At 36.6% G+C, this 72089-nt stretch overlaps 1 protein-coding gene across 2 annotated transcripts; it reads right to left on the bottom strand.

Moving 5' to 3' along the window:
- Positions 1–17636: 17636 nt before the first annotated feature.
- Positions 17637–62022, bottom strand: PTGFR (prostaglandin F receptor). 2 transcript variants are annotated; one of them, XM_063106965.1, is made up of 2 exons: positions 61225–62022; positions 17637–17939 (listed from the first exon to the last, which is right to left on the bottom strand). In XM_063106965.1, the coding sequence occupies exons 1-2, from the start codon at positions 62020–62022 to the stop codon at positions 17637–17639; spliced, it is 1101 nt and encodes a 366-aa protein (XP_062963035.1). The 2 variants fall into 2 exon arrangements, with proteins under 2 accessions (XP_062963035.1, XP_062963036.1); XM_063106966.1 differs by lacking the exon at positions 17637–17939 and adding an exon at positions 56917–56987.
- Between the last annotated feature and the right edge of the window lie 10067 nt (positions 62023–72089).

Genomic DNA, 72089 nt, shown 5'->3' with positions numbered 1-72089 from the left:
GCATGAAAAATAGAAATTTATTGCCTCACAGTTCTGGAGTCTAGAAGTCCAAAATCAAGTTGTTGACAGGGTGGTTTCTTCTGCAGACTGTGAGAGAAGGATCTGTTCCAGGTCTGGCTTCCCACTACGTGTGTCTCTTTCTTTGTACATGGCATTGTTTTATAAGGACACTAGTCATACTGGATTAGAGGCTCACCCTACTCCCGTATGACTTTGTCTTAGCTTACTAATTACATCTGCAATAACCATATTTCTAAATACGATCCCATTTTGAGGCACTGAGGGTTAGGACTTCAACATAATAATTTTAAGGAGATAAAATTCAACTCACAGCAATGCGTATAAAGTCCCTGATTCATAATTAGGCCCTATGAAACAGTAGGTATTTATATTTTTAGTATCTACCTATAGCCAATAATTAGGCCTCACCATGGATGAAACCAGTGGCTTCCTCATTACTTTTGTTTGAGGGCCCTAGGACTTTGATTCCTCTTTGCAACAGATTTTTAGTCAGCAGCTCAGAATGTAAGAACCAGAACAGCTTGAATCCAACTGTAACATTTTATCAATTGCACTGAAGCCATGCAATTCAGAGAGAAGCAATGGCACTGTATCATATATGTGTGTTTGTGTGTAGTATATGTACGTGCATGCTACATGGACAGGCACCTTAACTTAGTGTGTGAGGTTTAGAGTCACACTGATGTGTGCTCAAGTCCTGGCTACATGACTATTAATTTTCCTCAGTGTCAGATTCATTATCTGTAAAACAGGGCAACAATCCCCATCTCACAATGTTGTTGTTAAGTGTTAAATGAAACAAGATACCTGAAAGCATCAGCAAAGTCCTGGTGAAGAGTAAACCACTCATTAAACAGAAACTATACTGAAATAATTATTAATATTATTTGAGTGGAGTCACATCATTTGCACAGTTAACATGAAATTGAACTACACACTGGGCAAAAAAAAAAAACAGGAAAAAGAAAAACAAAATATATGCAAATAGTGACGGAGATTATGTTTTGCATAATATTCTATCTTCGTCTGTGCTGCCATGACAAAATGCCTGAAACTGGTTAATTTATAAATAATAGAAGTTAATTTCTCACAGTTCTGGAGGCTGAGAAAACCAAAATCAAGGCGCTGGTGGGTTCAGTATCTAGTGAAGCTCATTCCTCATAGATGGTGTCTGGGTGTCCTCACATGGCGGAAGGGACAGAAGGGCAAAAAGAGCCTAAGCTAGTCCCCTCCAGCCCTTTTATAAGGCACCAAAAGTCCACATCTCTTAATGAGGATTAAGTTTCAACATGAATTTCGGAAGGGACACACAATCAAACCATAGCAATTCTTTATTATATTTCACACATTGCTATATTCATTATATATACCAATTACCCTGTGTTCGTGTACACACTAAATCTCAAATACCATAGGTGATAGAACAATTTTTCAAGAATAATTCTCTCTTCAGAAATTCACTGGCCTTGAGAAGCCTCTCCTCGGAGTTCTGGGCATCCTACCATCAGCTCTGTGTCATTGTTTACCAGAAATGGGGAACTACCGGCCTTGATTTACACTCTCCTCATCCCTGCCTTTCACTGTAGTCTTAAGCACCAAAAAACTCAGCAGAAACACTTAGATTAACATAATCCTCAGTCCTGTTTGGGAATGAAACATTCTCCCTCTCTGCTTCACATCCCACTTCTCCTACCTTCCTTAATCAGCATTGGTGGAAATGTCCTGATCATTCTAGCCAGAGGCCAGACTGTCCTCCCAGGAACAGATATGTCAAAGCATTTTATCTGGCTGATTTGTGGAATCCTCCATGTACTTTAATTTAATAGATTTCCTTTCACCACAGAAATAGCTTCAGTTCTAGCTTTGTGTACTCAGGATTTTAAGCCATAGCTTGAGTTAATAAACATTTCTGGTCATCAAAACAGCTTGAGTTTATCCCAAGTACAACAACATCCCTGGTTTAATCTATTAAGTAAATATTAGTCTTTAGTTCCCACTTATCTTATCAGTGCACAACACTTTTGACTTGTAAATAAAAAGCACATTTCAAATGGATTTTTCTCTGGATCTCATGGTTGGTTCCTTCATTTCCATTTCAAGTTTTCTACATTGATTTCTAAAGTAACTAGTACAATTTTCTTCACCTAGTGGATTCCGTAAAGTGCTGTGAAGATTAATTCATATAGAAGAGGTACACACCAACAATATCAGGTTCATTTTATTAGTGACTAATGTACTTGATTACTCTATAAAGGATAGGCCCTTCTGGGACTGTGGTATGTTTTAAACTTCTTTAAAACATCATAAGCATAGTCAATATCTCAAAATATGAACCACTTTGATTCCAGGAATACACTACTGAAGCATTCAAGGATGGATTGTCAATGATTAAAAAACTTTTAGCAAAAGATCTTCCATAATGGGTTTTATTAAGCAAATTCCTGGACACGGGAAAAATTCCTCTATTTGCCAAAAGCATTTAATAAAATCAATTGATTTACAAAGTAACAGAAAAAGCTATAAAAACAAAGCAAATCTTCTTGGAATATTACTTAGAGAATAAATAGCTGTAGAGTAGAAGAAATAGCATATTTAGCCAGGTAATTCACTTTTTTTTTTATCTTCCAGCAACATACATTATCTGAAAACTGAACCTAGATCAAAGAAAGACATTTTAGGGAAAACGAAAGTGGAGGAAAAGAAAGGAAACATAAAAAAGAACAAGGAAGCATTTCTGGGATATTTTTTTTTTTTTTTTTTTTTTTTTTTTTCTCAACTAGAAGGGAGCAAAGAGGCAAGCTGAGAAGGTGGATATCTAGAAATCGGCGATGAGCAGACCAAGGTCACTAGGGCAGGGCCCGAAGTCAGGCCACAAGCTATACTCAGCCTCACTGCAGTCCAGCTTCATTCCAGGAATTTCACAAACCTGGAGTTTTTCTCAACCTTTGTTTTTATTTCACTTGCTATTCTACCAACTCCCATAACTTCACTGGTTTTTTTTCAGTGTCTTTGACAAGTGTCAGGGTTGGGGTTTTTTTGTTTGTTTTGTTTTTTAAACTATGGAAATCTTTTTTTTAAGTTGATTACATTGTTTTAAATGGCATATTTGATTTCTGTGAAATCAATTCTTTGGTAAATAAGTTTGTTAGTATTACTTCTTCCTAGAAAAAATAGCCTATTAGTTTATTGAATATTATTTAATCTTCTTTTAAATCTATGTAGATATCTTTGTCTAGATACCTTGTTTTATTTTATCCTTATGGAACACATGATAATATTAGAATTATTGGCACAACGTAATGCCAAATAACATTTTCAGGCAGAATCCTAAAATCTGGACTCAGAATCTTTCATTTCACTGAGGCCTGTCTTATGTTTTAGCAAAGGTACTTTGTCCCTGCAAGTTCTCATTTGCACATTTATAAGATCAATACCAAAGTGCAAAATTACTGCTACATTTGCCCTGAACTCTGTGAACCAGACATGACCATTGTTTGAAATTTGGGCTAAGGCTGCATTTTTAATTTTTCTATGGTAAGATAATAAGTTCCCTATTCCCTCAAAATTTCTGTATGATTCTTGTACTAAGCAATAGCAATGTGAAGTTGGTGGGGGACGCACCATAGCTTCAAAGAGAGATGCTGCTGTAGTTAAGGCACAGGAAACCTACTCTTAATAGCTAACTGAGAGCTCCTCTTGGGTAGGGAACTTTTCTTCCTGTTCAAGAGTCACTAGAAAAATGACCCACTTGAAAATTTTCAGTCCTGTGGGTTTACCTATCAAGGTGATAATGCCATCGTATCCATTCCTTCTTTCTCTTTCTGCATTAACCTCATGGAGAAGTGTCAATAGAAATCAGACAGAGCAGCAGCCATTTTTGGAAAACAGTGCAGTACTTTGATCTTTCAAAAACCTCAAATGATGTAACAGGCTAAAATCAGCCATTCTACTTCTCCAAGTTGTTGACAATAACAGCAAGACACCATAACTATGATATTATGGCTGTCATGGAAATTTGGGGGGGGGAGGGCTGGTCTAGATTATTTCCACATGTCTGACAGTCTGTAAAATTTAATTTTTGATATTTCCAGGGATTGGTATGCTGAAAGAACTCAAACAATGTCAAGAGAAATCAGATAGGCATAAAAGAGAAACCGACTAGTTAGCCTGAAAGAAACATGTTATATACCCTTGTTACTTTCTCCATCTTCTTTGCTCTATTTTCTACTTTATTGGTAAAAGACACATTGAATACACCATGCTTTTCCACTGGGTTGCCCTCGGTTATGACTAATCCTGGGAACCCAATTTCCTGATTTTGTGGTCTAACTCTACAAATTTTCATGATTAACCAACGCTTGTATTTACTTAATTCACTGTAGAAAAAGCAATTGGAAGAATCAGAGACGGCTAAGAGAGGACCATGGACGGTACACATGTGGTATTAGATTCAAGTTTTCTGTAGGCCAGAACAAATTTTCTTAAATCCATGTCAGAGAATGGAAATATTTTCCTTCTCAACTAGTTTCCATTTAATACCTTCTAAGTTAGTAACTGTCTCAGATATTCAAGAATGAAACCACATCAAGCACTTCTTTGGAATGTGAGAGAGAGCAATATATTTCTCTTAAGGAACAAGCAAGTAAACACTGGGGGGAAAGCAACAATGTAAGCATTATTTCATCTAGTTCCCTAAGTGACTCTATTTGACCCTTCTTGGTTATCCTCCTTTTTGATGAATGTGAATGTTCAGAAGTGAGTAAGAAAATCTTGAGTTACTCTCTCAAAGATCAAGATGACACTTCAAATTTTTATTTTTTATGGCTTTCTGCTTTAGAATTTTCCTTATTAGTATTTAAGGTAGGAGTATGCAGAAAAGTATCACAAATTTTAGCTAAGAACAGCAAAACCTTTGCTTTTCTCCTCATCAGGAAGTGTGGTTCCCAAAATGGTGTTAAGGAATTCCAGTAAGTATGCCAAGCAAAAGTTTTTACCCTAATAGATTTTTCAAGCCATTACACAAAGTTTTTAAATCGTATTGTAGATTTTGTCATGCCCTGAAAAAGATTTAGAATGAGCTTCTTAAATGTATTTGACCAAAGAAAGCTTGGTTTACACATCAATTAACAGTTATTCTTTCATATATCACAGTTTCAAATTAGCAAGCATATGAGTACAGGAATCCTGAAGTCATAAAATACCAAAATCAATATGAATATCGCACCATAGCCCTTTTCAGTGCACAAAAAAAGTTTCCAAATATCGAGTACTGAGTGATTCCTGTAACTCCATCTTCTTCTTTTTGCCCCAAGTGCTGAACTATGCAGTTTTGTGTGATTTTTCCCCTGGATAACCTTCTTTATCTACACCAATGAAAGAAAGTACTGCAGATAGTTTTAAAAACTGGATTTGCAAACGTTTAGCATCATATTTGCATGCCACAGTTTGGTAATTCACAGAGTAAAGCCGTTTAACATTCCCATGATGCAAATTAAACTCATACCTCACTGGAGAGACTTGACTATTTTCGATTCTCTTGTCTTGCCTACCAACATTTTATCAATGCAATTCTCCTAACGGTTGATTGTTTGTTTCGGGGGTTTTTGTTATTATTGTTTTGGTTTTGGGGTTTGGGGTTTTGTTTTGTTTGCTAACATACTTTTCTACAACATTAATATTTAATAGCACAGTTATGATGTGATAAATGCATAAAGCTTTTTAGAAATCTACAAGACATTTTTTTTTCTTTCCTTCAGTTTCATTATAAAATAGTAATAATAATACCTGTCTCATGGGGTTTTTTGAGGATTAGAAACATGCACCAAGTACAATGCTTGGAATAACAGAGTATACTCAACAAATGTATTTCCCACCCCTTTTCCCTTCACCCATGTAGAAGATTCTTAAAGCAAATGTACTTCACAGGGCCTGGTTTTCCAAAGCCTTGCAGTTTCAAATATTGACCTTGTGGAAGACTGAAAATTTTCCTCAGACTATAAAGTCTCTGGGGTAAGATAAAGATTTGTGTCTCTAGGAAAGACAGGTTACTGATTGATATGTGTAGATGCTAGAAAATTTCTGGAGGGGGAAGGAATGTTTGCTAAGATCAAGATTTTGTTAATAGGACCACTTAATTGCCTTACTGGAATGTCATCTGGCTTGTTTCACTGAAAGTTACCAGCCTATATTGTTTAACTATAACCCCACCTACATTCTCTTCCTGTAACTTCCTGGTCTGGAAAATAAATGCAGGAAGAGAACCCCAATTCGGGGTTTTCCCAAGGAAAGGATGCCTCTTGCTTGAGGGTTCTGGGGAAATTAATCACTTCAGGTGTTCTTACTGCTCAGAAGAGATGGGCTTTGAGTAATCCTTTGCATCTCCGTCACCCAGGGGAAGTGGGGTGACAAATCCATGGGGGGCAAAGCAACACACACATACATATTTCCCTTTCTGAGCTGCCCCCTTATAATAAATATGGAAGTACATGAGCATCAATACTGTCAAGTGACTTTGTTGCTCAAAAATTTTTAAAGCCAATTGTCAACTGGAAATTCTTTTTTAAAAAGTACATTCATTCTGATTATTTATTTATTAAATATACTTACAAAGCAGATTAAAAGTAGTAAGGCATATTTTAATGAAAAACAAAACATTTAATTAGTATTTGGGGCATATACACTAAACTTAGAATCCTTATAGTCAATTTTAAATGCATTATACAAATAGAATTCATAATGATAATGGCTCCAATATCCAGCCCTAGAAATTAGGCAGTTCAAGGGGCTCTTTAATTATATCACCATACTTAAAAAAATTTTCATGGCTACAGTGTACCTTGTATCTTAAGAGGTTGGTGTTTTAATCCTCTCTCTGTTCTTTTAAGAAAACAGCTCCCTAAATCTATATTTTTTGTCTGTTTTGAATAACATAAAAATATAATGGTAAAATAATACAGCATTAAGGATCAAATTAGATAATTGATAAGTTTATGAATCTAAAATTCCAGGCAAGAGAACCTGATTTTCACAACTTGATGAAGAGGCCTAATGGTTACAGGAAAACTCCAGCTCCCACTGGCTAGATCCTGGTTTTTGGTGTCTTGGACAAAGAATTGGATAAGACACGCCAGAAATGAACAGTAAAAGCATTTTATTTAGCAAAGAAAGAGTACATTCCAGAGAAAATGGAGTGTGCTGGAGCAAGAGAGGAGAGTGCTCAAGAGCCCCGATGGTTACATTCTCGGGGGTCTAAGTCCTCTTAGCTGGATTCGTGCCATTTGTTCATTGGTTGAGCCCAGAATGTAATCTCTGTCATATTGGTTAAAGAGACTGGAGCACTAGCTGGTGGGAACTCATTGGCCTAACCGAATGGCTCCCAAAGTGGGGGGCAACCTGTCTGGAATTGTCCTAGTCCTCTGTGGTCACTTCTGCACACGTGCATGTCAACGTTCTCAGGGAGCCAGCTTTCCCACTTGCAGATAACCAGATTTCCTGCCCCCACTCTTATCTCTATCTAGTTTCCTACCTCATAACCATTGTCAAATTCACTTAGTCTCAGAGTACAAGCCTAGTTATTGATAAACACTCCTGATAATGATAGAAGGAGACTCAGAAATCTCAGAGTAGGGAGGATGGTTTCTAGGCTGTTTAGACTCTCCAGAAAGGATCCACTAAAGAAAAGATAAGGAAAAGCTTTGTTTGTCGTGCTAATTATTTTGGACCTGATTCTGTAGGCATTGAAGAATTACAATAATTTGAAAGCAAGTAAGTAAAATAGTCATAATTATTCATAAGAAAGAAAATTCCAGATTCAATGTGAAGGTTCAAAGTGGTGACACTTTGGGGAACAAAGTGGTAGGAAAAAAACCCAACCAACCAGGCAGCTATATATGAAGTAAGCCATTGTGCAGTATATGCATGTATTGAAACAACATACTGTACCCCACAAATAAGTACAACTAAATGTAAAAAAACAAACAAAAAAACCAGGGAGGTGATACTTGACCTGCCGTAGCTAATGCAATGAAGAGCAGAATAAAGAAGCTTACATATTAGGACTCAACAACCACCTACCATCTCTTAACCATCAGAGCAAAGAATGACTTGTATCTATAAAAGAAAAAAAAAAAAAGAAATATGTCATTAGGCAAGTGGAGGTCTAACCAACAATGGGCTGTTTCTCAGATGGTGTTGACACTTTAAAATTTGATAATGACACTCTTACATACTTGCAAAATTTACTCAAAATTACAATTGAAATGTCGAACCTCAGGGGGTGGTCATAATTTTGTAAAGAATTACTAGTAATGCTGTGACAGCTAAATTATTCCCAAAGGCAATGTTGTAATATGATGACAGATCATCTTCTATTCCTGAAATCTGCAGAGATTTTTCTGCTGAGGCTACAGATATTAAAATCCTTCTCATCACATGCTTTGTACTCCTCCCAAAATCAAGAATCTGGACTGTTTCTAAACACATACAGGTAAATGATAGCAACACCAGTCCACAGGATAACTGGCTGATGTTGCTTCATTAGGTCAGAATAGACTGCTATCTTAATTCTGAATTAAATCACAATCCACAATAGATTCTTTTGGTAAAGGCAAGTTGGTCCAAATATACTTATATTTTAGTTGTACATAAGGCATAATTATCTTAAATTAGTAGAGGACTAACCACCTATCTTCACAAGCGTAGCAGATGACTAACAACATGTTTAGGGAACACTGACTGGACAAAGCCAGTTGATTCTATAGTTGGATTACATCATAGCACAAAAACACAGCCACCACACAAAGCCGAGCTACTTCTCACCTCAGGGCCTTGGCACATGGAGTTCTTCTTGGAAAACTCTTCCGGATTATCACAAATTTCTAATTAGTGTGATTAGATAAAGTCTGGGAGGTGTGTGCCACAAATCAGAAAGAGGACAAGATCCTCAGGAGCCACAGCTAGATCTTCTGGAGAATTCTGCCTCATGGAAATGCCATGATTTCTTAAGACATTACTAAAAGCATCACTAAAGGGCGATTTTAATATCTGCCTAAAGACAATTTGGAAAGCAAATAGCTATGTAGTACTTCTAATTTTACCTTCTTTAATTCTCAGGAATTTGGGGGCTTTCCATTTTGCATTTTCTTTGGAGTATCTATGTGAGGAAATCACTAATCTTATAAAACCCAAATCGTGAAGTGATGACAAATGTCACAATCTTTAAAAAAGCTGTTTGCTACTGTTTTCAATTCTTCTAACAGCTCAAGTTTTACAAATTAATATTTGGCACTAAGATTTCAGAATGATACATTTAAAGAAATGACTACTTAAAACATTTTTATCTGTGTTTATGTTTGATATTCTTTGTAAATATCATGGCAACCAATGATATATTATTCTTAGGAAGGAGAGGAAATTTCCTGGGTGGATGTGTCTTGAAAAAGCATAGCCTGGGCTTTTGCTTCTGCAGTTTTATTTTTCTCTTTTTCTTTTTTCCTTACCTTAGAAATACCATCTATTTGGACTTGCATAAAAGACCCTGTAGTTTTGATGTGTAATGGGATTTTGTATTCCAGTATTTTTATTTGGTTTTGATTCATTTATTCTCAACTGTCATTCTAATTGTTTTGAATAAAATCCATTAGAATAATTTACTTGTCCCAGAAGAAAAGGATTAGTATCATATTTTATTTGGAAAATAAATATTCAGTACCCCAATGGAAAGCCAACAACTGACTGAAGATTTATTTTACAAGAGTAGGAAATTATATTTAAAATCGACTGGACTCAAACAAAAGTGGAAAATACAAGGATCAAAGAAGATTATAAACATTGGAAGTGTAAGCGAGGAAAATGTAAAATTAATCCAAATGGTCTTGAACTTCTTCTTTAAAAAAAAAAAGAAGCTTTGAATAGAATGATAAAATATAAGCAGTATTCCCTGAGACTGGTATGGGAATTTTGCCTGTCTACATGATGATAAAACTCCTTTTGAAACCAGTAAGAAATCTGAGACAAGCTAAACCTTGGCTCACTTATGTCTAGTTTTTTTTTTTTTTTTTTGTATACAATTTTTACTATCAATCTATATCATCCCATGTTCTTCTAGCCCCTTTCTGCATAGCTTTTACATTTTTCAGGTCCAAATTGTTTGGGGTTAGGGCAAAAAATCAATTTAGTAAAGGAATGAAATTGCCAGTACTACAATAGTAGTACAGCTTTGCACTGTCAAAAAGCTTTATGGTTCTTTGTATGTTTCATATCATGCTGTATGGCTGGTTAGCCTAGTTGATTAAGCCAATAATTCTCAAAGTGTGTTCCTCAGATTACTATTGCCTGAGACTTTGTTAGAAATGTAAATTCTCTGGCTCCACCCCGGACCTACTGAATCAGTCACTGGAATGGAGCCCAGCAATCTGATTTAGTAAATCCTCCATGTAAAAAGGATGCATATTAATGTTTGAGAACTATTAGATAAGCCATGGGGCTAATAAACCTGAGTTAACAAGTTCAGTCCTTGTGTGAGCCAGTTACCGTAGCTTTATCTCAACATCACTGACTATACTCTTGTTACAGACTGAATTGCATCCCTCCAAAATTCATATGTTGAATTTCTAACCCCCAGTTCCTCAGAATGTGACTGTTTTTGGAGGCAGGGATTTTACAGAGGTAATTAAGGTTAAATAAGGTCATTATAAGGTTAAATAAGGAGACTGAGACATAGAAACACAATATGAAGACAAAGGGAGAAGACAGCCATCTGCAAGGCAAGGAAACAGGCCTCAAAAGAAACCAACCCTGCCCACACCTTGATCTCAGACTTCCAGCCTCCAGAATTATAAGGAAATAAATTTCTGTTGTTCTAAACCACCCGGTCTGTGGTACTTTGCTATGGCAGCCCTAGCAAACTAATACATCTCCTGACTAACCCATTCAATTAACCATCTGGAAACTCTATGCTGTTAGTCACAGCAGACATCTGGCAAAAAGGGAAACTGGTATTACATAAAATTATGTTCTTTACTAGAAAAACTGGTGATAGGTGTTAGTGTCACTGTTGAATACTAAGGGTGGCATTATTTTTACTATTGTATGGTCTAGACAAGTGTTTCCCAATCTGAGTTAATAAAAGAGGCCAATTATGCTAAGATCAAAATTTTTTAAAGTATAATGGAAACCTATTCAAGGTAAGACTTCAAGAATGTAATTTTTAAAATATTGGGGAGTCTGTTGACTATATATTTTGGGGGAAAAAGTTCCCTACTTCACATGAGACACCAAAAAAAAAAATCTGTGAAAACTCGAAAATATAAAGATAAAGAACAAAGCACTAATTGTAGAAAACAACAGAAGAGATATAATCTCTGAGGAGGGAAAATCTTTCTACACAAGAAGCAAATCAAAGAATCCATAGATTAGTCTGCCTAAGCAAAAATGTAAAATTCTTGTAGGGTGAAAGTCCCCCTCAACGCAGAATAAAATGGCAGCCTGGGAGAAAAGTATTTGTAACATACATAAAAAATAAAAGGTAAATGTCTTTAATATACACAGTCCTCCTGCAAGACAATCAGAAAAAAAATGAACATGTTAAAAATGGACAAAGGTAAGGAACAGGAAATTTACAGAAGTGCAAGTAACTGACAAATGTAGGAAAAGACGCTCCACTTTATTAACAATGGGAAATACAAGTAACATAAAGTATGTTTTAAGGTGATTCATTTTCGCCAATCAGATTGGCGAAAATAAAAAGGTTGTTACAATACACAGTAGGTGATTTCAGGAATCAGGCATTTTCTCTCAGGAAAGAATAGAAGTACACACTGTACATTTTAGCAGTACATATCAACATTGAAAATGAGCATACCTTAATCCAGTGATTCCACAAACCATACAGATAGAAGTACAAGGATGTACATATTGAAATAGCATTATTGGAAAGAGAGAAATAACTAGAAACAAAAACAACTCTCCATCAGTAGGAACAATGTTATTTAAATTACGGTACATTTATATTATGTAACTCATATTATGTAATACTATCTAGCTGTTATAAAGAATATTCTGTATGCCCTGACATGAACTGACTATTGAAATTAAAAAGTTGCAAAATGCAACAGTAAGTCTAGTACAATCTCACTTTTTACAACTAAAATTATATAGATACATACTAGTGTAGGATTGCCTCATTTACATGGGAAGTTAACACTACAACAACAAATACATTTTGTTAATTTGAGGTTTTATAAATCAGACATTGAAAATAATTTAAATGAAATTAAATATGAAATTCTAAGACCGAGTTTATATCCTTTTTAAAGTGGAAATTTAAAGTGCACATCAAATCCAAGATATAGTTCCTTTAGATTTCAATAATTTTGCCTCTGCTTTATTATGAATAAGAAAAATATAAATTGAAATTTTCATTATTCTTTCATAAACTATCCAGATTTTTAACTGAAAAGAACTTTAGCAAATATGAGATTTTTGATAGCATAAAAACCCTCAAATTACTTTCTCATAATCACATATCATATCCACATCATATTGCTTTCAGTTGATATTTATGTAGAACAAAATCCTTAGTATATATGAACTTACATCTCAAAATTGCTAAGATTCAATTTTAGCCAAGTTTCTGATTTACTTCACGTGCTCGTGTTCAGGTTCAAAATAGGGGCCAGCCAGTTAGCTCAGTTGGTGAGAGCACTGCTTTGTAACACCAAGGTCAAGGGTTCAGATCCCCACACTGACCAGATGCCAAAAAAAAAAAAAAAAAAGTTTCAAAATAAAGGGAATGTTCCCACTTGGAGAAAAAGAAAAGAAAAGAAATGTATAGCATTACTGGAGCTATTATACTAGTTTGGATTTTCTGACAATTTGATAGAATTCAGTGACGTGGGATACATCAAGGTAAATATACTCTATTATAAGGAAAGTAAAAGTACAAAGGCAAAAATACACTTCAGTCATTCCCATTTATTAGAAAAGCAACCATTTCAGATAACGCTGCAACTAGGCAATGCTTGGGTTTTGTGCAGTAATGTCGTTTCCCACATTTTTAAGAACCATGTTTTTTCCTTTCTATTGTATAGTGTTTTCAGAATCTAAAATTTCTATTAATAATAAACTGCATATGATTCTCTTATATGAATCATGTTATATATGAATATGTTATATTCTGGTATATGTTATATGATAAGGCATCCTGCCTTACCTTTATAAATTACAAGAGTATGTTTCTCAATACTTATGAAGAGTGGATCCTAAATGATGTTCCTAAAAAACAAAATTAATTTTTTTAAATGGTTCCTGTTTAAATGCTATTAGGAAAGCAAGAATGAAAATGTTTTTAACTAATGTGGAAATCATTAGTGCTGTCTACCAATTATTTTTAGTTCTCCTGGCTTATCATAGTATTACACTTATCTGCCCCCCTTGAAGTTAGTAAGTCCATACATATTACTTGCTCTGGCTGGAAAAGTGCAAGCAAATGTGTGTTCCCTTCATGTAGAAGCTCCAGCAGGCTGTGTATGATTCTCCATGCTGTTTTTCCCCCTCTAGCATAGAGAACAGCAGCATGCAATGGTGGCTGTTTTGTCACCTGAGTTCTCTGACTGATTACTATGAGCAGAGCTCCTCTTCTGAGCGGACAGAGGGTATAGGTAAGGTACAAATCTTTGTGGGGTTTATGGCACTGAGATTTGGGGGGGGGGTTGTGTTATCATAGACATACCTAGGCTATCCTGACTCATACACCTAGGCCACCAGGTTTTGGAAATGATCAGATTCCTATCTAAATTATGACTTGCCTAATTTAGGTAAGGTGAGGCACAGGTAAAACAAAGAGAGCAGATGTCACAGAGACAGGTCAGGCAAGGGATAGTGAAAGGTAATAACGAGAAGCAAGTTGAAATTCTTCCCATCTAATAGCAGATAAAATAGGACTTTAGGTTCAGAGTTGCAAGTTTTATATGGCCTTCCTAAAAATAACCACTCTTGATACACATTAGTCCAAGTTTATTATAAAATCATCTGTTTGAAGTTTTAAGCCAGTCAAAGCACTAAAATTACATGAATTGCACACCAATGCAGGCAACAAAATATACATATCACTATTTAATCTCTTATACAATCCCAATATGAAGAGCATAAAATACATTTATTCACATAACAAAGAAAAACACACTTCACTTACTATTAAAATGTGTCAGTAACAAGTTGAAATTCCATTTTATTTACCAGATGGTAAAATCTTCTTACACCTAGATGAAGAAAAGAATGTATATTCCCAGCCTTTATATTTGGACGCTAGACAATTAATTTGGAGCTGTGATGGTATACAGGTGAAGCTAGCAACAGTTTTCATAAAAAGTTCATTCTATATATTTAATAAGTGCTCTTATTTAGGTTCTAAACTTAGATTAGGCACAAAACTAAATCAGGTTTTTCTTTTTAAGTCTGAAAGTGGACAAACAAGACCATTTATTACATAACACTGATATATCTACATACGTGTGTGTATTAGGTAGGTATTTTCTACTTTAGCTATACAGATGATGAGAGGCAACTTTCTGCCTCTAGGAAAAAAATTAAAGGGCATATTTCTAGACCTTAAACCCATCAGTAAAAGATCTGATGTTTTTGGACATATCCATGGCTAATTATGAATCAGAACTTCCTGTCTTTGTATTCATAATCATAAAAACCTATGTGTGGCTTTTTGGGCATTTTGGTCTCAACTTTCAAAAAATTCACAAACACTTGGAAAAAGCCTGGCATTTAAATCTTTTTCCCAGAATAATATAATTCCCAGGAAATCATATGCCCAAACAGTAGGTGAAGTTGCTTAGATACTACTCTACCCAATGCAAAGGGAAGTTTAGTTACTCTGAAGATTTAATGATGAATTTTTAAAATAGAGCTTAAAACACTCAAATTGGTAAACTTGTTAAAACTATTTGTACTACTTATTTCCAGACTTCTGAACAAATATACTTCACTTTGAACATTTATATGAAAGTGATTGGTGGAAGCTCCACTCTGTTATACATTATACAGTAAATTGCCAAACTACACACAACAGAAATAAAATTCTTAAGTCAGATATGCACATTGTTGTATTCACTTTAATTTTGTTTTCCTTGGAAGAAAAGCCTAAAACAACGCAAATACATGTTCTTTGAATAATGTTTCCTTCCATTTTTGATGTCTACTTCTTGGGCTTAACATCATCTCAAGTCCAATTTGGTTGTCCTAAACCTATGCTCTGGTAATATAGATAACCCTTCCAGGTTATGCACAGAGCGACTCCCATCACTTCCCAGAGCCTTTGCGTGCTCATGCATTCCCACACCTGGTCATGTCACAAGATCTCCAAGCAGGTACATACAGCCAGAGTGACAACATGGCAAGAGAACAATTCTACCATTCCATTAGAAGCCTCAGGAAAGAGGCCTGGTGCCCCTGAATGAAAGTTTCCTCTCTATGCCTGCCCGCAGTTGAAATACAAGGAAATGTTCACTGCAGCATCCCACCCAACATGATGAGAAAGGATGGAGATTTGGTTCCTTGTGCCTCAGTTCACAGGATACCAACACTCTTGAGTAGATTTAGGAAATAAATATCTCCTTTGAGAGTAAATGAACCATCTGAATGTTTTTCCGGGCTGTAAGTGCTCTTGAAGCACATGAAAACATTTATGTAATGTAAGAGCACTCACAAATTGCAATGGCTTTTTTAAAGCATGTGCATTGGATATACATATATACACATATACACACACATATGTAGGCATACATACATACATATATTACCACAATAACCAATATGTAACTGCCAGTTTAAATTAAAAATGCAGAAAAACCTTGTAATTCTATGTTCATTTTTCACCAAAAAATTCTTGTCTGTAATTCAATGTGGCAAGTATTTATCCAGCATCTACTATGTGCTCTATGTATGAGAATAACCTAAATTTGTGTGATTAATTGTTTACTGGTCTTAAATTAAGAATAATATGTTCTAGTGTGTGTGTGCGTTTCTTTTTTAAACTCACTGAAAAATGATTGCCTTTAAATCTTATAAAGCTATTTGCTTAATTTCTTTTTATTTACTCATGAAAGCTTACAAAATTCACAAAATTTAGCTACTTGTAACGTAAATTGCCGGTCAAAAGCAGATATTTATGAACATCATAATTTGTCTAGTTAAATTGCACAGATTACCTAGAGAATCTGAAATCAGTCTCATAGGGAAGATTAATTTTTAAATGGACCCAAGTTAATGAAAGCAAAGAACTCTTTTACAGAAATGCATTTCCCTACGATAAAGCAAAAGTACCTACCCTATTCTCTGATGGACCTAGGACATTTTGAGAGTACTAAAATTCTCTGGGCTAAATTATACAAACAAGCAAAGAAAAGTCTAAATTATTATTGAAAAATTTGGGGAGAGATTAGTGTCTCTTGGTCTCCTGGTTAACCATTATAATGATCCCCTAATGCCTGGCTAATTGCCAATCGTCCCCCTTGACAATGATAGCACAGGTTTTAGAAGATGCCATCTTACAGATTTGATGAACCTGCTATCAACAGAATTTTCTGAAGTCTGTGTGTATGTGCATGGTTGTGTGTGTATGTGAAGAGCAGAAACACATTAGCTGCAGGTAGTCTTTGAATATTCTATACACATTAATGTGTTTCTTTTGTTCTCTGACAGAAACCACAGCTCAAAGTAAAGCACCTTTTGCCAATTTTTTTTTGCATCTATCACTGGGGTTTAGATTCTGTTTGCATTATCCATGGTAGAGCTTCTAAGAATTGCTATAATGCAAGTTAAATGTGTGCTAAAAGAGAGGCTTTTTCTCTAAAAATTATTTATTGTGCATCAGTGCACTACAATTTTCAGAGGAAAAGGGGATTTATTGAAAACTGCAAATCTATGACTTGCCAAAAAAGAAAACCCTTCAAACAACAATTGGCTTTCATAATAATAAATGCAAGCAATCATGACGAGATCATATTTCCAAATATGACAAGAATGGTCTCATTCTAAACAGGCACACAAGATCAGGCAACCTTGTCAGCCAGTCTTGGCATATGTGGAGGTTGTTATATTAACCACAGTGAATTTCAGGTGTCATAACCATGCATATATCGATTGAGGCTGCATAATGAGGGGTAAACCAGACCAAATCAAAAAATGAGGGTGTTCCATTTCATTGAGCCTAGTCTATAAGAAATCGTTAAAGAGCAGTCATCCCAAAATAGCCATTTCGCTGTGCAGGTAGCATTAAGATGTACTATGGCAAATAGACGAAGCAAATGCTCTAGGCCTCAACAGATGCTCTCATTCCAAAAGCATCAATAACACAGATAAGCTCAAAATTGTTTTTTATTTGACTCCCACGGCATTTTTTCTTTGTGTCTACCTCCAGTTGACAAAAATAAGAAAAAATGTGCAATTATACAACTAATTTAACAAACTTAAAAAGCTGAATCTGACAAAAATGCTCCCAAATTACATGCTTAGGTCTGAATTTTCCAGTTAGGCTATATATATTTATCCAATTAACTGAAATATTGCCAAAACTTTTCTCAGTTTTGTTCTAGCCCTACCCTGGTTTACTGTCCTATTAAACTAGGTGCTTGCTGATTTATTTTCTCTGCAACAGGTGACTCAGAAATAGCAGCAACTTTTAAGGAATTTTTAATGGAGCTAAGCTCCCACATATGAAAGCTGATGACATGCACTCCACAACAGCGTCTGGCGAGCTTGTAGAGATTCTTAAGGACAGCCTTCCGTAGAAGAATATACACCCAGGGATCCAAGATTTGATTCCATGTTGCCATTCGGAGAGCAAAAAGTGTTGTTTCACAGGTCTCCTTAGAATTATTTCCATTTATTCCAATGTTGGCCATTGTCACCTAGAAGACAAAGTAGGAAAATCAGTTAATACAGACATTTTTCAGTCCTATAGTTCTTTAATTTCACTAGCTATACAATATGACATTCATTCCACTTTCCACAAAGTGATGTTATTTTACAAAATATTGACAAAAAGAAATGAATGATAGTAGAAACACTGCTGTGGACATTTGAATCCTTTGAATTCAAATTAACATCAGAACTACAAAAACGATAACTTATATGGTAAGTCAAATATGCGCAAATAGAATGACCCAAAGGAGAACAAGCAGTACCAGTAACTGACCTTCTTATACTTCTGGGAATTCTAAGTACAAAGCCAACACACATTTATATATTTCTATGAAAAACTAAAGTACATTTAAGGAAATAAATTATAGATAAGCTAACAAACAGTTTTCAAAAATGAATTTCGAGCATCTGATATTAACTTGTACATGGTATGTGACACTGATCTGGAGTGTTGCTTTTAAAATTTTCAGCCTGGTACCTAAAACGATACCAATGTCTTCAATTCTATACCCTCTTTTCTGCATCTCTCACCCTAGTCTTAATTTGACTAAAATATTTCAAAAAGTATGCAATAGAATTTCTAAGGGCTTTGAGGAAATGAGTAGCTCTCTATACTATCATTGTGCCTTAACAATAACAATGTATATTTTGGTCTCATGAGTCCACTTCCTGACCACCCATGATTTTGAAGAGATCATTTTGTGGAATAAGTTCCGTAAATGGTCCCAGCTACATGATAGAACTAGGCAAATCACTGAGCCTAGTTTTGAATTCCAAACAAACAGTTTCGGATGAGACAAATAAAAGGGTTTTGAAAACAGCTTGGATATAAAAACAAATATAAAATAAATTAACAAAAGGCGAAACTGAAAAATTAAGTGAGGCTTGGACCATTTTGCCACCAGGGTTAAGAGATGATGTAACAAAGTCAAATGAAAAGAAAATCAAGACAATTATCAGAAAGAAACATCTTAATTTGGCCTGATGATACCAACAGTTAAAAGATAAATGTCTCTATCAAAACATTCATTGTCTATACAACAAAGTACAAACTCCTCAACTGGCTCCTTGATGATGCATCTGAAGTCCACTTCTATAATCTCATGTTCCCTGTATATATCCTACGCTCCAACCACTGTGAAAGCCTCCTCTGACTCGGTGCACCATGCCCTTTCTGGGCTTTGGTTTATATAACTCCCTTTGTTTTGAACTCCTATCCCCCCTTTCACTGCCTGACAAACTCCTATCCATCCTTCAAACCCCATGTAAAAATGGGCTCACCTCCATGAAACTTTCCCCACCTGCCCTGAGATGAATTAGCAGTTGCTCCCTCCTCTGTGCTCCCACAGCACCCTGTCCATACCCAGTTATAGCACTTATGACACTGCATAATAATTATGAATTATCTGTATATCTATGAGCATCTTTTATTTTTCTTCTTATTTCTATTACCCAGTACAAAGCTGATGCTTAAAATGTACTCAGTAAGTGTTGGGATGAATTCAATTATGTTATTTTCATTAATTGAGACTATTTCTAGAAGCATAACAATTCGTCATCAGAGACACATCTGACCATCCATCACAAGAGTCTGGTATTTTGAGGCTTCAAATGTTTCTAAAAGTTTTAAGACAACAGCACCCAGGGTGGTCTGCTGGCATTCAAAAGGAACAGGATTTTGCAGTCCATGCAGTTCTCTTGGGAAAAGGCTCTTTCTCTCAGGGTTCATTTCCTGGGAAAATAATGTATCAAACTTCAGGCCTAAATATTCTGTAGCTAAATAAAATAAAAATAAATATAACATACCCTGCACAATAGTGCCTGGGTCAGATACAGACTCTTGAATCATTGCTCCCCAAATTATGCAACAGGATTGAAAAAATATACCTATAGGGGCCCAGTTCCTCTTACAAGTAGAAAAAAAGTGGGGCTAAGATCTGATTGGCAGTTGGATTGAGATATTTCACTTTATATATTTTGGTACTCACTAAATATTTATTGACTACCTGCTATATGCCAGGCAATGTCTTAGGCTTTGAGGATACAATAGTGAACGAAGCAGAGACTGTGCCTGCCTCGTGGAACTTACAATCTGTTTGCTAGTATATATTTTTTTCTTTTTGGTTCAAGGATGAATTAATAAATATTTCTCTTGCCTCACAAGTATTAAATGTATGCATTCTCTATTAATAGCAGTGCGTTCCTTGAGACCTCACAGCCCAGCCAAGACACTCTGTGTGGATGGAAACAAACTTGTCCAGTGCAATTGATGGAACAGCTGGTCCTGCTTTGGAGTTGTGCAAATTTAAAACACCTGAGTCACGCGGCATGCACTTCCCTGATTCTCCTCTCCTCAGTAGTGTGGTCACCAGCTGTGAAAAGACATCGAGTCCCCTGCTGAGGGAGCCCAGTGCCCAGGCTTCTCCCCAGGACACCAGGGCCGTGCCCAGACACTAATAATCACTGTCTCTCCCCTTTAACCTCCAACCCCAGCATTGAAGAAAAGTTGCTCCAGAGCCTGGCTCAGAAGAAACACTAATCATTTAGCCACCAATAAAGATTTAGGAAGAGTATTTCTGTAAAAGAAATATCATTATTATATTATTGATAATAGGGACAATAATAATAGTATATTATTGATAATTCAGAACAACCTCAGTATCCAATACAAGATAAATTATGGTGATTTCAAATATTGGAAAAATATGCAGGTATTAATATTTGTGATTCAGTGTTAACCTTTTTAAAAGGAAGTTAACCAAACTGTATTGATTGTGATCCCAATGTTTTCATTGGTTCACTCTAGACAGTAAAACTACAGAGGATTTTAATTTTCTCCTTTAGTTTGTCTCTAATTTCCTAATTTTTTAGATAGATCATGCATTGCTTTTGTAAGTTGTGCTTTTTCTCCCCAAGTAATTTGTGGAAATATACTATTTTAGTAGAGAATCAGAACAAATATGGATTATTTATGCACGTCTATGTGGATGTAAGTGCAGCACTGGAAGTGCCACAGAATTGCCTGGAAAACTTAAGCTCTAATAAGACAGGCAGGAGACATGTGGGAGCTGGGGTCAGAATGAGGAATGTCTGCAAGCTGTGCTGACAAAAGCAGTCTGAAGCCATTTTCCCAGGACTCGCGACAGTCACCTCACAAGCCTTGAGAGCATTCTTCTCTGGCTGGCCCACCCAAACTCTCATTCCAGACAGTTGTGTACAGATTCTCATCACACCCACAGCCTTTCATCTACTTTCCAAGAGCAACCCGGCCCATGGACCTAGAGGAATATATGTTATTTTCTAAAATATCTTCCTTTGGACCTTGGCACATTAGTTGTTCATCTTTGTTAATGATTAGAATTCTATCTGAGAAGTGGATGGGACCAAGTATTTGGATATTCTATGGAAAACTAAATTAATACACCTGACACTTCTAAGAAGCTCAACACTAAGATAACAGAGAATCATGAGGTCCAAGAAGTGTACAGGAAGGAGAGTCTATGTTCATTGCCAGGCTGCAAAGAGCAAAATAGCTAGATGATACAATAAAATCTCCATTCATTTGGGCCACATAATATAATAATATCAACTGTTAAGGTCACTAGAATTAGTAAATCTTCCAGGCTGCTTTACTCACAGATAACAGAGCCCATGTTTGCTAAAGTTTTATTCTGGAAGTTAGTCTATCATCCCCTACCCTATGTCTGTATGTCTGTTGTGTGGAGTCAGGATTTCAGTGTCTCTTTAAAATTAAAAGCAGTGGTAAATTCAAGAATTGTACTTCTGTTTCTTCAACTTTCATAAAAGTAAACCAATCCAGGAGCGAGTAGTATTTGGCTTATTTATCTAGCTATTATTTCTATCTTTAACACTAAAATATAATCTTGATAGTATATATTTTCCTCTGACTGGTTCTCTGCTGTATTCCCCAGCACCTGACAATCAATATTTGTTGAATAAATTGAATGAATGAAGTCCCTATGAAGAGAGACTAACAAGAAAACAAACATTTATAATGTTGTATGTAGTACAATACTGTAAAGATGTGTAACAGGTGTCACAGGCAGGTCTGTTCACTGTACATGATCACAGACATAATCAGTAAAAACTATAAGTTTTTGCAATTTTTCTAGTACATCAAAACCTCAGTTATTCAGATGACTAATTTTAGATTTATGGGGATTCTGCTGTAGTTTGTCTGAATTTCTCCTTGGCACTACTTCTTTTGAGGAAATTTAATGAATAAGCAAAACCCTTTCTGGTGGAATGTACAACTTCTTTAAATACCAAATTACTTTCTAGAATTTTATAAACATCTTTTTTCATATGAACAGTGTCTATGAGAACTACACATGGTTCTCATCTAGTCATTGAAGCAGATATTTTCATACGTAGTTCATCTCATTCCAGGAAACGACCATTCTTTTGCTCCTTTCTGTCATAGTGGAAGACCAGTTCAGGGACCGTTTCTCTGGGGAATGAACGTGTACACAGAAGTACAATTCATTGATTTTCAAGTCATTATCCCTTATAACATTATCATACAAAGACTAATCTTTAAGTCTGACACTTGAATAACAGAGATGGAGGTTAGTTGTGATTATATAATTACAACCCAGCCTTTTATTGCATAATAAAAAAAGGTTTATTTGGAGGCTTTGCCAAGGGATCATTCCATGAGGTCTCCATGTTCTGAGAATTTTAATCTGTCTGTTAATTTGGATAACTAGTGACTGAACTATAAATTAGTGAAGAACTATGTGTAAATGATTGATTTTGAAAGGTCACAGCACCTGTGAGTATTTGCAAATGAGAAACTTCATTTTAATTTAGCTTCAATGGTAATTTTGGAAAAGGCATATTATATAAAACACTGAATCCATCTCAATTCAACAGGTTACTTTTAGTTTAATATTTGTGGTGATTTAAGTCTATAGATTTTATTCTTCAAAACAGAATGTTTTATTTCTGCAATAGTGACTACAAGAACCTTCAGAAAAAAAGCTTACACTTGTACAATTCCACAATAATATGCTTTAAAAAAAAAAGTAAAAAATTGAAATGACGAGCCTCCCACAGGATACATATTTTCAACTATAAATTCTTTCCATACCTAAAGTATATAAACTTTTACATAGTTAAATATATAAGTAATATTTTAATAATTTCCCGTTTATTGAATGCTCATTAAAACAAAGGCAATATTTCGCACATGATGAATGATTCAGAGATAAGACAGAAATATTACAACAAGGGGATAAAAGGACAAAGTACATGGTATTTCTTATACTCTTAGAACTCTAGAACAGTTATGAAATGTTGCCCATCCCCAAAGTATACACCAGTGCTGCAAAATACAAATATTTGTACAGATCAATTTTTTCTGCTTGACTTATTGATAGAGGATTAACCAATGGCCTGACTGACAGCACATTCCTGTCTCTGCCTAAAGACTTTCAGAGTTACAAAGCAATGAGAAAACAGAACACACTATAGCAATACTGCTGCCTTTACAACAGACAATCCCAAATCATAATACTTTATACATATCTTCACTCCTTCACAACAGCTAAGAAAATGATGTATAAAATGAACAATCAGAAAAATTTTAAACTGAACAGTACATAGAGAAGAAAAAATGTGTGATACCTGAAAAACCCAAAAGTTTCTCTTTCTAGAGGAAGTTCATCTATAGAATCCATGTATCTTCATTTGCTATTTCAGTTCTTCTCCCAGACCTGCACTTTTTTTTGAGACTGTTTTGTGGGAAGATTTATGTCAAAATTCCTAGGAACAATTGTTCATGGTCCCCTGCAGCTAGTCCACACAAAATAATGCAATTTCTTTTTATGACACATTTCAAGGGAATAAAAAATAACAAAACATTTAAATATATATATATTCACATATAATTTCTTTAAGAAATGCAAAATAAGAACAATCAATAGATATGTTCTATAGACCAAACAGAGTCTGTACTGGGTTGCAATAGAAGTAAATTATTCATAACTGAAAGAGTACAAACTACACAGTGAAGAAAACAGCCATATTAAAACTGCAGACTCTACCATAGAACTTGACCACTATCAAAACACAGGCTAGCACTAGTCCACAAGAACTGATCATTCAGGCAGTTATGGGAGGGCCAGTTTTATCCTGAAACATAGGAAAGGCAGAAAGACTCCTTTAAACCAGAGCCACAGGCTATACCACCTAGGAGTGAGAGATACAGCCACAGACAATAACAACTAGAGCTAGAACTGAGTATTTCCCTATGCTAAGAAGACTTTTTATACATAAGGTCAAAGAGCTCTTACAACAACCCTATGACATATGAGGATACTTCAAAAAGTTCATGGAAAGACTGTATTATCTTTCAATTCTACTGCTCCAAAAACCTTTTGAAGTACCCTTGTATATACTCTTTTTACCTACATTTTTCAGATAAGGGAACTTTGGCTCAGCATGATAGAAAGTTGCCCATGGTAAGTGTCAGAATCTGAATAAAAGCCTGTCCCTTAATTACTACATTAGACTGCCTAGGGGCCCTGCACTTTGCTCTCTCGATCTTCTTACCAAACTTTGCCCAGGAGAGTAGTGAAGGCTTTCTAAGCAGTGGGAGACACTTAGAGAGACACTTGCCTAGAGGAACAGAGACTTCACAGCAACCAAGCCTAAGGAAGGAGGCCCTTGGAATCTGGGGCAACGGTCAAGAGGATGACCTTTCCTGGCATGTCCCCAGAGCTGCTCTTGACAATATCTCCACCAACCCCAAGGCAGGTGCAGATGGAAGGAGAAAGGAATGCAGGATTGAGGCCCTGCCCCAGTTGTAAAAATGCCTGAATAAGCCCTTCTCTTCCTCCCTTCAGATTAACGCAGATGTCTAGCCCCCCACAACACACACCCCAGACAAGCAAAGGATGATAAGACAGGGGTAACCAAGAAAATCAGAGGGGTCCAGAGAAGTCAGTTCAAATTTCTTGGCCCATAGCTAGTCATGATCTACAGTAAATGATTATGTGTTTGTGTGATCACTACCATCAAGACCCAAGTTCATACAAGTAAAGCAGAAATGTAATTGAAGAGATTCTGGGAATGGGGGGGAATGTGCTTCATTTATTATACACATACAGGATAGTCTTCATCTCTTCCCAAAAGAAGACAAAATCACAAAATCTTAGAGGATGCAGGAAAGTCTTACCTCATCTAGTCTTCACAAAGCAGAAATTCCTTGCAGATGTCATTAAGTACCTGTTGAGAAAGACTCAACACTACTAACGGGAGAATCTGTTCCTTCTGAATTGTATAAATTGTTGGATGCTCTCTGTTATCAGGAGCTAAACTTCACTCGACATGTCCTAGTTTTGTTCTCCAGAGCATAATAGAATAAATGTCAGCCTTTCACATACTTTAAAAATAAAACAATATATTTCTCCATTTCTTCAACTGCTCTTCATACAACATGTTTTGCAAACTTCTGACTGTCTACCTCTTATACTCTAGTTTCTCAATCTTCCTTTAAAAGAATTCACTAGTTAGAAACAAACTTAACACTCTATATGTGGCCCAATAAGTGTAAAGCTCAGCGGAACAATCATTTCCTGAGATTTGGACAAACTACTCCTACCCATGCCTTTCAAGACCATGTTAACTACTTACTGCTTTGCCTTGTGAATATTCCCTTGTGAATGGATCTTAGCTCATAGTACATTACAAAAAATAAGCCTCTTACTTATTCATTTCACTCTTAGTGAATATGTAGAGTAAGGCAACCTTCACTTTTCCCTGCTTATTTCTCAAATTATTTAAAGACTTAGATGTATGGATCTGTAGATATTATACATAAATATGCAGAGTTACCGTCATGTTTCTGTGACTCTATATTAATGGATTTACTTGATGGTATAAACATCTGATTCTGGAGTCTCATATGTCAAAGCTGAGCCAGCACCCACGCACAGGCTGTTTTATCCACTTTCACGAGACTTCTCAAAGCCATGCCTTGCTTTCCCTGCCCTTTCTTGTTGACTGTCTTGTTGTTTGAAAACCATACGTTACATTATAGGCTACTAAGTGGTTTTCCAGACTCAACTTATTAATTTTTCTTATTTCAACATGCTAATTCTAGTTATCAAACATTTCATAAATGCCAAAAACATGTCATTGTCCCTGTCCTTCCTTCTCTAGGAATGATGAGTCTAAAATCCTGCCATCTTCCTATCCCATCTTTTCCAGGAAGCCTTCCCAAATCTTGAAATAGCTAGATAATCTCTCCCATTGTGTTTACCTCCACTCTTTTGGCATTAATAGGCATAATATCAGTATAATACATAGATATTATAATGACATAATGTCAGTATGTGTTTAACAGTTCCTCAGTTATATTATAAATGTCTTGAGGGTAGGAACTATGTCTTTAACTTTTTCATATCCTTCTCCCCCCCCTCTGTACAGGATAACTGGGAAGAGATTCCCTCAACTGAGGTGGAAAAGACAAGAAGCAGGCTACTACAAGTACAGAAGTTAAAGGGTTAGGCAGAAAGCAGGCAGGCAACCCCACATCCAAGGAGCCAAGGATTTAAGGTGAAAAACAGGGCCGAGCCCGTGGCGCACTTGGTAGAGTGCTGCGCTGGGAGCGCAGCAACGCTCCTGCCGCGGGTTCGGATCCTATATAGGACTGACCGGTGCACTCACTGGCTGAGTGCCGGTCACGAAAAAACGACAAAAAAAAAAAAAAAAAAAAAAAAGGTGAAAAACAACAGAACAAAAATAAAACTTAAGTGAACTTTTTTCTTTCTTTCTTTTTTTTTTTTTTTTGTGGTGGCTGGCTAGTAAGGGGATCCAAACTCTTGACCTTGGTGTTATAACACCACACGCTAACCAACCAAGTCAACCGGCCAGCCCCAATATGAACTTTTGTTTCAAGGAATGCCTCAGCCTCTTTGAGGACTGTAATTGCTAGTCTGCCCAAAAGTGCCTATTTAAACTTAATAATCTGGTAAGTTAAAGTGAATTTTAACTTTTCTAAAATTTTTTAAAGTTGATGAAGCATATATCTCCCCGTAACCCTATGTTGTCCTTAAGGAAGGGTCATAACTGAGAATCATTGTGGTGGGTGAAGAAGAGAAACACTGATGCAGAGACTCCCACCTGAGCCAGATCCCAGCAGGGTGTGGGAGCTGGGGATGGGGGACATTCAAGGTGCTATGACAGAGACTTCTCCATCTTAGAGGACTTTCTCTTGATTAAAGGACTTCTGCCATTCCTGCATCTTCTGCATAACAAGCTGTTAAATTCAACTTCTTTAAATCAAACGCACTGACTAATCAATTAGTTTGATTTAACTTTAAAGAAGCTTTGGCCTGCCTACTGCTGGTTTTTGGATATTCTGGGAGTGGTGCAGGAAGACCAAGTCCACTGGGGCGGCTTAGGTACAGTAGGAATAACGGAATCCTTTACTCCAATGTGTCTTCAAGGAAGGGGGAAAAGGGAAAGGAAAAGTTATGTTAGCACATTATATATATTTTACCTTTGTATATGTATATTTATAATTTTGTGACTGTGTGTGTGTGTGTGTGTGTGTGTGTGTGTGTATCATCACAAAACCCCAGTGGTAGTTGCTATTTTTCTGATATTGCCAATAAGAAAACCAAATCACAGAGACATTAACTTGCCCAAGTTTGTTAAGGCAAAATTTAAACCCAAGTCCATCTAGCTTCAAAGCCTGTGATCTGTCACTATACCATTCCCAGTAATGAGACCAGTGATAAGATGCTATATTTATGAACAAGATGATAAAAAATGATAATAGCAAACATTTACTGAGTACTCACTATGTTCCAGGTACTGTTTTGATATTTCACCTATATTATCTTATTCAATCCTAACACCTCTGAGGGAGGTGGTATGAACCCTACTTTGCAATGAAGAAGCCAAGGCACGAAAAGGCTAAGTAATTTGCCCAAGGTCACCCAACTAAAATGAGGTGGAGTCAGGATTTGAATAGTGGAAGATTCATGTATTGGCCACCGATAGTTATACTTATCCCATCATTTCTGTTCTTTGGTAACAATGGAAATAAAAAATCAATAGGCAAAAGTTTAAAGTCTTAGAAAAAGAAAACATGTGTATGAAAACATGTATATATGTATATATGCCCCATCTTGTTACAAAAGGAATTTGAGGCATTTTACTTTATACTTTCAACATCATTGTAAACCCTGTCTCTTTTCAGCTATGATTATCTACATTAAACCGATAGGCAGGCTAAGAAAATATTGCTTATGCTCTAAATGTTGGCAATGATAGATACATAAGACATTTTCATCCTAATCAAGAAATGTTTATCTAAAATATAACTAAAGTAATTATTAGCATCTTCTCTATGAATTAAAGAGAAAACAATGAAGGTAGTCAGAAGTTAGTTGTGGTATTAAGGTACACTGTTTCAGGAAAAAAGAGACTACTTTAACTGTTGGCAACATTGTTTTAATAGCAAAAGCAGACTATACCAGTAAGGTGTTTTAGTAAACTGTCCATCCTGAAACATATTATGTTTTTCCAGAGAGGTATCTCCAACTGGCCCAGTTGGATTATTATTAGTTTGGAAAGATTTTTTTTGAAGCATTTTCTAAGCTGTGGTATAATACTTTATTATTTAATAAAAAAAATTTTATGAAATAAGTGTTCTTTTAAAAATAAAACAACAGACAAAATATTCTGATACTACTTTTAAATGCTCTGTATAACAAAGAATTTGGCTGACCATTTCCTTGGCTCCTGGGAGGGAGCCTCTAAGCCCTTGGAATTTTCCAAGTGAAAAGAGTGTGTTTATTATTCATGGTGGACACCTGGCACCACACCTGTGTTTATGCTAATGAGATGGCTCATGGTGGACCCTTACATAATTTCAGGAGAAGGGCTGGCCTTGCTAGAAAGACCAGCCATGTGATTAAAGGGTCAAGGCTTTGAACCACATGATATCAGCCTGACTTCCTGGAGATTAAATTCAATCATGTGGTCAATGATCCAATCAATCACATCTACACAATAAAACCCAATAAAAACTCTAGACACCTGAAACTCAGGTGAGCTTCCCTGATTGGTGATACACACTGATGTGCTGGGAGGGTAAAACATCCTGATGACATGGAAGCTTGGTGTTTGAGACCCTCCCAAATATCACCTATTAGTCTCTTCTTTTGACTTGTTCTTATTTGTATCCTTTATGATAAAATGGTAACTGTTAAGTATAGTGTTTTCCTGAGTTCTATGAATCTTTCTAATGATTTATCAAACCTAAGGAGGTAGTAGGAACCCCTGAATTTGTAGCCAGTTTGTCAGACGTGCAGGTGGTCTGGGAATCCCCAAGCTTGCAGCTGGTGTCTGAAGTTAGGGCAGTCTTGTGGGAGACAGTGCCCTTAATCTGTGAAATCTGAACTAACTCCATGTAGTTAGTGTCAGAATTGCATTGCAAATAAATTTGCATTTACCTGAAAAATAAAATAATAAAATAAAAAAGAATTGCATTGCAGGTCCCTTGTTACATTTTTGAGCATGGCAGTATGGCAAAGGTTAAGTAAGGTTTTAAGTAGTTACAATAGCCCTGTACTGCTTCAATTTAGACATCCTGATATTCATCTGGCATGCTGGGATTGGTTCCATTTTCATACCATTAAGAAGCAGTTGAAGAGTAGTTCCAAAAGTTCATGGAAAAATAGAATTAAAACATAATACAAATCTTTCCATGAACTTTTTGAAGTACCCTCATATGTGAACTTTTGATTAAGCTAAGGTGGTTATCTTAGGTCAAATACACACATACTAAAAAAATTCTTGCATTTGTCCAAAGTGTAGAGTTTTGGATGAAGTTATTATACATTTCCCTCTGACTGGCATTGACAAATATTTTATCATTGAAAAGTATAAAAGGTTAGAACTGCAAAGGACCTTTAAAAATCATGTAGTCTAATTTGTTCATTTTGCAGGAGAGAAAAATAACTGAGGCAAGGGATATGTTATTTGCCCAAGATAATATTATTTGGTGTCAGAGGTGGGACTAGAAAGATCTATAATATCTAAAATCACTGTGATTCCCAAGCAACATTAAGTAGGACATCGTTCAGTAGCTAAGGCAGATAAATTCTGGTCAGGTTGTCTTGCCAGCAACAGAGAAGGCAAAAGATAGCATGTAGGATATAATTAAATGTTTTGCCTTTCTTTTACCGATCATCGAAATAGCACTTTTGATGTCTTTACGTTTCTGCTGACCTGCATAACAAAAGAGGTACCCTATGCAAATATTCACTTATTCCACAAGCATTTATAAGGCATCTATTAAAAATCGATAATAGGCATTTGGTCCTGGAGTCTCTTCAAGAACTAATAAAAGTCCAGTAGACTTCTATATAGCATGTATTTGTCCTCTTCCTCAAGTTGTTAGAGCCAAATGGATTTTACTTGCTCTGGGGAACTCTGGAGCCAACCAGCTTATCAAGCCTGAGGTTTGTGCAGTTGTTGAGTGTGGTGTGGGAAGGGTGAGGGTTGAAGAACAGGATGAGCTGTTTCACTGGCCTTGAACAAATGCCCTCATTATGTTATATCATTCTCTTTTAATGGACTAATGACCGTACTCAATAGCAGCTACTACACCAGCTGCCCAAAGGCACCATTAAGATTACGCAATTCGCACATTGTTGTATGCTGTCAATTGCAACTAGATCTCTGTTTTCCAAAAGAGCTGCTGAGATATTACTCTTTTTCTTTTCAGAAATCTAGTATGGAGATTTTTGCTGGATTGGATGCCACTGTTAGACATGCCAGGAATACAGTTCCCAAGAGTTAGGAGTACAGCAGGCCAACACTTAAACTAAAAAGTCACCAGAGTACCTGAAAAACCCATGGGGTCTCTTCTTTAAATAATGAAATGCAGACAAAGCCCAACTTACAAATTTTTGAAATATGACTCATTTATAAGTTGCCATTTAAAGTACAGAATATGGCTCACCATAACAATGTAGCATATAGTTATTGTATGTTAGTTTAAAATATTGTGCCATTTATTAAAAAATTAACTATGTTTTTATTGCAACTTTAGTAATCTTCACCCCCCTAAAAAAAATGAAACTGATTTTCTAAACTGAAGTTTATGTCGTATCTGAAAGCTATATATGCATCCTACCCCCCCCCCCAGGTTCCCTATTTCCTGGTTAGTCCAAAGATATTTACACTTATTTTTCATATTCTCCTTTCCCCCAAAACCTATTCTCCAACTCAGACTTCTATTTATGGCCACTTCCCCATTAGTTTTAAATTGAACTATTTCTCCTTTTTCTTCCATTGCCCCGAGATGCTGACCACCTGGGATTCATTCTCTAAAGATATTCCATAATACAAAAAGTGCTTTAAAAAGTAAGTGAGATATCTGGAGGGAAAAGGAGGGAAATGTACAAATTCATTCAGTCTTTCTGTAGGGCAATTTGGCAAAATATATCACAAGCCTCATAAGGTAGTTCCCCTTGAAACTATCAATTCCATGACTATGAACTTATTCTAAAGAAATAAATATGAATAGTGTGCAAAAATCCACAAAATTGTTATCTCAATGTTGTTTATAAAGTGAAAAATAGAACCGATTTGTAAAAATAGATTATAGAATACCTACACAATGGAATAGTTTGCAGCCATTAAAATGATGTTGCCTAAGAAAATGCTTACAGATAACAAAATATTTATAATGTAACTAAGAAAATAAATCTTACAAAATAATAGCTTTTTAGTTTGATTAATAGAATAATTATTAAAATAGCTAAAATTTATTCCATTATTACTACGCACTTTCTGAGACAAGTACTGCTAATATTCCCATTTTGATGATAAGGGAAAAAAAGACAGAAGGAAGTTAATTAGCTTGCCTAAGGTCAAGCAGTTAGTAAAGATAATCTGGCTCCAAAGTCAAACTCTATATCTAAACTATAATTGAGCCTCTCTAATACATGTGTATATGCTTTGGGAAAAGCATGGAAGAATATAAACAAAAATCTAACAGTACTTAACTGAGATTGGGTATGTACTTGTGATAGGCAAAATTTCTAAAATGACTCCCCTAGAAATGTTCCAACCTAATCCCTGGAACCTGTGACTATGATGAGATATGACTCCAACAATTATGTTATATTATATGGCATGGTTAAGACAGTAAGCTTATCTGGGTGGGCCTGATGTAATCACACGAGTCCCTTTAAAAACAGAGAACTTTCTCCAGCTGGTAGCAGGAGAAGCCAGAGAGATTCCCAGCGTGAAAAGGATTCAGTGCACCCCTTTTGGTTTGTGCATGGAGGAGCCACATGAGAGGGAATGCAGGCTGCCTCCAGGAGCACAGAGCAGCCTTTGTTGGGCCCATTTTTAGGAGCAAACATTATCTGTGAGCCACATGGTGCCTATGGGTGGAGGATGAAGATGGCGTGCGCGGGAAGTAGGGGAGATGTAACCCAAGATAGCTCCAAAAGGTTTTTATTGGTCCTCCAGTATTTCCACACTTGTGAACCGTGCGTGATCGCTATTCTCAACATGTTAGTACAAAATGCACGCCCGCGTGATCCTTTAATTGATTGGTAGTTCATGGAAAGCCCCTACTTGCTTGATTATATAAATTGCAGTGTAACGGCAATAAAATGGAACTGCCCTGACAGAACCCCTGCCTCGTCTGAGTGTCTCTTTCACGGGGCTGGGTTGGCGGGCAGCAGGCTCACTTTTCCCCGAGATCCCTCGGTCCCAACACCAAGGATAATCCTGTCGGCTCCTTCTCCTTCTGGGTCTGCGGGAGAACCCCAGGCGTGCCCCCGCAAGCCTTCAGCTGACAGCCAGTCAGGCAATGGGAACCCCAGATCTGTGACCACAAGGAGCTGGATTCTGCCAACTATTCGAATGAGCTTTGAAGAGGATATCTCCTCTAAACCTCTATGGTAACAGCCCAACCCTGCTCTCTTCTTGATCTCAGTCTTTCGAGACCCTGAGCAGAGAACCAAGTTGAACCCACCCAAGCTTCTGACCTATAGAACTGTAAGATAACAAAATAGGTGCTGTTTCACACTGCTAGGTTTGTAGGAATTTGTTAGGTAGCAATAGAAAAGTAATACAGTACTTATGAAGGATTTAAAATTAGGAAACTGGGTTGGCCGGTTAGCTCACTCAGAGTGTGGTGCCAATAAAACAAGGTCAAGGGTTCGGATCCCCTTACTGGCCAGCTGCCAAAAAATAAAATAAAATAAAATAAAATTAGGAAACCTAGTGAAATTCATATATAAAAACCTATAACAATCCTTACACTTAATGGAGAAAATGTAGATGCATTTTAAAGTCTGGAACAGGACAAGAATGTCCACTATTACTACCACTGCTTAACAGAGTATTGTAATTCTTTGCCAATGCTATAAGAAAAAAAAAAAGAAAGACAAAAGAATTAGAGGAAATAAACTTGTTACCTAGAAAAAAGATCGGACTCCATAAACAAGTGAAACCAATAAAAGAGTTCAACAAGTTGTTAAATATATGACCAACTTAGAAAAGTCAAAAACACTTCTCTATGATACCAACTATAGAATACAATAAAAAATAAAATACCATTCAAAATCTCACACAAATTATAAATTACCTAGGAATTTATTTAAGAAATAAATAAGGCTTTTAAAGAGATGTGAATTTTTAATTTCTGTATTTTTCAAATGTTATATAATGAATATATATTATTTTGTTAATTAAAATATACCATATGAGATAAGCTGGCTGGTTAGCCTAGATGGTTAGAGCATGGTACTGATAACACCAAGGTCAAGGGTTCAGATCCCCCTACTGGCCAGCCACCAAAAAAAGAAAACATTTTTGGGGGGGGGGATCGCAACCCTTGGCTTGGTGTTGTCTACACCACGCTCAGCCAGTGAGCGCACCGGCCATCCATATACACGATCCGAACCTGCGGCCTCGGCGCTACCAGCACCGCACTGTCCCGAGTGAGCAACGGGGCCGGCCCAGAAAACATTTTTTTAAATATACCATATCAATTCAAAATGTGGGCACCATTCAATTAGAATGGCACAGGCAATAAACAAGTGGTTCAAAAGGAGAGAAAGGAACTGAAGCCACCAGAGGTGGGAAAGGGGAAGAGAAGGTGGAGTTAGGGAGAAATTGCTAAAGGGCCACAAAAAAAATGTTTACATTGTGTGATGATAAAATAAAATTAAAAGAATGATAAAATGAAACACAGACATACCTTAAAAACAAACAAACAAAAAAAGGAATTCAGCCATACAAGCATGTACCAGATGAACAAGACCCTTGCACCTTATAGTTGTTAAATGATTTGTTTTTAATTGGGACATAGTTGATTGGACATATATGTGGGGTTTAAATGATTATTATATTTCTCCTCTTGAAACATCTAGGAAGGAAAAACTTTAGCCTTCTACTTTCTCCATGAAGAATTTGTCTCAATGAACTATTTTTCCTGTCATCAGGGAAAAGAGAACAGAGAATAATTAAATCAACAAGGCAAGGCAGCTTACAGGATTTCAGGGAGCAAAAAACACAGCTGACATAGAAAGGAGAAGAGTGTGCCTACAAAGCTGAAAATGGGTAATTAAGAAAGGGGAACTAGCCTATGTGGCCTGTACCTGACCAGCAGGCAGCCCAGCCTGTCCTGCCCGAGAGGATAGAAGAAAAAAAGTGTAGCTCAGGTTGCTTCTCCCTGCAAAAACTCAGAGTTGTTTTGAGAATGTGAATACTGGGGGTCTTGCTATTACCTGCCTTCAAATTATAAAATGACAAGGTTAAAAATCCCTTATGGCACTTGATTCTCAGACCCCAAGGGATAATCAAAAGATAATGATTAAAGCATATTGCTATGGTCTGAATGTTTGTCCCCTCCAAAGCTCATATCGAAGCTTGATCCCCAATGTGGCAGTGTTAAGAGGCAGGGCCTTTGGGAGGTGATTGGATCATGAGGATTATGCCCTCATTAATGGATTAATCTGTTCATGGATTAATGGATTAATGAGTTAATGGATGAGTGGGTTATCATGAGAGGGGCATTGGTGACTTTATAAGGAGAGCAGATGAGCACAGTAAGATGTTAAAAAGTGCTCTTGCTCAGCCCTCACCAAGTGTCACCCTGCACTGCCTCAGGACTCTGAAGAAAGGCCTCACCAAGAAAGAGGCCCTCACCAGATGTTCCCCCTCAACCTTGGACTTCTCACCTTCCAAATCTGTAAGAAATTCTGTTTCTTTAGAAATTACCCAGTTTCAGGTATGCTTTTATAAGCAACAGAAAACTGACAAATACACATATCAATATCCTTAATAAGTACCTTGACAAAGTCCACATAGTGGTAGGTAAATTTAACATAAAAAGCAGCTTCAAGGGTCAAATAATTTTTACTTTATGAACACATTCAATACAGGCAATGGAGACATCCCGTGTCTTTAACCATGACCAATCCCAAACTGAAGGCAAGTCATTGCCAAGTTGCACTAACAATTCACTCATATCACTAAGAAAGGTCTAACTAATCCAGGAGTAAGCCTGAAAATGATCACCAAAGGTTGTCCTCCCTCACTTAAGAAACTGTCAGCAAAAGCTGGGGAAATTTCTTTCCTGCACTACTATAAAACTGCAGCTCCAATTCCACTACCCTCTTTCCAGCATATAAATTCTCTTATATCTTCCACCAAGCTACCAAGTTTCGTGGTGCTATTTGCAATAGCAGAAAGCCAAGTCATTCCTCTGTGGTTATATGGAAGACATTGTATTCTTAAGCGGTTTTGTAAAAATATCACAAAAAAATGGCCGTATTTAAAAGAACATCGCTTTTCCAGAAATAAATGAGAGGAAATAAACATATAGAATCAAAAAGAAATGAGGCTTTGCATTCAGATAAATTATTTTATAAAGAAGATGAGCTGAACTAACCTTCAGATTTCCCTGGTTGGGTTAACCAGTGAAAGATACAAGATCCAGAACCCACTAACCCTCAGCTGCAAAAGTCCAAAATCCCAAAAGGTAATGGTGTCTGGTTGGCATCTTAGAGAAGAATTGACCTCATTAAACCCATTCATATTAAGAAGCACGAATGAAAAGAAAGGAGGTGGTATAAACTTAAAATGGTGTTTACCACAAGTTCATGAAAAAGAAATCAGTGTGAGGAAAAGATGAGGTAATTTAACCCAGGGCAGAAAAGAAAAAAGGAATTTTTTAAATCAACAATTATATGAAAAGGCAATAACTGCATTTCTAGAAAATAACCTAGTCTTATAACTGGTAGGCAAGAACCTACCTACTGCACTAAAACCCAAAGACCACCAGAGATCTCAATGAACCTGAACTCAGGAGAGCTTTGGTCAAGAACTCTCTACCTTCAAGTTGCTTGGCATGGACTAAACGTAGACGAAGTTTCTCATCAAAGCTTCACCATGGAAGGCCATGGGCACTTGTTCACAGGGCTCTTTTGTAACAGAGCTGGTTCTGTTCACAACTCCCCAAATAAACTACAAACTCCTTGGAAGTTAGGATTCCGTTTTAGTCCTGTTTATATAGCCACGTGGCATATGTGCAGATGCCCATGGTAGGCACTCAATGAATGTTTTTCAAATTACCACTGAGTTTTACTAGAGCACCAAATGGAATCATGGTCATAACATTGATAACAATTATGCAGCACCTTTTATTGGGTGCTCAGCAGATGTCATGTGAAAACTCATAATACCTGAGTAAGTCAATGATATAGTCAGTATTTTTATCCATATTTTACAAAGGTTAAAACTGAAGATAACAAAGATCCTTAATAATTTGCCAAAGGTCACATGACTTGTATGTTCAAACTAAGGTAAAGAGAAATTTCTGCACATTACAATAGGCTCTAGGAACCTACCAAATTAGAAGTAGAGGTCCAAGTATAGGCTTTTTATTCTCCTAGAAATGGTTTCAATACAGTCATATATTGTGGAGTCACCACTGATGAAGATGCTCATTGACAGGCAACATATAGACAAAATAAATCGATAGCTTTGCATACAGTAAGTGCCTGATAAATATTTGGTAAGTGAATGCAGAACCCAAGCAGGAAACCAGTTTGCCAAGTCAAAGAATCCTATGCAACTGGGAGTGAATACCGATCCTTTTTTCCCAGTAACGGAAACTGGAGAATAGTTAAACAGATTGACTCAGAAAGCACAGCCTCGTCTCTAGTCAGAATTTGAGGCTGTCTCTCTTTTTCTCCCCATAAAGATTCACTTCTGCAGGTACTGTATTTTTTAAATATTTTTTAAATTTCAAAATAAAAGGATATGTCCTGTTCATGTTTTACACAGTTTAATCAGTGGAAACTTTGGTATTAAAATCAATAGTAAAAAGTAAACTTATTTCATAGCCAACCCTAACTAAACCCCAAATGAAGGATATCTAAACTCCTAGCCCTTGGTCCATCTCACATGTAATACATGCTCTCCTATAAATGTATGTACAAGTCTGTCCTTCATACGGTAATCATAAATGCAGTCATGGCTTAATATTTCTCTTTTGTATTAAAATAATTATTATGGTATTTCAAAGCTGACTTCTCTAGCATTAGAGCACCATTTGTACTTAAAACATGGAGTTACCTAATTTTTTGTGTGTATAAAGCTGTGCAAAGCCAAAACCAAAAACAATAATAATAAAGAATAATAAAAAGAGCCAAACCATATCATCTCAAAAACAAGAAAAATGCAGACAGATAACTGCATATTCTCAACCAAATGAATGCCCATCAAAATGTCCTTTACTGAACCAGCAGAGAAGGTATATTGAAATTATTAGCCAAGTAGAATAGGTACGGTATAATTGTGTTTCTTTTAAAAGTTTTGTCACAAGGCGAGTCCACACAGCCCAGAGAGGCCCAGGAGATGCCAGGCCCACAAGCCCCAAGCCAGCTATGCCCAGATCAGGCAGGCAACGCACCGCAGGGCCCCCCGCCCAGGCAAGTCCATACCACCCAGAGAGGCCTGAACCACTGGCCCACAGGCCCTGAAGCAGCTGTGCCAAATTGGCAGTCCCTGTGGGATCCAGGAGAGACACCAGGGTGGAACTAGCAGACTGTGAAACCCCCTGCCACGATGACTGAACACCAAAGGAAAGATACCAGAAATATGAAAAATCAAGAAAGTACGACACCACCAAAGGAAAATAATAGCTCTCAAGTTCTAGATCCTATAGAATAGGAAGTCTTTGAAATGACTGACAAAGAATTTCAAGCAACAATTCTAAGGAAACTAAATGAGATACAAGAAAACTCAATTAGACAATACAATGAAATGAGAAAAAGTATACAGGACCTGAAAGAAGAAATGTACAAAGAAATCAATGCTCTGAAAAAGAATGTAGCTGAGCTTGTGGAGCTGAAGGATTCATTCAACAAAATAAAAAACATGACAGAGTTTAATCAGCAGGCTAGAACAAGCAGAAGAGAGAATTTCTGACCTTAAAGACTGTCTGTTTGAAATAACACAGGCAGACAAAGAAAAATAAGAGAGAATTTTAAAAACTGAAGAAAATCTAAGAGAGAGAACAGACAACCTTAAGCGCTCAAATATCCAAATTATGGGTATTCTGAAGGGGAGGTAAAAGGAAATGGCATTGAAAACATATTCAATGAAATAATAGCAGAAAACTTCCCAGGAATAGGGAAAGACACAGATCCTCAGATTCAGGAAGCTCAAACATCCCCAAACATATTCAACTCAAAAAGGTCCTCTCTTTGACATGTTATAGTCAAATTGGCAAAACTCAAAGACATTAAGATTCTCTATCTTAAAAGCTGCAAAACAGAAGCATCAAGTCAGCTATAAGGGAGCCCCAATCAGACTAACATCAGATCTTTCATCAGAAACCCTAAAAGCCAGAAAAGAATGGGATGATACATTCAAAATACTAAAAGGCAAAAATTGCCAGCCAAGAATACTCTACCCAGCAAGGCTATGCCTCTGAAATGAAGGACAAATAGTATATTTCTCAGACAAACTAAAACTGCAGGAGTTCACTACCACATGACCAGCCTTACAAGAAATTTTCAAGGGAGTACTGGGTTTGGGACCTGAAAAACAATCATCACTGCCATGAATACTCAAGAAAGAACAAACCCCACTGGTAAAATAAAAATGCTAACAATAAAGAGAAGAACAGTTTATCTACCATCTCAAGAAACCAACAAACACAGAAGACAAACAGTAAATCAGAAAGACAGGAACAAAAGACACTTAAGACATCTAAACAAAAATCAATAAAATGCCAGGAGTAAATCAACACTGTTCAATAATAACTCAGGGTAAAAGGATTAAATTTCTGACTCAAAAGACACAGACTGACTGACTAGATTAAAAAGATGGACCCAACAATATGCTGCCTTCAAGAGACGCACCTCACCTGTAAAGACACACACAGACTAAAAGTGAAAGGATGGAAAAAGATATACCATGCTAAGAGAAATGAAAACTGAGCTGGAGTATCTATTCTTATATCAGATAAAATAGACTTTAAATCAAAAACCATAAAAAGAGATAAAGAAGGCCACTAGATGATGATAAAAGGATCTATCCAAAAAGAAGACATAACAATCAAAAATATATATGCACCCCACATCAGAGCAGCCAGATTTATAAAGCAAACACTATTAGACCTAAAGAATGAGATAGACAGTAATACCATAAGAGCAGGGGACCTGAACACCCCACTCTCAATGTTGGATAGATCATCTAGGCAAAAAATCAATAGAGAAACACAATATCTAAACAACACTTTAGACCGATTGGACAACATTGGAATGTTCTATGGAACATTCCATCCAACAACCTCAGAATATTCATTCTACTCATCAGCACATGGAACATTCTCCAGGATAGACCACATGTTAGGTCACAAATCAAGTCCCAACAAATTTTTAAAAAATGGAATTATTCCATGTATTTTTTCAGATCACAATGGATTAAAATTAGAAATCAATAACAAATGAAATCCTGGAAACTATACAAACACGTGGAAATTAAACAACATTCTACTTAATGACATATGGGTCCAAGAAAAAATTAAACAAGAAATCAAAAGATTTATTGAAACTAATGGAAATAATGACACATCATGCCAAAACCTGTGGGATACTGCAAAAGCAGTACTAAGGGGGAAATTTATCCCAATAAGTGCTTACTTCAGAAGAATGGAAAGATGGCAAGTAAACCACCTAACACTTCACCTTAAAGAACTAGAAAAACAAGAACAGTTCAAACCCAAAGTTAGTAGATGGAAAGAAATAATTAAGGTCAGAGCAGAACTAAATGAAATAGAAACCCCAAAAATGACACAAAAGATCAATGGAACAAAAAGTTGGTTTTGAAAAGATAAATAAAATTAACAAACCATTAGTAAGGCTAACTAAAAAAAGAAGCAAGAAGACCCAAATTAAAAAATTAGAAATGAAAAAGATGAAATTACAACTGATACCTCAGAAATATAAGGAATCAATTGAGACTAATATAAACAACTATATACCAACAAATTTGAAAATCTGCAGGAAATGGATAAATTTCTGGACACACACAGACTAAAAACTTGAGCCAAGAAGATATAGAAAATCTGAACAGACCAATAACAATAAAAGAGATTGAAGCTGTTATCAGAAGGCTCCCAACAAAGAAAGGCCAGGACCAGATCGGTATACAGCAGAATTCTACCAAACCTTCAAAGAGGAATTGATACCAATTCTCTACAAACTATTCCAAAAGATTGAAAGAGGCCATTCTCTCAAACTCATTCTATGAGGCAAACATCACCCTGCTACCAAAACCAGACAAAGATACAACAAAAAAAAGAAAACTATAGGCCAATATCTTTGATGAATATACATGCAAAAATCCTCAATAAAATACTAGCTAACAGAATACAGCAACACATGCACAAAATTATACACCATGATCAAGTAGGAGTCGTCCCAGTGATGCAAGGTTGGTTCAACATGGGCAAATCAATAAATGTGATACATTACATCAATAAAATCAAAGACAAAAACCATATGATTATCTTTATAGACACTGAAAAAGCACTTGACAATTCAACATTCGTTCATGATAAAGACTCTCTACAAGTTGGGTATAGATGGAAAGTATCTCAACACAATTAAACCCGTATATGATAAGCCCATTGCCAATATCATCCTGAACAGGCTTTTAGCTTTTCCCTTAAGAACAGGAACTAGACAAGGGTACCCAGTCTCACCACTCCTATTCAACATAGTGTTGGAAACAGTAGCCAGAACAATCAGTCAAACTGTCCCTGTTTGTGGATGATATGATCCTACATATTGAACAGCCTAAAGCCTCTACAAAAAACTCTTAGAGTTGATAAATGATTTCAGCAAAGTTGCAGGATACAAAATCAACACACAAAAATCAGTAGCATTTCTATCCTCCAACAGTGAACATGCAGAAAAAGAAATCAAGAAAGCTAGTCCATTTACCATAGCCACCAAAAAAATAAAATACTTAGGAATAAAGTTAACCAAGGATGTCAAAAATCTCTATGATGAGAACTACAAACTACTGTTGAGAGAAATTAAAGAGGACACAGGAAGATGGAAAGATATCTCATGCTCTTGGATTGGAAGAATTATCATTGTGAAAATGTCCATACTACCCAAAGTAATCTACAGATTCAATGCAATCGCCATCAAAATTCCAATGACATTTTTCTCAGAAATGGACAAAACTATCCAGACATTTATATGGAGTAACAAAAGACCATGAATAGCCAAGGCAATCCTGAGCAAAAAAAAAAATAAAGCTTGAGACATAACACAACCTGACTTTAAACTATACTACAAAGCTATAGTAACCAAAACAGCATTGTACTGGCATAAAAACAGACCCATGGATCATGGAATAGAATAGAGAATCCAGAAATCAGCCAATAAACCTACAGCCATCTCATCTTTGACAAAGGCACCAAGTCTACACACCAGGGAAGAGACTGCCTCTTCAGCAAATGGTGTTGGGAAAACTGGATATTCATATGTAGAATGAAACTAGACACGTACCTCTCAGCATATACCAAAATCTACTCAAAATGGATTAAAAAATTAAATATACATCCTGAAACAATAAAACTCCTTAAAGAAAACATAGGGAAAACACTCCAGGAAGTAGAATTGGGTACAGACTTCATATGACCCCAAAAGCACGGGCAACCAAAGGAAAAATAAACAAATGGGATTATATCAAACTAAAAAGCTTCTGCACAGCAAAAGAAACAATTAAAAGAGTTAAAAGACAACCAACAGAGTGGGAGAAAATATTTGCAAAATATACATCTGACAAAGGATTAATACCCAGAATACCAAGGAACTCAACTTTATAGCAAAAAAAAAAATGTAACCCACTTAAAAAATGGGCAAAGGAACTGAATAGGCATTTCTCAAAGGAAGATATATGAATGGCCAACAGACACAAGAAAAAATGCTCAACATCACTAATCGTCAGGTAAATGCAAATCGAAACCACTTTGAGATACCATGTCACTCCAGTTAGGATGGCTAATATCCAAAAGACTGAGAATGATAAATGCTGATGAGGTTATGGGAAAAAAGGAACTCTCATACACTATTGGTGGGATTACAAAATGCTGCAGCCTTTATGGAAATAGTTTGGAGGTTCCTCAATTACAGATAGATCTATCATATGACCCAGCTAATCCACTGCTGGGTATATACCCAGAGGAAAGGAAATCATCTTGTCAAAGGGATACCTGTACTCCCATGTTTATTTCAGCAATATTTACAATAGCCAAGAGTTGGAACCAGCCCAAATGTCCATCCATCAGATGAGTGGATATGAAAACTGTGGTATATCTACACAATAGAATACTATTCTGCTATAAAAAAGAATGAAATACTACCATTTGTAGCAACATGGATGGACTTAGAGTAAATTATATTAAGTGAAATAAGCCAGGCACAGAAAGAGAAATACCACGTTCTCACTTATTTGTGGGAGCTATAAATAAATAAATTAAATAAATAAATAAATAAATAAATAAATAAATAAATACATAAATAAATAAATATACAAACAAATAGTGAGGGGGGTAGAAGACACAACAATTACCACAATTCCTTGAACTTGTTAAGACCAGTGAACAGATATGTTGTTGATGTATATAAACAGATATGCGGGAGATAGAGCGGGGAAAGAGGAATTGGTAAAGGGACATGAAAATGAACTACATTTTATATTGATAAATTAAAGTAAAAATTAAAGGTAAATAAATAAAAATTTTTGTCACAAAATACAATTGTATTTTAAGTCTCAAGAATTATTTTGAAAGTGTTTCCTTTTTGCTCACCAGCTAATCTTTATTTATGATTTATTACTTGTTTTAGTTCCCAATATAAGCTCTAGAAAAGTAATTTATTTATTACTCATGCATCAAATGAAATCTCTAGTATATCCTGCTCCATTGTAACCCATTCTCCACCTAGTAGACAAAGTGGTCTTCTTAAATCATGCATCAGATCATATCTTTCCCTTTTTAAGAAACCCTCCAGTGGCTTCCACATAAACCTTAATATAAACTCACCATGGCCTGCAAGGTTCTAGACAATCTGACCCCTTCTTACTCTGTATCCTCAAATGCTACCATGTTTACCTGTGCTCCCCTTGCTCTAGTAAATGACCTTTGTTCTGTCCCTCATTACAAGAAACTCATTCCCACCATTGGGTTTTTGTGCTGGATTTTCCCTCTGTCCAGCCACCCTGCCCCATGACTGGCTCCTTTTGAGGCTGTCTTTAACCATCTGATCTAAAATAGACTCATCCCCACCTTCAGTCACAACACTTATCACTCTTTAAAATCATCCTATTAATTTATTTGTTTACATTTTCTCAATCCCTCTTCAAACTGCCCTAGCTCCCTGCAACCACCACCTCCAAAAGAATGGAACCTCCATGAGAGGAAGGATATTGCCTTTCTTGTACAGTACCACAGCCCCTGGTATCTGTGGCTAACAGTGTCTGACACATGGAAGACACTGAGAAAAGTATTTATTGAATAACTGAATGAGTAATTCTAAACATATATTTATACATGTGCTTTATATTTATAAATGTGCTTTAATGGTTTTTTTAATAGTGAATTCTCACTAAGGCCATATCTTTGGCTCTCTTTAAAAATCAAGGACTATGGTATCCTCCAGCTACAAATACACCTGGGTATGACTGCAAACAGTAGTGTCCCAATAGCAAAATCATCCAATTCTGCAGGACGTTTTGGATGAACAGGCTGTTCAGTGGGAGATGAACACATTTACAAGATAAAAGTTTGCTTTGTTGTAATCAAAATTCTGAAACTGGCTCCTCATGGCACTCTCTGCTTTTAATCAAAGCCTGGCTGGTCCCTTCAAAAGACTCAGTAATGACTTCTCTCCTCTGGATGGAGCTTTAACCTTTCAATGGCAGAAGAGAAGAGAAAAGACATTCTCAAAGGGTAAAAAAAAAAAAAAAAAAAACAGGTTAGATTATTTATAATACTCAATGCCAACTAACAGAGCTGCCCGATGTTTTTTTTAATTTGGAATTTTTATATTTACTCCGATAAATTAGGATCTGTTTAGGTTAAGGACAGCGAAGGTAGGATACTATAGTATTGTCAATGCTCTGGAAGTAAGACGAGAAGCAAAAGGTATTTTTGAAAAATTATTGAAGGCAGTCTTTTTAGCAAATTTTTCAGAGTACCCTCGATCAGGACTATGTCAGGCAGCATAACAATAGAGTACAAACATAATCCTCCTCTTAATCATGTTTATCTTTCTCCACAAACCACAACCAATAATACCTTTGAGTTTTCTTCATGTCAAAACTTTCCCCATGAATCTTGACTTAAATCTGAAAACATTTTAACTAAAATTACAGATATAATATATGGCCAGTGATGTAGTGCAACTGCTCATGATGCTAAATGCAAAAGATGCCAAGTGTTATATGACTGCATCCTTCAGGTAAAGCCTCCGAACACACATGGTCATAAACACTTTCCATGCCTGAGGAAATATACAATGGAAAATATAATGAGGATTCAATGGGTTAACATCTATAAAGCGCTTAGAGCCTTGTCTGACATATAGAAGGAGCTATATTCGTGGTTTTTAAAATTAATTAATTACACTACAAAACAAAATTTCCAAATAAGAATTTCACATTTAAAATGACCATCACAATTATAGTTTTATCGTTATATTTCAAAAAAAGCGTCACTCCTTTTTTTCAAAAAATAACATTTAAAAAATACAATCATTATGTGATGTTCATATGCATTTAATAACCACAGCTATAAAGACGTTGTGTCATTCACTAATTTCATTTGTGACTAACAGATTCCAAAGGATGAGCTGCATTTTCCTTGAACCTTTCCAAGTAGTGCACCAGGCACCACAGGAAACAGAGTAGAAACATATGACATTGACTCTGTCACTAAGGAGCTCCTTAGCCACTTGGCAGAATAGACAGTCACAAAACAAACAGCACAAATTCTATGGGTATACATAATTAGATGCTATATTTTATCCATTGAAAGAGAGATAAATGCAAGCTAGAATAATCCAAGCAAATTTCACGAAGAATATTACAAATGTAAATAAAGACAAATCAAGAATTTCAGAATTATAATTCCTCTAATAAAAAGGAAATCATATCTGAGTCAGTGTAATGTGCTGTAGTAATGTATTCTCTCCAGGGAGATGATTTTTAGTTTCCAGCCACTTATATGTTGGACTACACTTCATGTCAAGCCATAAAATTTTGGCATTTTATTTATGAAACACTGGATTTTCTTTAAGCAATTTCGTAAGGAAAAATGTTTGGTTATTTAACCACAGTTCACATGAGTGTTCTGATTTTAATTATAAAATCATTATTTAATAAACTGTATTTACCTGTTCTTGAAGTCATGATAGCACATCGCTTCCCCTCCCTTAGGTCTGTCACTGAGAAGTGAGTGAGGCCTAAAGCTGGTTTCTCCTTCTACCCCTAAGAAAGAAGGCTCCTGTTTCCCACAGATCCCAGTGGCTTTTCCCAGTGGAAAAATTAGGTTAATTCAAAAAGGGAGACCTTCTTCCTTCAAGGTGAGATATTTTGAGAGGCTTTGGCCTCTTGGGTTGGCAGAGGTTGGGTGTGGGTAAGCAGAAAAACTGCTTAAGACTTACCTGGGTTCTATTACTTCGCTCAGTACCTGAATGCACAGGGCATCATCCAGATGCATGGTGTTTAATTGATTGCTGCTGGTTTGTTTATACTATTCAGCAGATAAATAATCTCTGGGTAAGTGGAATTGATTTAAACTTGCGTTTTTGGAAACCATGTAAAACAAACCAAGAAGTCCAAGAGAAAAGTGGCAGCAATGCTGTAGCTGCATCTTAATGTCAATTCATACTCAAGAGAGTCATCTGAGACAAGGGCATTGATATAGGTACAACAGGTTATTCGTTCACCTTTACAGCCAAACATAACATGGCTTGCTCAAACGACCATGTGGAAATCCACATCAATCAAAAATTATCTGAATAAGCAGACCGGCTTTTGTGTTGTGACTATTTCGCTTATACAAACAAACCTAAAGTGGGCAATTAGGAGAAGGTCAATAGTACACAATGGATATTACTTAGACAAATTGGTTTTCTCTACCATCCAGGAAAGCTTTTAGCAACCTGGCCTCAACATCCATATCCATAGATCAGCCTGCTGTGAACTTAAAGAGAAGCACTAAAAAGGCAAACATCTCTAAATGCCAGGCAGTTAGAACTGCTTGCTATTTTTTCCTTGACTGGAAGCAGCAATTCTTTATATTCCCTTGAAATAAGAAAGTCTGCCTTAGCTGTCATTGGACTTTCCATGGAGAAAATAACCACCATACGTCCTACAGTAGTTTTAAAACCACTTCATGGTATCAAAGTTTATAAAGACTATAAATTTTTTTTAATTATTTGGTATATCAGGTACTTTTCTGATTCAGAGATATATGAGAAAATGATTTAAATTGTCAGTCATGAAAAATATATCATTACAGAAGCATATAAAGATTAAAATATATCAGAAAATAATCCTCTGTTCGCTGCAGTGAATACAAGCATAATGATATCAGTCACTACTTTTTTGTTGCAATTTGGAAATAAGCTTTTATACTAGAAAATGGGGAATAAGAAGGCACTCACCCAGTTCTTTCTATATACAATTCTACTCCAGCTTTTCCCCAAAAGGTACATTTCTAATTTAAGCAGACCCAGAGGATATGCTAGGTTGGAGGAACATTACCAGAAATTTCTTCTTAATGCACAGGTCTTGAGCAGTTTCAGACCAAAACAAAAGCAGGCTCTGATGAGGGACAGGCTAACTACAGGTGCTGGGGCTAGGCAGGATTGACCTGCTTTCTAAATTGAGAATTTAACCATTCTCTTCCACCCACTGACCCCCTTCTGATTTAACCTGACACTTCCTAAATTAGCAAAACTAAAGCAGCCACCAGGATGCAGGCAGCAGCATGTAAATAGAAAAGTTACTCCCTACATCGCATTTTTTTAATGTCAGAATTCTGGAGCCCAACCAAGAGGCATTGAGAGAATGAGAGAGAATAAAAGAAAATCTTTGCTTCTTCTATTTTAATGACAGAATGATGCTGTATTCTATTGACAAGAATGGCACTAAAAGTTTCTTAAACTATACCCAAATACCAAAACATCCCACCAGTCCAATTTTGAAAATCAACTCAATACAAAGAATTGATTATCTATTCATATCAGTTTCTTATAAACAAATGACTGAAATGGCAAAAAATATATACCAAATTAATTTTCCATTTTAAGGCCAGTCTTTTTAATTTATAAAGAATATTAAAAGAATTACAAGTTTTAAACTAATGATGATTCTTCTGATTAAGAAGGTGATTTGAACTTCACATTTTGCTTCCTTCCTGTCCAAATTCCCATTGGAATGAAATAGTTAGAAACACCATACATACCTACCAACTTTGGCAAAGGCAGGGCAAAGAGTTGAGAGTAGATCAGAGACAGATGGCAGGGGAAAGTCTGAGCCACATGAAGTTCTCTGAGGTGTAGACGGGGAGCTGGCACACACTGTAGGGGACAATGACATTCACTCCCAGGCTGTACTTGGTGCTGTAAAGAGGATCACAGCTGCCACATCCTCCTATTGAGGTCCCTGATGACTCAGCAGGAGGGCAGGGCACCAGGTAACTGTGGACTGAAAGAATACCCACGGAAAGAAGCTGTTCAGCAAAACCTTATGGTCCCAACCACATGCCAGAAGACAAATACTTATTACCAAATTTCAAAATAAAAGGTATCCAAGAAAAACAGAATACCAAATTTGTCTAGGCAATTTTTGTAGAACTTTTTGTAGAAAAGGATAAAAAGATACATATGATGCATGAAAAGATAAGTATAATAAAGAATAATAAATCAAGGAGCTCTGACATACTTGTAATAAGCACTTTGTAAAGAAGCAACAAAGTAGGCAGAAGTACAAACAGAAAAAAAAATTTTCTCTGAGGTAAAAAAATAAAATTGAGTCAGATTAAAGTACAAGCAAAAAGTAATGAAAGAATCTCCACACTGAAATAAATTCCAAAGATAATCCTACAAGCAACCATACAGGAAGGAAAAGAATTAGATTGACTTTGGACTTCTTTATAGAACTAAATGAAGAAAACAAAGTAGAATAAGGTCAACAAAGTCTTTTAGGGAAAAGAATTTTGATGCAAGAATTCAATAACCAACAAAACTATTGACCAAAAGAAATACATTTTAAAATATACAATTTTTAAAGCAAGCTTTCTCCATATTCTTCACATTAAAAGTCTAATTTTATACTCCAGCAGATCTTTCTAGCCTGAAGAACCAGAGGACAGAGTTCTCCTGGAAACAAGGGAGGCAGAGAGGGGAAGCCCCAAATATTATATGTAAACTCTGACCAGATCTTGGGCTGACCCTTGAACCATTTATATGAAATATCCAGAATATGCAAATCCATAGATACAGGGTAGATTAGTGGTTGCCAGGGGTTTCAGGAAGTGGGGAATGGGGGGTGATTACTTTAATGGGTATTCTGTACAAGACAGTGGCAATGGCTGAACAACATTGTGAATGTACTAAATGTCACTGAATTGTGCACTTCAAAATGGTTAAAATGGTGAATTTTATGTTACGTGAATTTTGCCACAATAAAAAAATTAAAAATAAATGCATCAAGATCAGTGCTTTCTTATACACTTGTATAACAAATAAGAGATTTTATTTACAGTAGAAACAAAAGTTTTCAAATCCTAGAATAAAATGGATGCAAATCACTATTATGAAGAAAATTACAAAATTTGTATTCAAAATACTTTGGCAATAGGCGAGACAGATCATGATTGAGGAAGGGAATGCTGTATATATGTGATAAATTGAATGCAAATATAAATAAAATGTGAGGAAGATGATAATTGAACATAAAGCCAAAGACAGATCAACAGAATGAGATAAAGGATCCAGAAAGATCCAAGCACATGTAAGAATTCCATACATAATAAAAGTAGGAATTTAAAACAAGTGTACAAAGATCACGCAATAAATAATTTTGGGACAACTAGCTAACTATTCAAAAGAAAATTCAAATTTCAACTTGCAAATCAAACCAAAATAAACTATAAATGCATTAAAAACATAAATGCAAAAAATGAAAGGTCAAAAGTACTGGAAGAAAAAAGATGAATACTGATACCACTGTAGCTTGAGAAAAACACTTCATAAACATGAAACAGAAAGCGGTAACCACAAAAAAATTATTAATAAGTTCATTACTTTTATAAATTAAAACACTAAATTAAAAGGCAAACAATGAACCTGGAAAAACAATTGCTTTTATAACAATTGATTTTATAATTATTTTTTCTATCAGAAATATCTGTTCTTTGCTATCCAAAGAGTTCTTCAAAATCGTTTAGAAAAATACAAATATCCAAATATTTATAAAAGAAAGGAGATAATGCCCAATAACTGTAAGAAAAAAATGTTTAAATACTCTATTAATCACAGAATTAAAATAATATATTTTCCCTACTATATGGGTAAAATGAGGCACCCACAATGCTAATAATGTTATCTCTGGATAGTGAGATTTGGAAGTTTTTTAAAAATTTAATTTCTACTTTACTACATTTTTTTACAATGCAATTTGATAGCTAAAGAAAAATTGTAGGGTCTGGCAAGTTAGCTCAGTTGGTTAGAGCGTGGTGCTGATAACACCAAAGTTCATGTTTCAATCCCTGTACCAGCCAGCTGCCAAAAAAGAAAAAGAAAACATTGTGTCTTTTTAAGTAGCTTGGGGGAATATAACACATGAAATTGGATATTCCTCAATAAGGAGATGTCTGTGGGAATAAAGGGAGGCCTGCCTTGCCAACAGAGTTCCTGAAACTTGAGAGTGCCTCTCTCCAGCCTTACCGCCAGCTTTTCCTGCTCCCTCCCACTCCTGCATTCTGTCTCTCTGTCATTCCTGGGATTTTTGTTTTTCCTTTTGTTTTCTGGTCCCCTGCTGTGACATAAATACGAGTAGAAAAATAAAGGAATACACAATAATAATAAAAACAATGTTAATTACCACTGCTACTGCTGCTGCTGCTGCTACAGCAATATCACTTAGTACTTATTAATACACCTTTGTGCTCCGAGGTTTTTGCACTATTCCTAAGCAATCAACCCCCTGACCTGCTCCCAAGCAGTGCAAGAAAAATACAAATAATTATATTTACCCCATATTAAAAGTGGAAAGGGAATTGAAAGGAGGATGCATGTTGAGGTTGGAGAAGAGAGCACAAAGGCCATGGATACAATGAAGGAGCTAGAAAGTACGATTCATAGAATTTGTCTTAGGGATATTTTCCCAGTCATGTCTCTGTCTCTATCCTTTCCTCCTCACCTGGAGAGACACCCAGGCTTTTCTTCAGCAAAGTGTGCTGAGGGAATAAATCAATGAGTAAGTTAATGAGTAAATGAAATATAAATGATTTTTTCTTTCATTTCTATTATTAACTTTCACAACAATGTAATTTTCTTTATTCTTAGTCCTTTCTAAAGCTTTCTTAACCTAAATCCTTAGAAGGAGTTAGTGGCTTTTGTAATGCTTCATTTCACCAACCATTTATTTCTCGTTTATATCCTGAATCACTTTCCTAATCATAAGGTAGTACAAAATACTAATTTGAATTATTAAATTTTTCTTATCTGATTTAATTTTTCTAATACTCCTCTTTCGTTACCTGAAAAATCTTCTGTCTTTTATTATTAATTTATTACAACCCACTGTATTCTAATTTTGCTAATGCTTGGCCCATACTAAAGAGTTTCTCGTTTGTGTGCTTTTCTATCTCTAGGAATTATACTCATTATTATATCTTTTCTCCTTGGTTTTAACAATTTACTTTACTTGACTTTGGATCATATTTATTTCCAGTAATTTTTCTTTCTAAATGATATCCTATAGAAAGTTTTCCCTTTTTTAAATTATCAAAAATAATCTCATCCACAAACACAGAATAAATACCTGCTATTCTGTTATAACAGAAGATATAACAAAATCTTCATATTTGAAATTCCTATATGTCTTTTTATTCCCTATAAGTACTGTTGATTGAAGCCAGAGATATTATGAGCAGTTAAATCAGTGATTGATATTCTAGTATCTAGAACAGTGCCTCAAACATGATAGGGGCCCAATAAATATTTGTCAAATAAGCCAACAAATAATTACTCGTGGATCAACAAATTAGAAGTGATAGCTCCCTCCTACAGCATCCATTATTCTTTTAATAGGTAATTTTAAAGCGCCTTTGATCATCTCAATGACAAAATTATTAGCTGGCAGTATTATTATTTAATAGGAACAGCAACAATAATGATAATAATATAATAACTGAAGCAGATAGTACTTACTATATGTCAGACACTATTTTAAGAACTTTACATATACTAATTTACTTCTTCCTCACAACAACCCTACAAAGTGGGTACTATTACTATATCTATTTTACATATAAAAATAGAGGCATGAAGCATTTAAGGTCATATGGTCAGCAAGTGGAAGAAACAGACTTCTGGGACTTGAACCCAGACTCTTGACCATTACACTATATTGGCTCTCCAAGAACTAATATCTTATGTCTTTTACACAACTGAGTTATAAGCTCTTTAAGCAAGGGGCTTTATCTCCCTGGAATCACTCACAGCTCTGAGAATAGTGCCTTATACCTAATGATCTCCATACATTTTTGCTAATTTTAACTTGATTCCAATTATTTAAAAATTAATACCTTATAAATTATTAGAAATAGAATTATAAATTATTAGAATATTTCAACTAGAATAAGATGCACAAGATTGGCAGGCAACATGTTTACTTCCGATGAGAGAATAAAGTAAGAAGCAATAATCTGAAATTTCAAGTGGAAGTGTCCAAGAAAGTTTTCCGGAGCTATGAGCGTCTTCTCTTCCTTTCCACTGCAATCAACACTTCTTCATGGAGGAGAAAATGGAAAACATCTGAACTAAACACAGACAATTATTTTTGAGATGCTAGGCAGCAATAATACCAATAAACATTTTGAGTATTTTTGAATTTTGTTGTGCATTTACTATGTGCCAAGCAATCTATTATGAGATTTTAAAAGTCTGATGCTTTACTGACTGAGCCTATCCAGGCTCTATTATGAGATTTTAGAGAAGTCAGATTATTAAATCTGATAGTAGCTCTGAATGAGTACTGTTATTATAATCACAGATGTACAAAATTAGCTTATAGTAACTCCAAGGTCATAACTAAGAGATGGTAAGGCTAAGATTCATGTCTGCACTCTGTACCCGGAATAACTACACTATTCTCCAGGGACGGCTTGATTCGAGACTGTGCTCAGAAAGCTAAAATAATTCCTTTTACATAATCCAATTGTCTCTGTCTCCTTCACCATCACACTACAGCCACACTATATTTCAGCATTCCATAGTCTGAATTTTATTTGGGGACCCAACTGTTGAGGAGGAGTGAGAAAAACCACCTCCCTGTCTGTATAAAACCACAAGTGAATCTACTCTGTGTCATTAGCACCTTCACACCCAGGACAGAATGACAGGTTTACACAATCTTTGAAAAGCATATTTACAAATTAAAACAAAACAAATTTCTCCTCTTGGATGAAGTTCTCTCTGAATACAGATAAATGACATTGAGATGTCAGGTAAAAAATTATTGTGGCCCTAAATGCCTTCCAAAGCAAATATAAATGGAATGCATTTTATATCCCTCCCGTAAGGGTAAGTCTAAGTTAATGGAGTTAAAACTGGCAATCCAGAGAAATCAGGGGCATTCGACATCCTGAATTGTTCTTCAAATGTTTTGGATCTTAATAAGAAACCCCAAAACACATTAAGCCAGAAGATTTTCATATCCATGAAGATATAAATTAAATCCACATGTTTCTGATTCATTTACACTTAAATGATTCAAGTAATGTTTTGTAAGCACTGTCTCAATGTCTGTTATATCTTTAGGTATTTTTATGTCTTTCTTCTTAAAAACAAGAAGTCATCTTTTGTCAAGAGTCAATGAACTTAAAATAACAAAGTATTCCAGACTACCCTGCTCATCCAGAGCTACAGATTTTTGTGTAAATTCTCAACCTATCAGTGTCTTTTTTTAATTGGTTGACCTTTGGTGGGCCAATTTTACACTATACACTTCCATGGAGGGAGATGATTATTATACTCAAATAAATTCAATTCCATATACATAGCCTATACATAGCTCAATATACTTAGCAAATTACACCCTAAACCCATGTGTAGTATGCTTTATATGTAGATAACATATGAACAGATGAACTGTAAGATTGTCCTAAGGCAGATGCTGCAGGAAATTGACTTTAAGACAGAGTTCTACATGCAGGAAGCTTTCTGATGAGTGTGAAGTGGTGAAGAAAGCAGGGTCGAGCAGAAGAGCAGCTGCAATGCAGAGTTCTCAGCAAGCTCTGAAGCATGAGTGGCCCTTTGGAAATGTCCCAAAGACAGGGGGCAAGTGCTTTGTATCCCCACATCCACCTGTCACTGCACACAGACTGACCCCAGAGACAAGGACACAACCGTGGGCAAGACAGCTACCTCTGGCTGAAAGAAATTTCCCCAAGCAAGGCTGAGGGATCTGGGTGGGGCACCACAGTATCCACTAAAAGTGTGTCAGGTTTGTGAACTAATCCTCTGTAAATATAAAACCTACCTAATCTTCCAGTCTCCCTAACAATACAAATTGAAGTATATATATTTACTCAATCAGCTGGTGAAGATATGACGTAAGCAAGCTCCTTTTTCAGACAAATTTCAAAATTTACTATAGAGATTTTATTTTATTGCAATGAACACTCAATGCCTGGAAGTCTTTATTCAAAGCAGTTTTCTCCTCTTGTCCCCTGACATGATTCCCTTGAAGGTAAAACACCATTACAAAATAAATGCATTAGGGAAAAATATGTGTGGCTATAGAGAAAAAGGCAGTGCTAAAGACTATGGAGCAAAATTAATCCAAACTTCTATTGCCTAATATTTTCCTTTGCCTTTAATACTTCCCATTCAATAACTGAATCATTAGTTTATTCGTCCAACAAACACCGATTAATGGCACACTATTTTTAGAAACTAAAACACAAACTAATAACATAGAATCTAGCCACCCAGGACCATTCAGACTAACGGAGAAAACAATATGTAAACAAATTCTTGTAATATCATAAATATAAAATGCCAAGCCTAATTTATCTGTGAAATTCCTCTAGATGCTGACTAAATTCTAGTCCTGGATTCAAGCTTTTGAATTCCAGGATTCTCCAGGACTCCATTTCCAACTGATACTCTTAGGGATGCTCTGAACAGAGATTTTCCCCCTCTCAGATCCAATCCAAATCACAATTAGAAGTATTAAAACTATTCCTGGGGCCTGCCAACCAGGTCCTGACCTCATCAGCAAAGCCAGGCACACAAAAGTAAATATCACATGTTCTCACTCATTTGTGGGAGCTACAAAAATAAGTAAACGAATAAATAAATAATAATAAGTTGATGGAGAGAGTAGAAGTGTGGTTACTAGAGACAGGAAAGGGGAGGGGGTGGGGGGATAGTGAGAGGTTGGTTAATGGACACAAAATTACAGCTAGATAGGAAAAATAAGTTCTATGGGTGTACAGTCAAGTTAAGCATCTATAATTAACAATAATTTACCACATTATCAAATGTCTAGAAGAGGAAATCAAATGTCCTCATCACAAAGAACTGATTAAGTTCTGCAATGATGAATACGTTAATTACTCTGATCATCACACAATGTATGCATGTATGGAAATATAAACTGTACCCCATAAATATGTATAATCAATGTTTCAATTTTTTCAAGTGTGGAAACAAGCATAGTCGCCAACTGAGCCCTCTTTTATGTGAGATTCATTTAGCAAGTACTTACTGACCCCAACTATGTGCCAGACAATGGTCTAGGAACTGAGAATATGGCAGTGCACAAGGTCACTTCCCTCAAGGAGCTTACATGCTAGGGGCAAAAGTCAAATAAACAAAGCAATGTATACTATGTTATCAGCTGCTGCTAAGTGCTATGAGAGAAATAAAGCAGAAGACAGGTAGAGCAAAAGAGGGAAAGGGTACTTTCTAAGATAGCAGATAGAGGACATGATATTTGAGTGACCAGAGAGAAGTGAGGCAGAGAGCCACAGGAATGTCAGGAGGAGAATGTCAGGCAAGAGAGCGCCAAGACTTGGGGAAGGAGAGAATGTGCTCTCAAATCTCCCAGAACCGCTCCTCTGCCAGCTACTTTCACCGAACCCATGCCACTTACTCCATATCCATCCAAATGTGAGAAAGCAGCCTGAATTCCAATAATTTAAACCACATTAATGTATCTCTAAAATATGCCTTTTCTTCTGGATATAAATTTTAAGTTGCCATGTCTGAGTTGTTTAGGAACTTCGTAGAAATAGAATCCAGGTGTCATTAAGTCCTGTACCCAGAAAACTCCATTGCCTCTAAAATCAGAAGCAATCCAAGAATAAACCAAAAAGACTTACTTTCCAAGACTTGCTACAAAACTATAAGAGAGTCCATTTTGTTTTTCATTTTAGAATGCAACCCATTAGAAGTCCCTTATTTTGTGTAATCAAATCTAATGGTGGATTGGTTTTCTTTTTCAATTTGAGAAATAATTTAACAATTACCTGTGTGTGCATATGTGTGTGTGTATATATATACACACACATATATACACACATGAACACATTTATGTAAGTACATAAATACATACACAATATATATACACACTAAGTACATGTTCATGCACAATATATATATATACACATGTACACATTTACATATGTATATAATACATTGTCCACATTTTCTTTTTACTTAAAACATATGAAGGTACATCTATCCATCATCATTTGGGTGCTGAGGCACGTGCACGAGACACACACTCAGATTTCCACTGCACCATTCTCAAATATGATGATGAGCACCAGCCTTTCAAAGAAAACCATCTTCGCTAATAGTCAGAATGTTCTATGATGTCATGTTGCTTCATCATTTGCCGTTAGCCCTCTAAGACCTGGGCATTATGACCCATACACCTTTTTAGTCAAAGTTCAAGTAGCCATTCAGCTTTTTAACTTATATCTGGCAAACACCTTAGTGACCAAATGATGTTTAACTATGTTGAATAGAAATATTTGCTTAAGACTAACAATCTTAGAAGAACCAAGCTCAAACGCTACACATGCAAGAGAACACATTTCTTGGGAAAACTCACCTACATAAGAAATCATTTTGCTCTTCATATACTTTATACTTCTTTTCTCAATTCAAAATGATCCTTTATCCCTGAAGAGAAGGTAAAATAAACGTATGGCCTTCTAGTAAAAGACAGCTGAAGTTTAATAGTGTCATAAGTCTACAGTTGTTGATTTAGGGAACATTAAAAATTACCGTTTGGCTTCAGTATTCGCTTAACTCTTACCTACAAAACTCAGAATTCATATTCTGGTCAATCATTTCCAATCTCTTGACATTTATACTACTTAAGTTACAGTCAACCAGTCAACAAGTATTTATCGCTCTGCCAAACTGGTGAATACGCACAGCAATAACAATAAATTCCTTTGAGGGTTACATATTCTAGAAATGGAGCATTAAAAAGAATCATTACCCATATAAAGGCAGAAACAAAGAATATTAAGAAAATATTACTTGAAAGTGCTGGTAAATGTCTTTTTTCTCCTTACAGGAGAGTCATCAAAAAAATGTCTTCAAGATTTATTTATTAAGTAAAAGTGATTCACCTAGGACACATGTGAGACAATTTTATAATTGCTGTTTGACTTTTAAAGATTTTTGGAACTAACTTGTTGCTAAATGGAACTATAAGCTAATAAATGCCTGCTACAATTTCCTGCATGTTTCAGTTGGCATTGTATGAATTCGTGTGAGTTAACCATGTTTAAAACTATCAAACCCAGATATTGTAAAATTTTAAAAATCATTAACAAGTTATATTTTAAACAAATATTACATTTGTACTACATTTCTAAATCTTGATTCCTGAAAGAAAAAGCACATTTTCCCCCTTTGAGAAAATGAAACATTAAATTTTTTAAAGGCGACAGGGGATTTGGGGGCAGTGAAACTACTCCATGTGATACTGTAATAGTGGACACGTCATTACACATTTGTCAGAACCCATAGAATATACAACACAAAGAAAGAACCCTGGTACAAACTACAGACTTTAGTTAATAATAATGTATCAGCATTGGCTCAACAATTTTAACAAATGTGCCACACCAAGGTAAGACATTAATAATAAGGATGACTGGGGAAAGGGGGTGTCTGTGGACTCTCTGTGCTTTCCACTCATTTTCCTGTAAACCTAAAACTACTCAAAAAAGATCAAATATGTCTATTAAAAAGAGAGAATTCAAACATTATGATCATTTTACATTTGTATTGGTTAAAACACAATCATCAAATTAATAAAGTATCCCCTTTGACATCAACTATAAATTTAAATAACTTTAGAAATTATGCCAACACCTGTGTTGAGTTTTGACACACTACATTCTGTCGAGCACAGACACCACCCTCTACACCTTACTCATTTCCTCCTTTTAGTGTATGCACCTCTACATTTTTTGTTCCAGTGAGGCTTGAAAATGACAGTGAACATAGGTGAAAGGGTGAGTGCAGATATTCATTTAAATTATAAATCCAGCAATTCACACTTATCAATCATAGAGAAAGGGCACATGATGTAAATTAGGGCACTGACCTGGAAGCTGTACCCATTATAGTACATCTATGGGAATCCAGCAGTTGGTGTCAGAAGACACCAAGTAAGAAAATTGTAAAATGCAAGGTGGGCAGGAGAATAATGGCTCAGCCATTAATATCTATTGAAACCCTCCTAGACATTTGAGAGAAAAAGAAAAAAATGTTTCAACTAAGGTATTAGTGTCAGGTGTTATTTGGGTATTCTCAAGCCTGAGTTCTTAACTAGGGTTCCATTTAGACCTGATGACCTTAATTTAATCCTCAAAGCACTTGTATCAACACCACAAAATTTATAAATCTTTTAGTCAGATATTGCCACGAAGACCTAAGTCTCCGTAAAAGAAACCAGGAATGCAAAGATTATTTTAAACAACTGAAGATATCCATCCATCAAAAGTATTTCTGGTGTACCTATTATGCATCTAACACATAAATAATTTTCACACTAAAAAGCATTTTTAAAGTATTGATATGTTGGTGTCATAGACATATCAATAATTCATAATTAAAGAGAAAGGAGACCTCAGAAAATGATTCATGAAAATGAAACTATATTTCTACTAAGAAATATGTTCAAAATATGAATTAAATTGTAATATCTATTCTAACAGTAAAGGAACCCAAAATTCCAGGAGAAGAAATTAGAGAAAAACATTGATAAATTCAAAATATCCACATCATGAAATTTTGCTTCCTTCCATAGTTTTACAGTGGTCTATCACTCTTATTTCTCAACGTCAAAAGCCAGAACTAAAAAAATTTTTAAGATCTCTCAGAACAAATAAAAACCAAAGCACAAGCGATTATCTCAGTTGTCCAGATTACCTTTCATTTAGTTCATGATTTCATTGTTTTAAGGTTTTCTCCAGAGTTATGACATTCATTTTAAAAACTTCTTTAAACGTTTTCAGCCACCTCTTTTCTCACTTTTTTTGTATTCCCTTCACAACCCCAAAATTAACTTTAATTCACTCAGCCTTGCTTTTTATTTTGAAAAGCTACTTTATTTGAAAACTTAAGGTAAAAAAACAGCATTACCCTTGGGAAATTCCTATTGTCGAGTGGCATAAATTAAATTCCTCAAAAATGAACCCTGAAGTAATGCCAGGTGTTGCTAGAACTGGTCTGTTATTCAATTCAAACAACTATACTATAAACACAGATCAGACCCTTGCCTGGGCTCACCTAAGGCCTCCTAAATTGACAAAAAAACAGGCCTCAAAAGGTTGACTTGCCATTGACAGACCATTTTCCCTTTGAGTGAATTCTTATGATCTGGACAACTCAGGAATAACATGAAACAATATTTAAATGATCCAACAATTCAAAAAGCTAAATTCAAATTGTGAGTCAGGCTGGTTAGTGTGAGGTGCTTATAACACCAAGGTCAAGGGTTTGGATCCCTATACTAGCCAGCTGCCAAAACAAAAACAAAATAAAACAAAAAACAAATTGTGATGCAATAATATGAATAGAAATAAAGAAATATTAGAAAAGTCAAAATTCTTTGTAAAATAAAATTGACTTTATTATAGATCCTATAATAAAGGATCTGCTGCAGCAGCTTTCACAAACTTTTATGTGTATCAAAATCATCTGGATTGTTTATTAAAATTGCACTGGAAGCAAGTCTTGGACAATGGGCCTGTTTGGGGAAAATGGCATAAGTAAAAAGCACCTTCATTCAGCCACCTCAGGTATGACCACACCTTGGTCTTACCTTTGCTGTTGCCTCACATCTACCTTTATATCACCTGTATTACCATATCTCTGGGTGCCAGTCCACTTCCCCATTGTTACAGAAAAAGGAATGAAAACAATCTTTGCTGTCACTTGCTCCCCACAGAAGGATTTATTTCTCTCTTTCATGGCATGTTGTCACCCTTTCCAGCATAAAGTAAAATGTTGGAAGGAATTAAGGTCATACTTGTCTATCAGAAATATAATTTTTTTTATCCTCTGTCTAGAAAGTAATATGAATGATTTATGTTTGTTGTTAATTCCTGAATCTTAGCCTTCGTTTCCAAATAAAAATACCAAGCTATCACATAGAACTGCTGGCTAAACCTTTTTTCTAAAAAAAAAAGGAATGAAACACAAGAGGAAGAAACTCTGGCCCTCCTGCCAATCACGCCTCTCCCTGCACTCAGCATTGTTTCTGGGTTAGTGCACTTGAACACACATTTCTTCACTTGAACACACATTTGAGGAGACTTCAAAAAGTTTGTGGAAAGATTTGTATTATCTTTTAACTGTATTTTTCCACAAACTTTTTGAAGTGCCTGCACATAGTTCACCTCGACTGTCACAACTCACCACCATCCTTTGCAAGTTGAGACCTGGTCGTTATGTGTTTAGAAGAACCCAGGAGCTGATCTCCCTTGTCTACAATTTTAAAGTCTGTGTGACTTTCAACCAAGACTTACTGGAGTCTGTTCCAATGTTGTATTATAGTTGGCATTTTTGTCACATTTTAGAAACTAATCATATTTGGTATACTAAAAATATGTTACATCTGTTAAAATTACTTTACACTGCACTGCAAGATGGTAACACTATAGTGAGAATTGTTTAGCAACACATTTCTTTCAATTCAGGGCTTGTGGGAAAAATAACTAAGTGTGCCATACATAGCTTACTTCTAAGCCACAGCTGAGCGCTGAAATAAATTCTGAGTAGGAGTAAACTCTAGCATTTAAAAGACTGAACTTTCAGACTAACAACTTTGAAAAAGACAAGAAATCTTGTACTAAACCAAAGAAAACAAACTGTCAAAACTTTAGGCTCTTACCAGAAATGGACTCCAGCAAATACAGGAAACACACATGATAGCCAGGAGCTGGATGACCATTTCGAAATGATGAGACCTGCCTTGCCTGTGCTGCTGGCTTTTATATTTAACTCTTAAAAGTGTAATTCCTGTGATGGCATTGCACAAGAAGGAAACACCAAGGGCTAAAATCCCCAGAAAAGAAAAAAGTAGAAGATAAAATTGATCTTCCCAATCTTCGATGTGTTCTGTGTTGTAGAAGCACCAGGTCCTTGACGCCTGAATTTTATAATCTCGATGCCCAAGGATGGGCAGCAAAGCTATGAAAACAGCAAACAAGCACACGCTACTCAACAGTATTTTCACATGTTTGGATGTGATTTTCGTAGAATGAAATATTGGTTTGGTGACTCCAATACACCGCTCAATGGCCATCACGCTGCCTAGAAAAAGTGGGCAGAGACCAGAGAATACCATGCAGATACCAAAAATACTGCAAAGGACATTTGATTGGTCAAAGTGGATCCAGTCTTTATCAGCTGCATAAACAAATACTGCTATAGCTCCATTGATGAGATGGCCAAAGAAGTCTGTGATTACCAGGCCACTAGCCAAAAGCAGAAACGATGCCTTGGACTTCTGTCTAAATCTCTGATATGCCTTCATGAGAATAACAATGGCAAGGCTGTTTGATAAGATTCCCACTGTCATGAAGATTATTGAAAAAAATACTGAAAGCCGGTTTTCCGTCTGGCAGGTTGTGTTTGCAAGGAACCCAGCTACGGGAGACACTGGCTGTTTGGAATTGTTCATGGACATTGTTGTGGAGACAGAAGTAGGCCACTCAAGTCATCTCCCTCTCAAAACTGTGCAGGCTTGCAGTCCAGACATCTGTAGCATAAAGAGAGAGGAATTATAAACAGGCATTACTGCTCATCTGACATTTAAGACCCAAGTGCCCTTAAGTGGTGGGGTCGAATTTATCTGGCCTGTCATAAGCGAGGTTACATCATCCTGAAAGCAGCATACAGCCGTTCCACATTTCATTTTCAAGGTAAAGAAGCTGACAAAATTGAGACCCCTTGATTAACTTCTCTGGTCCCTCTGGAAATGGGCATTTAGGGTCCCTCCTAAATGTCCTCCTGACACATCACTGACACTTTAAAACTTTTAAGATTTACGAAATCACTAACAAGATTGGATTTAAACCCGATAAAATTTTTAAAGCATAGCAGTCCATTTAAATAACTAGATAACTTTTTAAAGTTTCTGCTCTTTTCTCTGATGGGCTTTGTCCCCAAACTGCAGATTATTCCTTAGGTGAACTGCCTGCTTGTCAGGAAGACATTAACAATCCTCTCCAAACTTTGGGAAGAAAACCAGCAAACTCACTAATGTTAAATGGAGCTTTTCCGAATACATTTGTAAAGCCTAAAACAAATAACAGCAAACTACACACACACAGTGACCCATGGAAGGCAGAGTGGAAAGACTTTAGGAAGGTTATCCGGTCTAGCTACCACCTGTGCAGAAATCCTGGTTCCGGATGGGGAGGGGCGGGCCACGCTCGCTCTGTGCACATCTGCCTAGATGCTGTTCATTAAGTTACAGCTTCAGAGTAGCAACATCCAATAAGAAGCACTTATTTGTCGCTCTCTCCCTAGGGGGCTGAGACCTGAGTCACAAACCCTCTACACACACGACCACAGCCACCCCACCCGAGCTAATTCGATTGGCGTTTCCCCGGCAGCTTTCCGGGAGGTTGGGAATCCCGGAGCCAGCCTCTCCGGGGACCCGCCCGACTGAGGCCGCCTCCTCCAGGACTTACTCATGGTTCGACTTTCACCCGTTCCGACCCCCGCCACCCCCGGGCCTCTGCTTGCAACATCCTCCCCAAACCTACCAACTTGCTGAAACTTTCTGCAATTGCTCAACGCCAGAGGGCTGTTTTCCCTCCATTCCCAAAGGCCTGCGCTGGCTCGGGTGAGGGAACCAGCGGCGAGAAGGGACTCTCTCCCTGTGCCTAATTCCCTCCTCGGAGACCCTTTCTACCCGGTCCCCATCGCGGAGCTCAGAATCGGGACAGGTCGGCCTGAGTACCCTTCTCCCTCTACGGGTCTCGCCAGCTTGGGGCATCTGGTCCACACTTAACAAGCGCAGCCTAAGGTGCCGTCCTGCGCGGCCCGCTGCAGCTGCCGCGGGGCGTCCCGGGGATGGGTTGGTGAAAGGTCGGTCGCGTGGGGATCCAGCCGCTGGAGGGGTGGTTACCTGGGCATCCCGGGCCGCTCGCCGGGATCTCCGCGGAGAGGAAGAACGCTCCGCTCCGTGCGCCATGGAGCGCCCGACTCCGCGCCGCCGCCGTCTCAGGTTCCAGCGAGCGCAGCCCCGCGCTCCCGCTCGGTCCGGCTCGCGTCCCGCCGCTCGTCGCTCCGCGCGCTCGCTGCCCTAGCGCGGAACCTGCCGGGCGTGCTCGGCCGTCCGATCCCTTTGCACCTAGCGGCGCTCCCAGCCTGGGAGGGGTGGAGGGCGCGGGTGACCTCCGCCCCTTCCTCTTCTCTCTCCTCTCCGCCCCCTTTTCCGTGGGCACAGAGCAGGACCAGGAGATGCGAGGACACCGCGCTCGGATGCTATGGCCACCCCATCAGCAGCAGAGCTGCCCTCTCAGCCACCGGACCAGCTAGGGAAAGTTCTGTTTTAAACTCACTCTCGAGGCTATCTCTGAGGATGCAAGATAGGAGTCTGGAGAGCTGAGGAAAACCTAAGAGATTATGTGCTGGGCTGTCAGATTGTACCTTGCAGACCTAACTCATTCCAAGTCCAGCTCGGAAAGGATAAAGAAACCAGGTAGAAAGAGGTTGTGTATTTCAGAGTGGGATTCGTGACGGATATCCTCAGGCAGTTAAAAACAGGTATTCAAGACAAATGTTGCCAGTGGAAACACCCACAGCCTTAGGGCTCACCATCACACAGAGAACTGGACTGTCTCCAGCTTTCTAAGGAGTGTGAGAAAGTGAGATGCATTCTTGAACACCTGCAATTGAGCAATTGCAGGAAGTTTCAGCAAGTTCAGATAAGGGATTAGTATTATTTTAGTGATTATAAATGTCCACTGGTGAGAGAATTTCTAGTAATGTGTAAACCAGAAGACATGTGCATTTAACAAATTTCATGGAGATCAAGATGAAGTAAAGAAATACCCACTTTTTCATAAGGAATTATGATTTGAGCAATTTGTATATTGTAATTGTTTTGTGCTAATATTGATTTGATCCATATCTATTAACTGTGTCTAATTTTTCCAGCTAAACACTTATGTGAATCTATTATTGACTTTTCTTCCTTTTATTTTAGTAAAATATTGCCACCATCTATGTGAAACACCAGTGCCATATGGAAATAAACCCCCTTTCTCCATCCTCAAATCAGAAGGGGCCTCTAAATTCCTGGAAATTGGAAAGGATCATAAAATGCAAAACTGAGATAAAATAAATTAGCCATTAACTGTAGAAAAGAACAATTGCAGCTTTCCCCTGTGGTAGACATTGAGATTTTTTTTAATGATATAATTATAACTTGTAAAGTAAACTGTTACTCGAGTATGGTCAGGGAATTGAATATTTTGGTTAATCAAATATTCTGGTTAATAGAGAAATATTATACTTAGGTGGCCAGTATCCAAAGAACAACTATACGATAAGCCACACTGAAAATTTGAATGACAAAGAGCACTATTCTTTCCTTTCATGATTAATAATACTTAATCACATTACATTGTAAGTATCAGTTTACTTATGTCTCTCCCACTGAAATGAATTCCTGCAGAAGTCTTGTCCATCTTTTCATCCTCACTTAGGACAATGCCTGGCCACTCACCAAATGTTGTTTGAATTTATAAATGCTTTAATTAGCATTTTCAGTATTACAGTTTGAGACCTTGAAAATTCTCAGGCTGTCCCTGGAGCACCTCACTAACATCATTTGCTCTAGCTACTAGGTAAAATAAAAATAAAAAAGAAAGAAAAGAAAAAATTCTCATTAATGTAATGTTAAATCATAACATTCATTTGTAATATATTCAAAACAATATTAATTTATTTTTCAAAGTACTAGATAAATCCCAATTTTTAAAAAAAACTACTTTGCACGTATTATTGGAATTCCTTTTTAGAATCCATTCCTTAATCAAAGCTCATGTCACCTGAGTATTAATAAAAGATCCTAGAACACCTACATCTCTTCTCCTCAAGATAGAATACATTACTATTAGTAAGCTGCTAATCTGTAAGAAAGAATAAACAACTAATTACCTTCAAAAGAAACACTGGCCTTATAGGACTTAAATCTGATCCCCTATTCAAAGTTCCCAAAGATAGCCCTTGAGTGCTTTATAAGGAAGAACTGGTAAATCAGCAGATGAGGGGAACTAACAGACCAAAAAGTAGTGGGGGGTGGGGAATGGCTGATAAACCCTTTTGAAAAGTAATATAGTTTGTATTGTTACTTCGGAGATGTGGATACTCAAACTATTCACTTATATATCCATTCAACAAATTTATTGAGCACCTATTTTGTGCCACTCTTTCTAGGAGGCAAAGCGACAGCTGTGTGAACAATGCACGTGCTCTGGTGTGGCTTCTAGGCTAGGAGAATGCACTTACTTTGTGGCATGCATGCCCAAAACCTTGATGTGACTTTAGATATTCAGGATTCCCGTTGTGATATAAGGAGATATATCAGGATAGATGTGTGCTTGGCAGTTACCTTTATTCAGGATTAGAGGCAGGACACTTGGCTCAGAAGATGTGCATGCTATAATTAAAATCAGAAAAACAGGGACTCAGTGACACTGAGGTAGAAATAAAATCTAGATGAGAATCAAGAGGAGAGTTGGAAGTTGATTTTCGCAGTTTTAATAAAATTGTCTAGAATAGCTTTGTTGGAATTTGCCATCAAGATTAGTAGTGGAAATATGCCCAGTGTAGTAGTAATTAAAATAATAACTTTGTCTTTTCATTTTTATTGTGCCCATTTTACACATAAAATATAATATCTATAACACATTTGTAAATTATGAATTGTAAAATAAGCACCTATGAACCTACTACCTGATTTAAGGACTATGTTAGTTTCCTAGGGCTTCTGTAGCAAAGCACCACAAACTGGGTGGCTTATTGACAGAAGTTCACTGCATTAACAGTTGGGAGGCTAGAAGTCCAAAATCAAGGTATCAGCAGGATTGGTTCCTTCTAGAGCTATGAGGGGGAATCTGTTTCATGCCTCTTGCCTAGCTTCTGGTGTTTTGCTGGCAATCTTTGGTGTTCCTTGGCTTATAGATGCATCACTCCAATTTTTGCCTTCATTTTCACATGCCATGTGAAACACATTGCCTATGTGTTTCTGTCTTCACATAGCCAACTTCTTACAAAGACCTCAGTCATATAGTATGAAGGGACCACCATACTACAGTGTGATTTGACCTTAACTAACTACATCTGCAACAACCTTATCTCCAAATAAAGTCACATTCAGAGATACTGGCAGTTAGGACTTCAACCTGTCTTTTTTGGGAGGATGCAATTCAACCCATAACAAGGTCTGTACTAGAATATTACCGATATTACATCCATCTCTAAGTTTTTTCTCTCCGTTTCTCTGTATCCCTCCTGCAGGTAACCACTATCCTGACTATGTATTATCATTATCTTGTGTTTTGATATTGTTTTATCACATAAATATGCAGATGAACCAATATATTATTTAATTTTCCTTGTTTTGTAACAACCTTCTGCAACTTGCTTTTTTCATGAAAGATTTTTAAATTCATGCATATTATTGTATGCGGTAGTAGATTATTCATTTACAAAGTTCTATAACATCCCAACATGTTTGGATATCCAAATTTTGAAATATTTCTTTGTCGATAGCCATTGGGGTTATCGCCCCAGTTTTCTGCTCCTATGAAATATTCTATTATAAAAGGTCTTATGTAAGAGTTTCTCTAGAATTTATACCTAGAGTAAATTACTGAGTCATAGGGATTGAGAATATTCAACTTTACAAAATAATGCTAAATTGTTGTATCAATTCACACTTTCTCAAGCTGTGTATATGAGTTCCCCTTCATCCACATTGATGACAGTGCTTGGAATTGTCTAGCTTTTTTGTTTTTTACCGACCAGATGGTTGTAAAATGATATCATATTGTGGACCTAAATTACATTTCCCTTTCTATTTATGTTTCTTCTTCTTCTATGAAATGTCTGTTCATCTCTTTTGTACAATTTTTTATTGGATTGTCTCATTAATTCTTTATGCGTTCTAGATACCAATCCTCTATAAGTTATATGTTTTGCAAATATCTTTTTCCAAATCACAGTTCTCCTTTTCATTTTCTTTATGCTGTCTTTTTTTTAGTGTTCTTAATTTTAATGTAATAAAATTTAAATATTTTAAATCTCTTCTTTTGTGCTGTATTTTAGCATTTTGGTGTTGCATTTTAAAAGTCTTCACAGACCCTAGATTATAAAAAATATTCTACTATATATTTTCTAAATATTTTATCTTTCTTTCCATTCAATTTAAGTCTTTAATCTTTCAAACAATGATTTTTTAATGATGTGAGGTAGGAATCCAGTTTTTTTCCTCCATATGAATAATCAATTTTTGATATATCTATGTAAAGTAATCCTTCTGTTATGGGTTGAATTGTGTCTCCAAAAATTCATATGTTTAAGTGCTAATGCCCAGTACCTCAGAATGTAGCTTTATTTGGAGACAGGGTCATTCAAGTTAACACGAAGTTATTACAGTGGGTCCTAATTCAATATGACTGGTGTCCTTATAAAAAGGGGAAATTTGGAGACATATCCATCAGGGAGAACACAATGCGAACATGAAGATGACTGTCTGCAAGCCAAGGAGAAAGGCCTAGAACAGAGTCTTCCCTCACACCGCTCAAAAGGAACCAAATTGTCAACATCTTAATTTCAGACTTCTAGCCTCTAGACCATGAGACAGTAAATTTCTGTTGTTTAATCCACGCAGCTGTTTGTGATACATTGTTATGGCAGCCCTAGCAAACTACACACCCTGCCTTTCCCACTAATCTGGAATATATGAGGGTATTTCAAAAAGTGGAAAAATAGAAGTAAAAGATAGTATGAATATTACTATGAACTATTTGAAGTGCCCTCATACGTCTCTCATATAACAAGTTTCCATTATATACATATATCATTTTTTGACTGCCATTTTTCCATGCAGTGGAAACTATAGTAGGTGTTTAATCATGTTATAATACTTAATCCTCTAAACAAATGTATGAAGTCCAAGTGGACATCATATCTCACCTGAATTACAATAAGAACCTTCTCCTAATCTCCTCCTGTCTTGTTTGACTCCAAATCATTGCCCCCATGCAGTCAGACTGAGATCATATTCAAGCCCTTCCACTTGTAACCAATTCTGCAACTTTAGGAAACTAGCTAATTCCTTTATGCCTTGGTTTCCTCATTTTAACAATGCAAAAAAAAAAAAAAATGCTACCTACTTCATAGACCTGTTAGGAGAATCAAATTAGTTAAGTACTTTGAGCCTCATATGTGATGGATATTGTTATGTCTTGATAAAATGAAAGTAGAGTTATGTTGGTCCCCAACTTCCAAGAACCCTGAAATGGCTTCCCATTTCTCATCATTTCCCTCAAGCACGTTCTCTGGAATCTCATTTCACAAAAGGATAATATATATTTTTAAATACTAATTAGTTTGGGGAAAGCTATTAAACAGATGTTAAACCAAATTCTTTACTGTAGAAAATTAACAGAAACTAATGTGTATTGTGAACCTTCTGGAAAGGAGAAAATGTTCAGTGTGGCCCACTGAACTCTGGTCCCACTGGGAAGCAATGTTTGGGAAGTTCTATTGTCACCCTTAGGATAAATTGAATTCTTTAATGTGGCTTTCAAGGCCCTTCCTAATCTATCCAGCTACTTTGCCCTCAAGGCTCAACTCTCATTCCTCATCCTAGAGCTCTGTGCCTCAGCAACACTGACATTCTCAGCTCCTGAAACCTGTCTCTCGGCTTTCACAGGCCTGATTCCCTCTATATTTAACATTCTTCCTCCAACCCCTCACTCATTGCCTCACTCTTATTCAGTCTTCAGGGCTCAGCACCCCTCACTTCAGTGCTTTCTGTACCCCAAGCTAACTGCAAGCTTATTATCATCATTGTGTTTCCAGCACCTTCCCATAATCTGGTAGGTGCTCAGGAATGAATGCATGCATGAATGAAGTAGGTATATTACAGATGTGAAAACCCAAGCACAAAGAAGTTAAGTAGTTTAGCTGGTTAGAATGTCAAGCACATGTGACAAAACCAAGTCTGTCTGACCACAAAACCCATGCCCTTACCAAGTCTTCATACCGCCTCTTGTTTAGTAAAACATAAAGTGCTGTCTTTTATGCACAAGGTTATTGCTGCTAACTCTGCCACAAGAGGACAGCTGTCTGCATTGTTTTTCTTTCAGTGCAGAAGGTTTCTCAATAACCCATCAATATTCTTTCATGATATCCCAACCAATGGTGACAATTTTTTTTTTTAACTCTTCATGACGGGAGCAGAATAGCCAGTCTGGGAGGTGAAAAGAAAAGAAAGGTTGGGAGGGGGCTGAATAGAAAGATAATACTAGTTGATTTCCTACCCCGTGCCCAGCACTGTGACAGGCTCTTTTCATGTGCATATTAATGCCAGCAGGTGGTTATTTTTATCTTCATCTTTCAGAGGAGAGATGAGCAAACTGAAGCTCAGAGAGCATAACTTGTGCATCCAAGATCACACAGCTACGGTGAAAGTGAGCTACAGCCCACACCATGAAGTACTCAGCTCCTTCTGCCTCCTTCAGGGAACAAGGGGTCAGTCAGTGCAGGCCCTTCTAAACCTTTCTATTTCCGCACCTCCCCTTCCGCTGGGACCCTGCTCCTGGCCTCCCCCTCCAGAGCCCTGGGTGCCTATTGCTGTGTTTATTCTACAAATTTGTTGAACTCTTAAAGTGAGCAAGGCATCATGCTTAGGATATTGTAGATGTGGAGATGTCATAGCCCCAGTTTCTGCCCTCAAGAAACAAAATCTGGAGTGACTTGCTAGTTCTTGTTAACACACCCTATTTTTTACTTTCCTTTCTCTTTCACCTTTATCTTTTTTTCAGGCTTCCATTTGCTCTTTTGGAACTTTAGTTCCCTGACTTATCTGACTTCAATGTTTGACACAGATCTCCAGATCCAACTAAGAAACAAATCTAATCTACCCAGTCACCTTTTTCTTTTTTAGTGGCCCTGAGCAGGTGAAACACAGAACATACAGTGTTTGACAAAGGTGAAAGCAACAAGGAAGAGGTTGTAGCATGGAAGGAAATTGACCAGATGCAGCATCACAGAAATACCTGAAGGCACTGGGGTCTCTGCAGCTGGGTGCCAAAAATAGGACAGCGCTGTGCAAATAAACTTTCTTTTACTTTTTTTTGTTCATGCTTGCATATTAAAACATATAAAGTTTACATCTATTGAACACAGACTATGCCTCAAATACCATGCTAAACACCTTACATGTATTATTCAACTAATTCTCACCACAAATCTTTGAGAAAAGGCAAAACCATAATCCTCATTTTACACATGAGGCAAATAAAGGGCAGAAAGATTAAGAAGTTAAATCTCGTAGCAGTAGAGGAAGAACTCAGTCCCAGGTCTGTTCTGCTCCCAAGCCCCATGACCTCACCCCTGGCCCACACCTTTTCACTGAAGAGGATAAGCAGCAAGACTCCCCTGCCCACTGTCTCTGGACACAGAGGGTGGTCCAAGTGTCAGAAGCTGTCACGTCATGTCCTTTTGTGGCTGAGTGATTATCAGGAGCCAGCTCATACCTGGGGGATCCTCTCTTCTTCCTTCTAACCTTCCTGACTCTGTCTTGAGTTTATCTCTCCTTACCCCATAGAGGCACCTTCCCAGGACAAGAAATGAAATACAAATTGTGTAATTTAGTGATTCCACACACAAGTGAAACGTTTTGTTATTAGCATTTAAATTGGCATTGCACGATATAAAGATGAACAATAAAAGTCATGCTAATAATATAATACTTTGATTTTATTTACTTAGAACATAAGTAAATAGCAAATAAAAAAAAACACCATGACTAGCCAAGGGAGAGAAGCCAAAAGAAAGGAAACAGCTTTATATTTTAGTGCCTCTCACAGCACTTTTTGCATCTCTCTCACCTTTCACACACTGAACACAGAAACTGGCTCTTGGACATCTGCATATCCCCCTTTTTTTAAAAGATAATTTATTACACATACATGTGGGGTACAACATTGATTTTCAGTAATTGTGTACAGTGTGTGATGATTAGATCAGGATAGTTAGCTTATCCATCATTACAATATGCAGTCATTCTTTGTGTCTGTTGACCAATTCCACATTAGCTCCCCTTCTTCTCTCCCTCCCTCGCCTTTCCACATCTAATAACCATGTTTCTTTTCTCTCTTTCTAATAGTTCAGTGTGTTACTGTGATTGTTGTTTCTTTCTCTCTGTCTCTTTTGATTGTTTATTTGTTTATTTATGATTTAGCTCCTGGTTATGAGTGACAACGTGGTATTTCTCTTTCTGTACCTGGGTTGTTTCATTTAGGATAATTTTCTCCAGGCTCATCTACATTGCTGCAAATTGTAGAATTTCAGTCTTTTTTTATGGCTGAGTAGTATTCCATTGTGTATATATATCACAATTTCCTCATCCAGTCATCCATCGATGGGCATTTAGGTTGGTTCCATCGCCTGGCTACTATAAATAGAGCTGCAATAAACATAGGAGTACAGGTATCCCTTTGT

This window comes from Cynocephalus volans, chromosome 8, assembly GCF_027409185.1.
Source record: "Cynocephalus volans isolate mCynVol1 chromosome 8, mCynVol1.pri, whole genome shotgun sequence".
In the NCBI taxonomy this organism is placed as follows: domain Eukaryota; kingdom Metazoa; phylum Chordata; class Mammalia; order Dermoptera; family Cynocephalidae; genus Cynocephalus; species Cynocephalus volans.
This window is presented reverse-complemented; position numbering and strand designations above follow the sequence as displayed.

Excerpts from the sequence above, each read along its gene's own strand:
- PTGFR (XM_063106965.1), bottom strand. The coding sequence starts at position 62,022 with ATGTCCATGAACAATTCCAAACAGCCAGTGTCTCCCGTAGCTGGGTTC. Across the intron at positions 17,940-61,224 it reads TTTGCTGGAGTCCATTTCTG|GTGACAATGGCCAACATTGG; the intron begins GTAAGAGCCTAA and ends TTTGTCTTCTAG.